The sequence below is a fragment of the Cryptotermes secundus genome, unplaced genomic scaffold (assembly GCF_002891405.2).
Source record: "Cryptotermes secundus unplaced genomic scaffold, Csec_1.0 scaffold26, whole genome shotgun sequence".
Classification (NCBI taxonomy): Eukaryota; Metazoa; Arthropoda; class Insecta; order Blattodea; family Kalotermitidae; genus Cryptotermes; species Cryptotermes secundus.
The window spans coordinates 38,145-110,233 of NW_019743656.1; the positions used below are offsets into that span (position 1 = coordinate 38,145).

Here is a 72,089-nt window from a genome sequence, read left to right on the forward strand (position 1 = left end):
TACATGCAGTGAAAATATAGACACTGGTAAAGTCCATTCACTCTAAGGAAAATGGATACGTCCTACCTCGTTTAAGCAACCTAACGGAAGACAAATCGTGCATAATTATTTGTGAATTTCACACCGGAATACGAACTCTGGACATACAATGTGATTCTAAATTATTGTCGGCGTTTCTGTGACCTATAATTTTCAAAATGAAAACAACAGAATAAAACTGCTGATGGAATATGAAAGTGTAACTCTAAACGTTTCATTTGCCAATGCGTTACTCGCCACATTGACGTCTTTATTATTCCGTAAGCAGTTTTATTTTGTTGTTTCCGGTTTGAAAATTATATACCACGGTAACCCCGACAGTAATTTAGAATCACTCTGTGTTTGGAAGCAGCATGAAGACACATCTGTGTAATTAACTTGTTCTTATTCCCACAGTACATGGTGTGAGGTATAGGTGGGGTGTAGATGGCGTATAACGTGTTTAGTTTCCAACTCATGCATTAGCTTCTTTAAGGGTGTACGTATCATGATATATTCAGCGTTGAATTTTGCATTTAAACGTGTAGAGCTACTGTTACGTAACGAGAATGGCTTATCATGATTCATACCCGTTTCTTTTAATCTTAAACTGCGTGTGGAAGTACATGAGGATGTTTTGCTCTTAGGACTACACTCGTGATGTCATTTTCTTCCTCTGTTTCTCCGTTCTCACGAGGCACTCAGCTCGACAGCGGCGCACTGGGCATAGAGTGAACGAAGTCTTGCAGACCTTCGTAACGTTGAACCCTTCTGACGTAATGATTCTCCGCACAACGTACAGAGTCTTGAAACGTGGAACGGACCATGCGTCCATCAGGGACCACTTCAATTCAGTTTACACTCTCAATACTATGTCCATATATGGATGCTCATAATTTCCTCGAAGAAGAATAAGCAGAATGTAAAAGGGTATGTGAGGCATCGAGGCTCCCATATTTTCTAGAAAATCGGCTCACAGATGGCGGTGAGTTTGTCAGCCGTACGCGCCGTCGCCCTTTGCCCCCAGGAAGATTTCTGGTATTCATTTCTGTTAGAGACTAAGTCGACCCCAGGGCCATAGTGCGGCTGAAAAATCCAAAGACCTCATCGGAACTCGAACCCGCGGCCGTCCGACTTGTAGAATAGTACCTCAACCAACTACACTACCGCGTGCTCCCGCTCTGCGAAGAAGAACTTAACCTAAATGTTATACACAAGAATACCTGCCCACCTGCGGTTTCACGCAGGCGGAAGAAAATGGCGCTCGAGTGAAGGAGCCGGGTAGGACGTATAGGAAGGGTGAAATATTAGATAGAATAATCAAATAATGGTCAAGACTATAAAAACAGTTTAAAAAAATCCATTAGGGGACGCACTAGGTCAGCAAAATACGGAGGTGGTAAACAACCGAATGAGCAGAATTACACAAGAAATGCAAATGTTGAGCAGGGGGGATATTAAGAGACTGGAAGACATAACCACAAGAAACATCTGAATGAGAATAAGTGAAGGATGTGTTGGAACTGGAAGGAAACCTGAAAAAGTTACGAGAGAGAAATGGAAGTTGTGTAAATACACGTAGTTCACGGTGCAACTGGAAGAAGGAAATGCGTACAGAAATACTCGTAAGCTTAGGATTAGATAGGAAAGGAATAGGAGTTCGGAGGCTGAATGGGGTTAGGAGGAACAATGAACAGGAGATTTGTCTCATATTTTTCAAAGAGGTGGATTGAAGCCACGTACTGAGGTCTGAAGGAATAACAATTTGGGGGGATGGGATCTGTTGCGAACGTCGGTGCGGAAACACGTATTCTCAGGATAGTACGACGAAAGAAAAAAGAAATATGAGAGAAAATCGGTATGGGGCTTCATGTAGGCCTGTCTGAAGGGTTTTCCATAGACGAACACAATTGGGGGCTTCCGCAACAACAGATATGCATCTGCCGGGGGCACGATTATAGTGGCATCCGAAACCACGTTCGTAGTTTCGGAATAACTGTTCGGGTGCATTTTATTGTGCCACGGTTTCATAATTTATGACCAGTGTAAACAGGTCTACGTGACGTCTGTGTTTACTGAGAGACTCTGCACTGCTGGGGCGGCGAATGTTCATTCCACGGGGAGGAGCGGCAGGAAATTTGCTTGCAAATTTATATTTAAGCCGTGTTATTAAGGAGGATAAAAAGTATATGTATTCTCGGTAGAAGAATACAATATGAAGAAAATAATAAGAAATGCCTCTGATGATGGCTCCGTGGTGAGCCGAAACATGTAAGGCAGGTGGTGACGAGGTGGAAAACTTAAAAAAGTGTCACATTTGACGGAAGGAACTTGATTGTTGATTGTTAAAATAATTTTGATGCTTTTTACTAATATTTGGTATATTTCCTTCTATTCTGCCTTTCTGATTTTTCTTTAAAAATTCAATGTGCAGGGGGCAATGCCTTGCTTGACGGCGCCCCCTCGTCCCAGTGCCCATGACTCGGATGGCTATTAACATTGATCGCGGTTCCCCTGACCCCCAATTTCCCAAAAGGTCTTGGCCTTGATAAGCGCCGTGTCTCTATACGCAACCCCCGAGACGGACTGGGCATGTATTCTAATGCCGATCTAATATAGTTCATAACAGCGGGTTCCACTTGTGAATTTGAGTTCAGGGAGTGTTCATCACGTATATATTTAACTGAAACGCCTTCAACGTACTGAATATGAAGTTAGGATATTACGTCACGCAGTCAGCTAGAAATTTACCAAGGTTTCGGGGGAATATGTTGAGCGTCAATCTTCAACGTAGTAAAACAAACGAGGAGCATATTTGGCGCTAGCTGCCTGCTTTCTAGCTTGCTGGGCTTAATCTTCGTCACTGATGATGGAGGCAGTACGTAGCTCCGAAATATCAGTAAACTTTAATAACCAGATTATACGACATCACTTTCCAGAAGACAGCATTCTTCATTGTCACTGCTGTGAAAACCTCATAAAGAGCTCCTTTCTATGTGTGTGGAAGGGCGAAACAGGATCTTCATCAAGAAACGTTTGTCTGTTACTCAGAAATATAATAAATCCGAGAATGAGTTCCTATTTGTGTTCAGATGCATTTCTGTGTTTTTGTTGCACGCTATTTTAGTATAAATTCTGCAATTCTAAACAAAATTAGTTAAGGTAAGCTCGCCAAATATTTTGACGTACCTTATTTTGTAGTATAAAACTGTGAACCCGTCACATACTGAGGTATGCATTAAAGCAAATTGTAGAATATAGAATGTTCCATTCAAACCTCCCATATTTTATCAGATCTTAGAAGAGAAATTATGAAAGGTAGGAAAATGAAGCTATAGGAAATATAAGAACAACCCAAAAAATTTTATTTAACACACTAATAAACCTCTACATGTGCACCATTGGTAGCACGAACAACATCCAATCTGTATTCAGTTTCTTGCCACGTTCTTTCCAACATGTCCATCGGTATAGTAGCAATCGTTTCACGGATGCGGGCTCGTCAATCTGGGAGGTCATTCACTGGAGGCACGAACACACGGTCCTTCACGTAACCTCAAAGGAAGAAATCGAGCGGAGTGTGGTCCGGTGAACGTGGTGGCCACCGAATTGGTCCGCCACGTCCAATCCAGCGATCTTGGAAGGTGGCATTGAGAGACCTCCGAATATCCAGACCCCAATTTGGGGGGCGGGGCTCCATCTTGTTGGAAGATTATGTTAGGCTGCAGATCGGCTGCCTGGGGATACAGGAACTGTTCTAACATGTCAAGGTATACGCGGCCAGATACTGTAGCTTCACCGAAGAAAAACGGAAATAAAATTCTCTGAGTTTTTCTTTCATCTAGTGTTAATTATTATCCATAATTTATCACAATTTGTTCACATTGATTAATTAAAATGTGGGAGGTTTGAACGGAACATACTGTATTATGGAGCCATCTATGGAGAACTATTAATACAAGCCGTATTTCACATGGAGTTATCGTAGCTCAGTCAGTATTGTCAGTATAGCGATCGGGTTGCGACCTGGCAAACCGAGGAATCGGAGTTTGATATTCGCCAGAGACCAGAGATTTTTCTGTTCTCCGAGGCCGGTTCTGAGGCTCACCCAATCTCTTATCCAGCGGGGTAAAGTGGCTCGGACATGACGCTCATCATTCTTCACGTATTGCCGAGGTTAAGAATACGAGTTATACCTGCGCTCTATCGCATGTCTTAAACGGCGTGTTACTGAGTTAAGAGAAAGGGCGGTATTACCTTTAATGATGGAAAACTGTTAAAACTAATAGTGGACCACATTATGGAACTATCTGTGGAGGACTATTAAAACTATAACGCTTCATGATTTTTCGTGTCATCCTTGCGCAGGAGCCATGCTAATCTTCTCTGTATCTTTCCAATTTTAGTACATGTGCCGCCGAAGCGACTATTTTATAGGGAACCTATTAAATCTAATAGAACGCGTTAAGGGGACATCTATGGAGAACGTTAAAACCAACAGTGGAACACATTACGGTGTCATCTATGGAAATCTATCAAAACTAACAACGATACATTATGGGGCCATCTATGGAGAACTGTTGAAACGAACTACGGAACATGTTATTTAACCATCTATAGAGACATGTTAAACGTGCCTATGGAACCCATACCTAATGTTGTGACAAACTGAGGTTGCTGTACCAAGAAATATATTACGTTACAAAATTGGGTAGTCTTACACTACTTGTTACAATAATGTTGGGCAGTTAACTAAAACTTTTCAGAAATCGAAAGCAGCAGAACATGTGATCAGCGTCGCAGGAGGACAAAAGACAGAGCACGGGTCTTCGGTCTCGAAGGTGTTACGCAGATAGGTCCACAAGGTCCTCTGCGGCAACATGATTGTCCCTTCCGACAGTCTGAGGATGTGGAACACTTCTCCTTCTGGCAAATCACAGACTGCGGCCTAGCAGGAGTTGGGCAGGGCGACACATCTAGAAAACAAATGGACCCGGATTTTGAACAACAGCTCACAATAACAAGGTTTCGGCAACACTTCTGCGAATAGTTACACAAACATCTAGAAAACAAATGGACCCGGATTTTGAACAACAGCTCACAATAACAAGGTTTCGGCAACAATTCTGCGAATAGTTACACAACTTTTTAAAGATATTTAGGTAATTCGAACACAATTAAAACATGTTACAGACGAATTAAATGATTTATCAAACACAGTACTAAGTAAAGAATTATGAAGAACTTTATTTTGCCCACAGAATGTATTTATGTGTTTCACAAAATTCTCATTATAAAGATCAATTATTTTCCAAAGCCAAAAAGAAATCATTTCCTCGCCAAGAATCGAAGCCCGGTCATGTAGTCCACAACCAGTCATACTGACAACTATCCCCGCTCATGCGCAATAGAGTAGGTGCACAAAAAGTGAGCAGATGAAAACCATTACTGAGAAAAGGAGACTGAAAGAGACAATGCTCTGTTCCTGTGCACGACAATTACTCGTGACAATAGCAAGCAAGCCTTAACGTATGTGAGTGGCCACAGGTTCAGGTTTCGTGCGCGAACTCCACAGCTTCCAGGCCGGCTCTGGGGGCTGTGGCGCCCACCCAGCCCCAGTGGGTACCGGGAGTTCTTTCCTCATCACTCACCTCCCTCTACTGCCGAGATCAAGATTATTGGAGCTATACCTCCACACTGGCGCGCAGTCTAAGGCATGAACTGTCTTAGCTCGCTCGAACGCTGCGATCGTGGGTTCGAATCTCACTCAATGCATGGATGTTTGTGTGTGGGTTTATTCTGTGTTTGTGTTGTCCTATGCGTAGGTAGCGGCGTTGTGACGGGATGATCGCTCGTTCAAGGAGTCCTACAGTCTGTTTTTAATTAATTAAGAACAGGGACAACTTTATGTTATCTTACTCAGTAAGATACTCGGGTTACTGTAACCCGCGTCCGTCCGTATGCAAAGAATGCTGTACGTAATCCCGTCACAACGGGAACTGTGTTGATGAATGACCCAAGGCCATTGGTACTGAAGGTACTGAACGTACTAGTGGCGTGCTTAGGCATGTCACGCACCGGATGCGCAGTGACACCGAATTTTAAATTTGTGGCTCAAAACTCGCAAGTGCGTCGACAGGTTCTGTCAATAAAATGACAGCACAAGCATCGTGATGTTGGATAGGAGATCCAAGTTTAGGAGCCAGATGTTAGAATTTGAATCTGAATTTGGGCTTTGCGAGATTCAGTAGCTTGTACCCCATAATCCAGTGCACAGATTCATGAACGGCGTATTTTACAGTTTATTAAGCTTGCTTAAAAATTTGAAATAATAAAATGCAAATTACTGAAAGCATCCCGCGTAAAATTTCGACAAAATCAGTGATAAGGTTTATGGGGTACATGGAAAATTCCATTTATTGTCTCATGTAAACCAGGCTCTGTTCCGGATCAATATGGCTGAAAATCGGCCATGACAATTAACTTCCGGTGAAGTTCTCCCGTACTGAATTCTAAGAAAACCTGTCCAGATCTTTAGGCTGTGATGCTAGGTCACGGGCAGACAGGCGTGTCCTTCACATGAGGCGTTCTTCTTAAGTTGTAAAGGACGCCTATTAGTGAAATAGCCAGTGAAGTGGTGCGAGCGGCACCCGCGCGCCCCTCGGGGCGTGATCCCAAGTCGGCTGTCGCTTACGGGCGCTTCAATGCGCCATGGTCATCGCTGGGTACGGGTTCCAGCGCCGTTTTGGGTACCTCTCATTTAATTATCCGCGTTACCAAATTTGTTTCATTTCTGTGTGTCATTTAACGAAGCTGTCTGTATCTAGACTCTGCAACGTTTAATGGTAAGACGGTCGATGAATGATGAATCAGTGAAGGACGTCCTCAATGATATTGCTGACATCACTACTTTCTCAATGTCAAATTGTTTTATTAATGAAATAGATAAAGCTATCCCTGTAACAGGCCGTGGAGGCTCATAGGGTCGTGAGACGTCGAGGCTTCCACATTTTCTAGACAGTCGGCTCAAGATTGAAGTAAAGCTATCAGCCTTACGCGCCGGCTGCCCTTTACCCCTTGATGATTTCTAGTACTCATTTCTGTTATAGGCTGAGTCGACCTCAAGGCCATAGTACGGCTGGAAAGATTAGGTTAATTGAAAAATTCAATTACTTCATCGGGAATTGAACCCGCCACTTTCCGGCATGTAGTATAGTGCCCCCATTGCTATATTAATGCAATGTTTATAATCAATTACAGATATAAAGGCAAGGCACTTCATATGAGATAAAATTTTATAACAGTTCATATTAACTATGTTTCTCAAGATTTTTTAAAGACAGATAAGCGTTCTAGAATATGACAGAGTTTCCAGAACTTCAGTTCAAATTAACATTCAGATGTTAGTACAAGAAGTGTAATACACGTCATTTCCTGCTGAAATACAAATGTTGTACTGATATGATAAAGCCTTCCTTCTTTCCCCCCAGAAATAATGATTTGAATTGTATACGTGAATTACAACATATATCAGAGGCAAGAGTTTAAACATCTGATAACTTTTTGGATAATTGGAGAGTCTGAAGGAACCTTGACTTACAGTCAACCAAATTTTTCACAGTTTGACAGACTTTCCTGGATTCCTACTGCACATAAGACAGATAGGGCAGTGAACCTCAACACTGGACTCTTCAGGAACCCAGCGATTGTGCTTCATGCACTGCGTCCAATCCCCCACGCGTTTCGATAGCTTTGTTTTCGTATTAGCATCACTGTAGATCTAAAACTGATTAAAAGTGATGTAAGCTTATCAAGGCCAACACTTTCATGGACGTACAAACACAGAAGATTAAAGATAATAATCTGATAATGTTGTGAAGGGATTTGAGTTCTTACGATAGCGTTCGGCCTTCATCAGCGGAACGTGTAGCTAAAGTAGACAGCTCTTTAACTTATTTCTTGTTCATAATGACGGTTTGAAGCTTTAACCCTCTGACGCAAGAACTGGCATGTACAAGTAGACCCGTTACTAGGCAATGACCGCGAAATAAGTAGCTATACAATGGTAGTTGCTAAGTAATGATGCTGTAAATAACGCTCGGTGCTAAGTAGTGGCCTCAAGAGACCCGTATGCAATAATAGAAGGGCTGCTGGAAGCAGTATTCTCTATGTGATCCGTGCCGAGACTATATAAGGAGGGCCAGCTGCACTCGCGCTCGGATAAATCTCATTTGTTACGATATTGCCATTGCGCGGTGGTCAAGCTTATGGGCTTTCAAGTGACTAAGCTGCCGTTGTAGCATAAGACATGTAAATTAGGCATGAGCTGCTCTGTAAAGCTTGCACTGACAGAAGACTTGTGTGTAGTTCGAAAGGAAGAATTTTCAATAACACGCTATATGCGCGATACGTACACTCGACGAAAAGCCAAGCATATCCATAAGAGACAAACCCATCTTCTCGTCAGAGAGGATGTTACACAAGGACTATTACCGCAAGAGTTCAGTTGGAAAAACAATCTATGGTCATGGGCCTCAAGGGACCTGGCGCCAAGACGAACTTATTGGCAGCAAACCGCCAGGCGTAAAGTAACTTTGACTTTGAGTTCAGAAGAAAGTCTTAAGATTGCAGTGAGAAGAGTAAGAGTTGGTGTGAGACGGCCGCCAGCCTGGGAGTTAGGTGAAAGTCGACAGATGGAGCAATGAGTTAGTTGTGGGACAGTCGCCAGCCGGTAAGAAAGGGAGCACAGAAGCAGAGTACATTGTTGAGAGCCGTCACCAGGTAACACTGGTGGAGACATAGCAGACTGAGGAGATCAGTACTGGCTGTAGTGAACTGCAGAGTGTGTGAATTACTGATAGCGCTATACTTACTTCTAGTTACGATCTGTAAGTGTTCAATAAATCCAATTACCAATCCAAACCCCGCCTATAGTCACTCATACAAGTGACAATGTTAAAAAATTCGTCAAATTTCTCCGGCCCCTGTCTCAAGCTACTATTTCTAACCATTCTAACGTCTTCGATTTCATATTATTGTTATCAGAAAGACGAGCGGACTAAGCCTGGAAAATTTCTGGAGAAGATTTTACCTTCTCCCCTCCGCAGTAAATTGTCTTTCACTACTCCCACAATTTTTTCTTTTCACCTACTCTTGCGTTACACTTCCTATTTCTCTCTCTCTCTCTCTCTCGCCACTCTTCAGTGGGTCAAATGCAATGGATACTTGACAAGAGTATCTGAGTTGCATGATACATAAATGCATTCAACTGACCAATCGTCTGAGAGAAACAAATGACAAAGAGGAAAAAATAATAAATTAATTGGTTCAGTAATCGTTTCATTTATGGAGATCGGGCACAATATTGTAGCATGTAGACTGACTCTGAGAGCCGACATTTGGAGCAATGTCAGCTGTGGGATATCCGCCAGGAGGTACGGAAGTAAACAGAGGATATTGTTAGGATGCGTTACAAGGAAACGACTAGTGAAAACGAACTGGGAAGACTTAGTATGTGCTATAGTGAGAAGACGAATGCATGAATTAGCGAGAGCGTTATAGTTACTTGTAGTTACCATCTATAAGTTATCAATAAATCCAATCACAAATCCAAACCCCGTCTATAATCACTCATACATGTGACAATACTATTGCTCCTGAATATGGAGTTCGAAACATCTGCTGACACATGTAGAGCGAAGCTATACGAGTATACCCAGTGCGGTACTCTAAGTCTGTATGTAAGTATCCCTGTGTTTCACAGTTCTCCATGCAACCTCCATAGCTGAGACTGCGACAGGTTTTCTTAATATTTTCAAACACCATAATAAATTAATTAAATTATTATTACTGTTTTTTAATGTTATCTTTGTGTTTCTTGTATCTGTCCCGGTGTTTGCCTGCAATAAGCAGTGCTATTGGCAAGTACTATAACAATTAGTTGAAGTATTCTTATTATTGTTAATAATTAATGGTTAAGTTTAGATAATATTACTTTCATTACCTTTTTCTTGTCTGTGTGTTTGTTTTATATTTCTCCGTACTCTCTAACCGGATCCCGGGGTTTTGGGTTCAGCACATGAATCCATAAACAATTATCACTGTTGTTGTTGTTGTTATTATTCTAGTGTGTAGAAACATTACTGTGCGACGATCGCGAGATAGGCAAATATACCACAGCCGTTTCTAGACAACGGCTCGGTACACACATTCCCGCAGCAAAGAATCGACGCGCAACAATAGGGGTAGTCTTGGAAACGGGCTGTTTCAACGTGGTCCGTGCCGAGGAGTTACCTTGAAGACAATTGGGGCGACCAAATGAGTTATGTACGGGAGTCTGTGAAAAGAGGTTTTGAGCGCGTGAAGCTGAAGAATCTCCACCGTTAGAAGACGTTGCCAGGGAACGACGATGAAGAACTATCTATCTATTCCTGTTGCTCCACTTGGAGCATAGGACATCCGTGTAAAGCTTCGTTTCACTTCAGTTTCTTAAACTTAAACAGTTGGTAGGACTCCATGGACGAGGGATCAGCCCGTCTCAAGGCCGCTACCTATACATAAGACTACATAAACACAGAATAAACGCACACACAAACATCCACGCCTGGAGTGGGATTCGAACCCACGATCCCAGCGTTCTAGTGGGCGAAGACATTTGATGTCTCAGACCTCGGGGCCACTGTGATTGGCAATGAAGACACAGCCGGCTGGATAAAGGCTTAGCGGGTGATGTGGTGATTCAGGGTCCAGGTCTCTTATTGAGTTCCGTAATCATTTTTATAGACAGTAGGACTCCTTGGACGAGTGATCAGCCCGTCGCAAGGCCGCTACCTGCACACAGAATAACACAAACATAGAATATACGCACACAGACATCCATACCTCGAGTGGTATTTGAACCCACGATCCCAGCTTTGCAGCGAACGAAGAGAAGTTCATGCCTTAGACCGCGCGGCTACTGTGACCGGCAGTAACTTCTACAATAAGAACCCCAAAAGAAGATAGAAAACGACACAAAATACTGGTACCAAACTGTGCTAGCCTGCTTATTCTCAATGTGACTCACCTAACGAACTCCACGGAGTTTTCGAGAAGTTGTAGCTTGTCAGGTCGTCAAGGAATTCCCTATCTCTTGTAGAAATAGAAGATTCATAACCGTGCTCAAAATAACCCACAACTCGGTCCTAAAATACATTTTAATACTATCCTCTCACATATGTTTTTGTCTTCTAAAGTGGTCTCTTCCTTTCGTGATTTATATTTAAAATTTTACACGTAATTTTCATGTCTCTCATGCGTACTACATGTCCCACCCGAACCATCATCCTTTATCTAGTCATCTTAGTATCATTTGGCAGCCAATCACACTGGCCGCGAGGTCTAAGGCATGAACCGCCTCCGTCCGCTCGAACACGGACGTCGTGGATTCGAATCCCACTCGAGGCAGGAATGTCTGTGTGCGTTTATCCTGTGTTTGTGTTAGGTAGCGGCCTTGCGACGGGCTAACCCCTCGTCCAAGGAGTCCTACCGACTGTGTATAAGATTAAGAAACTGAAAAAACGGCCAAGGTCCAAAGGGCTATACAGCCATAGAGAGAGAGAATAATATTTGGCGAGGAGCACAAATTACGAAGCTCACTGTGATATTATCTCAGCTCCCTGTCGCTTCCACCCTCTCAGCTCCCTGATCTCAAACACATTTGATCTATGGTGGATTTGGGGTTACCACAGAAGGTACTGTATTCTGGAATGTTAGGACGTGTAGTCTGGTATAAATTTACCAGCAACTTGGTGGAATGTAACCGTTTCAATATTCAGGGTCTATCCTGATTACTTGAACGGTTTCAGCCCTGAAGATGGAGGTTTCTCTGAAAAGCCAATGAAGTTCTATAAGACTGTACGGCGTCACATGCCGAGTACATGTTCTCCTGTACTTACCGAGGCAACAAATATTGAAGAACCTGCAGCAGAAGTCGCTATTTGTGTCGATGCAAATCGAGCAGAATTCCTCACCCGGGAACCCTGCTGTGTGGACAGGCGACGTCCCCATGGATAATAGACAGACCGCTAGAAGAAGCATCAGGAGTTGCTTCACGATGACGCATGGAAGTCCGAGCGAACGATTTCGCGCTTTTAATAAGACATGTGCATACTACGTCACAATCTTTGGGATATCCCACAGTTACATGTTCGGTTTCGAGGCATGAATTGTATATTGTGTTTGCTTCCTGCGTCCAGACGTAACCAAAGTTGAGCGATCTACAGGACGAACCAGCAATTGGGCGGGCGCATACTGAACGGTGACGTCATTTAATAAACGTTTGGAATCTTCTTTTAAAGGGTAAAGTACGCGCTTTTATTCTTCCACATTTCTTTCTACCTATATGGACCTATGGCATCGAGCTGTGGGGCTGCGCTCGACCATCCAATACCAAAATCCTCCAAACATTCCAATCGAAAACACTACGAAGAATCACAGGCGCACCATGGTACATAACAAACGGAACTATCCACAACGATCTCAACATACCCCTCATCACGGAAGAGATCAGAAAACATGCCACCAGACACCATACTCGGTTAACAGGACACGAGAACCCGCTAATCGTTGAATTAACGAAACCGCACCCAGCAGCAAGACGACTGAGGACAACCTGGCCAGAAGACTTATGTAACTAAAAGGTAGAGTACTGCCACTGGGCAGCTGCCGCCTTCACGACATAAGCACCCATCGCATTTACTTATTACTTACAGTGGTCAAGTAGATTGTAAATTCACGTAAATAAAAAAAAAATTCTTTCTAAAGAAATGCCCCAAACAAAAAAAAATCTGGTAGGTTCGTCCGTTCTTTAGAAACATACAGTAAAATTTATATAAACAAGTATCAATACGTGGGGCACGCGGTAGCGTAGTTGGTCGAGGCACTATGCGACAAGCCGGAAGGTCGCGGGTTCGATTCCCGGCGAGGTTACTGGATTTTAAGTTCACCTAATCCTTCCAGCCGCACTATGGTCCTGGGTTCGACTCAGCCTCTAACAGAAATGAGTACCAGGAATCTTTCTGCACCGGGACGTTCCCCACCTTGGATATGATACTCATTTTGCACCTGGCCCCCTCGAGTTCGGGACGTTTTTATATCGAGAAGGAGCCGAATGCACTGTTAGCACACGTAACAAAACGGTGATGTTCCGTCTAACAGTTACACCTAATGTTCTATGGAGGTTTGAATAGACAACGACTTGGATTAACCGAACTGAATTGAGTTGGCTCTCTGCAGTTTCAAAGTATAGAACGCACTCGGAAACTCTCTCTGATCACATTCAACTACGAACTCACTCTCTCTCTCTCTGACTCCATTCTGAGTCTGAGTCTTATGTTACGACCGACGGTCAGTCGGCCAGTCTGTCTTGGAATAGAAGCACCCATCTGGTGCTTACGACCAGATTTTTATTACTAGTCAGGCAATTGCGGGCTTGTTGATGTGGGATACTCTCTCTGACGAGAGGACGGATCTGTCATTTACAATTGCTGCTGGCCCTCCTCAGCGCAGTCATTCGCGGGTCGCGACTCGCGACCATATCTGACTGCCTCAGATTGGAAACTTCCGTTTCCGTCGCCTCCAGCGACTCGCAGGGCTAGGCTGGAGCTGCTCCCGCCTGCACACGGGATAAGTCAACTCCATTCTGATCTGAGTTTTCTGTTTTACAGATTATCCGTATCCACGAAAACGTGTTCGCCGTAACGGGTTGGTTTTCAAGAATCGATCTCCATGGAAACGTGTTTGCCGATTAGTTGCCTGCCTGCCTATCTATCTATCTATCTATGTATCTATCTATCTATCTATCTATCTGCCTATGGTTCTACAGCCTTTTGCTGGGCCCTGGCCACGTTCTCAGTTTCTTGATCTTTTACACAGTCGGTAGGACTCCTTGAACGGGGGATCAGCCCATCGCAAGGTCGCTACCTGCTCACAGCACAAACACAGATTAAATGCGCACAAACTTCCATGCTTGAAGTGGAATTCGAACCCACGATCCCAATGTTTGGGCGGGCGAAGACAGTTCATGTCCCAGACCACGCGACCACTATGATCGGTCAGTTGCTTTTACACAGGTAAGGTAAGGAGACAAAGCTGTCCTTGTGCTTAATTAAGCACTACGGAGTGGTCAATTTCACTTCCCGGCCGCTTTACTTCCGGGGAAGTAATTCCAATCCCCATTGAATAGGGGGCTGGCTGGGCCCCAGCGCCGGTCTCGACATTGTGGAAAAGAGAAAAATCTTGTCTATCCGGGAATCGACCCCTGACCGCCCAGCCCGTAGCCCGTAACCCGTCGCTATACGGACTGAGGTATCACGTAGGCCTTTGTGAAAATAGAGGCCACGACCTGGGTTACCAGTCAGAAGAACTGAAAGCCTAGAGATATCCGAGGGAAGCCTGTTACGGGGCTTAGTCCTGCGACTTCTGTGAGGCTGAAGGGGGAGTGTCTGAATATGATATTTCCCGTAGAAATCAACAGCAGGGGATAAATACGTCAAGTATGACTATCGTCTATTAACAGACAAAGTGTAACTCAGAGGCTGTGACACAGCTCAAGCCGTTAGTCTCCGGATTCCCACTGCGGCGGCCCGGGGTCGAGTCCAGGTCTGGTCATGTGGGATTTGTGGTGAACAAATTGGCGCTGGAAGCGGTGTTTTCTTTGTGGTTCCGCTCCGAAACTATATGACTCGACCGACTGAATTCAGTTCAGTTTGTGAGTGCAGTGCAGTTAAGTACAAGGAAGTGAAGTGAGTTGGTTGGTGAGCAGTCAAAAGAAGTCCTGCAGTTCAGTCATTGTGAGCTGTTGCTGTTAGAAGCTGATAACTGAGGCGCGGGGATCGTTCGGGAACCCAGAGTAAGGGGAACGTCCACAGTGGAAACCGTTACCAGACAACGACTGGTGAAGACAAAGCAGACTGAGAAGGCTTAGTGCGTGTTGTGGTGAATTGTAGAGAGTGTGAATTGGCGATAGCGCTATAGTTACTTGTAGTTACGTTCTGTAAGATTTCAATAAATTCAATTACCAAGCCAAACACCGTATAGCGTCACTCTGTCACGTGACAATATCAGTCTAGACCGACCTAAAGAAATGGCTAAATAACCTGTTCGCACTTCCAAACAAAGCGTTAAACCAAGCGTCCGTAAGCGCTGTGCAACCTTCTTCTTGCTTTCTCTTCGTTCAATTGTTCATTTGGCTTCCTAGAAACATGCGTTTCCGGCTAAAGTCCTTGGACGGTTGCCTATCATTACTGAGCCTGAAGAAGGAAAGACAGCTGACATGCTGAAAAGTCAGTCACTGATGAATAATGCATGAAGTTCTGTCAAAAACCGCAATCACGAAATTCTAGTAGCAATAGTGTGATAGTTAAAGTAACCTGCAATTCAAACTGCTGGTATTTCAGTGGCATCAAGTAACTGTTACAGGATTAAATAACATCTTGCAGTGACGAAAAGCAAAATTTACATTGATATTGGAACGCAATAATATACGGTTGCAACATTCACAGTAATCATTTATTGCCGGGCAATGTTTTACGTACATGCCTAATCTTAATCGCAGCTAATCTTCGTTAGCTTCGGCACGGACCACATAGAGAACACCTCTGCCAACAGTTCTTCTGCTGTTGCATCACGTGTCCATCATAATATCATTTCTATGCGACTGTTTATGGTCATTACCTAGCAACGGCAGTTGTATACGGAGTCATTACTTAGCAGCAGGTCTACATGCGACAATATAATGAAAATTGCTGAAGTGCACATGAAGACCGAAATCAAGACTGACAAGGAAGTGGGAAATAAATGCATCAAATCAAACCAACAACCAAATCTAGACCCACCAACACAGAGAAAATTGAAATTTCCATCCTATATAACATCCGCCTATTGCTAGCGCAATTTATGTAACAAGAACTGAACCCCGGAACTAAAAACCATATGGATATCCAATCTCTCACATCACACTGACCCTCCCTGTGAGTCTAATTTCTGATGAGGAGGATCCAGATGGGAGAAATGCCCAAACTGGGTTGGCCCATCAGTTTGGTTATGCATGCCATATGGGCCGATTCACTATATTTCCTACTTTCAAATTCCAAAGTCCTAGCTTCATCCTAGCCTGCCCTGTGACCTTCTTCATAGGCATGTTGGGTTAAGACTGACTTTGAGACTGTGCATATGTTCGCGGGCCGCACGGCTGGCGGTCACCCTGTTTCACCAATGCAACTTCTGCCACATTCACAGGGAATGCTATAGACGCAACATGCCGTCTGTTGCGGATCTCTTTCTGGTCTCGTTCTCGTGACTGAAGTCGTAAGAATGTTTAATTTCGAAGATGGTCCTAATGCTGTATCCATCTGAACTTTCCAGAAGTGACCTTCACTTTGGGATAAACACAGACCCAAAGGCGTCCTCTCTTTCTTTCGGATGACGCATGAACCGTTGGGAACCACGGAACTGAAGATTACGTCTCGGGTTGTCAGTTTGGTTCAGCAGATCTTGACGTACCTAACGCGTCACACAAGTTCTACTGCTTAGTCTCTGAAACATTCCTCGTTCACCATGCTGTAGCGCAGTTGGTTGAAGCACTGTGCAACAAACCGGAAGGTCGCAGGTTCGAATCCCGATGAGGTCATTGGATTTTTTAATTAACCTAATCCTCTCAGCCACACTATGGCCATGGGGTCGACTTAACCTCTGATAGAAATGAGTACAAGGGATCTTCCTCTGGGGAAAGGGCTGCCGGCACCTAAGGCCGATTTTCTAGAAAATGTGGGAGCCTCGACGTCTCACAACCCTATGGGCCTCCACCGCCTGTTACAGGAATAGCTTTGCCTTTTACTATGCGATGGATGATTTGGTTCGAAGTTACGGCAGCAGCGAATAGGAGTAGGTTTCCTGCAAATATTAGTGGCAGGTGTCAGCTCTTTTCTGGTGATAGCAACATCCAGAAAAGGAAACGTACTCTCTGGCTGCAGTAGGCCTCGTAGGTTGGAACCAACGGCGTCTACGGCACCGTGTACTCTCGTCGGTGGCTACCAACTGTTGAAAGGAAAATAGGCCTCCTCCATAGCCTAAGCGATGACACAGCCTAGCCTGATAGGTGGGTACTGATCTAGAGGTATGTACTAATTTTATCTTCAAGTTATGACTTCTTGTGCCCTCGTAGTTTGGTAATACATTTTCGTAGAAACGTACTGTCTGTTTTTTAAAGTTATGACTCCGTGTGGTCTGGTAGGTGGGAAATGAATTTTCGTAGGGGCAGGGGTTGGTTTCGGAACAGGTTCTAGTGGCCTAAATCTTGAAAGAACAGAAGAAGAAATAGAAAAAAGAGAGGTGGAAATGAAACTAGCGCCACTAGAGGTAAGATACTAAAATTTTGTATCTTCTTCACTTTCCAATACAGGTAGTAGTAAGAAGTACAGGATGTTTCTAAATTATTGTCGGGGTTTCTGTTTAGAGGACACGGGAACCCAGACAATAAAAGTTCAACCTTGAGATTCCAGCCCTCCCTCTTGATGAGAAAATGTTTTTGTTGCAGTGCCTACTACTGTTCGGTATAGAGATCTACGAGCGATTCGCTAGGTCTTCAACAGTTTTACGGCATTTTAATTATTATTATTATTATTATTATTATTATTATTGTACTGCAATTGGGTGTTCACCCGGTGGCAGTAGAACTTACACTGATACAGACAACTAGAGTCTATAACATAAGGGAACAAAACAAAACAAATACAATACAGAAAACAAGGTACACACAGTGCAAATCCAAACATTGCACTCGAACAAGGACACTTCACATTACTTCACTTGCTTCATTCAACTCCGCCTAAGGCCTCTGTACTTGCAACAGCTTTCCTAACCCTCTTTCTAGAAGTGTTTAGTTTACAGGGGAAAGAATTTAGTATGCCTGCAGGTAAACTGTTCCAATCCTTTATGGTCCTATTTACAAAGAAATATTTGCCAACATCAGTCCTTTGTTTCCTGCTTCTAACTTTCCAACTATGATCGTCCCTATTCAGGTAGCATGGTTTAAGCAGGCTATCCCCTATCCCTCTCCAAGCTGGTCTCCTGGTGTATGCTTATTAGAGGGCGCACAGACGGGCTATCAGTCTACGCTGTGCCAGAGTTTCCAGCCAGATTCATCTGTAGGATTGGCAAATTTAGCTGCTCTTCTTTGTACCGATTTAAAGCGCTAACCTGCCATTCTCTGCATGGGTCCCAACATACCGAACCATATTCAAGTATCGGTCTCACTGGTGACGTATAGGCTAGAAGTTTCGTGTTATTATTGCCCTGTTTCAGTATACGCATTATCAAATGAAGGGTCTTCCATGTTTTTGGTGCTGTAGAGTTTACATGATCTGCCCATCTTAGATCGCTCCGTGTGATTATTCCTAGGTACTTAAAGATACTTACTTCAGGAATTAGTTGGTCCCCAAAATAATACGTCAGACGCTCCTTCACCCTAGCTCTCGTGAAACTTACCGCTTTATTCTTATCTGGATTTATCTTAATTTCGTTTACTACCGCCCATTCCCCTAATTCGAATATTTTAAATGGGTTCCGAAAGGGATTGGAGATTGGATTTAGCACATGACTCGTGACTACATTTAATTATAGCGTCATCGCTAATTTCCACATTTTACAAATCACTACAGTATACGCTAAGTCTTTTCAGTCTGCTCTGACTCCACCAGTCGTTCCTTGGTAACGGCTTCTAAGAGTGGGAATTCTTCAACAGCACCGACCAAGTCTTCTCTCCACAGACTCCCTTAACCTCTAAACTTGTCTCGGTTATAATATCTCAGCTTGGGCTGCATAGAAAACACCGTTCATTGTTGTACTCCGATTGATTTCATGGGAACGTGTTTGTTTGTGAGGGCGATACCCAGTAACGGCTGCGTATACTTGCTTATTAAGAATCTGTTGCCTAGCAGCGAACGTTCCTTCGTTGTTCATTTCGCGGTCGTTACCCAATAACGGATCAACACGATGCAATATTATTCTGTAAAACTCTTTTGAATACATTTTAACGATTTGTAGTAATACACAAATATTTTTCCAAAAGATAAGAAACTGCCCTTTAGGGGTTCTAGGGACCGATATTATGGACTAAGAAATTGGTTGTATTTAAAATATTTTTTTTTCTGAAATATTCATTTTAGGACGGCTGTGATGAGACAGTTTTATATGAGAAAATACGTACAATATCTTTACGCGGACTTTTTCATTCAATACAAGAAACAACGTAGCCGTCACGTGAAATTTACATATAGCTTTACGTTTATGATTTAATAAATTTATGGTGGCCTATCAGACCACTTCATATCATTATTTTATCTGGTACTGTGAGATACAGCAACAACCGATGGACTCCTGTATAAACTCGAGAACTTGCAACGTGTATCATCCAGATAGTGCAGACAAGTTTTGCGAATAAGCAGCTAAACGCCTCCAGCAGCCATGAGCAAAATTTTATACTTGTTTTTGGTCAGTACTGTGCTTTGCTTTTCCACACGCCCGACAATGGGGTAAGTGTAATGGATATTAATTCCTGTTCTGTTTATAAAACAATAATACCCTCGGTATTCGAGCACCCTAAAAGTATGATCATCCCACTGGTAGAGGGAGACCAAGTTTCACACCCATATCAGACAACGGGATGGACACAGGGTGTTTGACAACAGAAGTGAGAGGGATGAAATAAGAGGGAGATGAGAAATTTTCACAAATTGAAATTTCAGTATTAATATTCATCGCCAAATATTACTAAACTGATCAACTCAAGAGGATACGATAGGGGGAATGTAGCATGCATGCGAGATAATTGCATATGAAGTTCAGTTAGGAAACCCTGAAAGACAGACTTCATTAGGAATACTCGCGGGCTGATGGAAGAGGCTAATTCTAGAAGGAATCTTAAAGAAGCAGGATTGAATGGTATGGATTGGATTCATCGGGCTCGGGATATGGGCCAACGACTTTCATAAACACGGTGTTGAACCCTCGGGTTCACTAAAATGTTGAGAAACTCCTGGTGTCTCGAGTCAGTAAGATAGAACTGAACTCTGGCACATTTCATTCTCTTCTATCAAGGATACAAGGGCTAAACATTGGATGTATGTGCAAAGTTAACGCTCATATACGTTCTTATACGTTAGACTTCAGAGCGGGCAGGTGCACAAACAGGCGCGGTTGGCAGCGATATACGGCAGATGAAGGTAACCGTTGCAATATCACGAATCAGTGTCCGGTATTATCTTGTGCATTTCTGCTCAAAGAATTTCGTAGAGTACCTCTAGGCAGCAGCACTGCTCATTGCATATTGTAGCATGCAGACCCGTTGCTAAGTGATGACTCACCCGTTGCTGGGCAACAGATTCCTAACACGTGCCAATGGGCTGGCTGGAAAGCGGCGTTTTCTGCTAGGTCCACTCAGACGGATACGCACATAACAATGGATATAACAGAGGAGCGATGTTTTCTGTTCGGTCCCTGCATAGATGTTATAAGCCGGGCAATAAGTGAGTGCAATTCAGTTGAGTTGAATGAAGTTAGTTGGTTAGTGAGTGAGTTAGAGGACTGTTTCAGTTCAGTCTTTGTAACCTGCTGCTGTTAGAAGCTGGTAGTTGAGGCATGGGGATAGTTCGGGAACACAGAGTAAGGGGAATATCCGTCGTTGGGAGCTGTTACCAGACAACGACTGGTGAAGACATAGTAGACTGAAAAGTTTTAATGCGTGATGCAGTGAACTGCAGATGTGTGAATTAGCGATAGCGTTATAGTTACTTGTAGTTACTTTCAGTAAGGGTTACGATCTGTAAGTGGTCAATAAATCCAATTACCAATCCAACCCCTGTCTATAGTCACTCATACACGTAACAATATTGTTATTCTATTAAGTTTAGTATCTTGGTGTAACTGTAGTTGTTTTCCAGGAGTCTTCACCTTCCTGTGGTTAGATATTTTGACGAAGCTTGTTTTTATACGCAAACGTGTTTTACTTGCACATAATTTTTTCCTAACATATTTTTTAATTCAAGTTTAACACTGATGTTATCCACAATTACTATAACGAGCGTTATGCTAATGTGACATTGTATGTGTTACAGCCTACACTACGCCTGTTCTGTTGGCTACTTCAAGTCCCCGCCATAACCCAGCTAATTGTCTTCTCGGATGTTTGCCGCGTAGTTGGAAAATATTATCAGTGTTTCACAGGAACTTGCTGTTCTAATTTTCAGGATAGAATAGACTATGACGACGATACAAGCATATGCTTCCGAAATGTTGGTCCCTTTATACCAGACTACACGGCATCACCGATCAAGTTGGCTGAGGTGGTAACTTTTCCTGGGCTGCATTCGGGAGGTTCTCATTTCGAATATTATGCGGGACACCGATTATTCTCAGAACTTTCTGGTTTCCCTCAGTCTGTCCAGCCAAATTCCGGTATATTTGAAATAGGCTACGACCACTTCCTTACACATTAATTCATTCTTCATGAACCATCTTACCATTTGCCGTTGCATAGTCTGAGCTACTGACAGGGTCATTAAATAAACCGTTAATAATACTAATATAAACACTCGATGTTACAACCTAGAAGAGTAGTACTCGTACAACTATTGTTCTTACAGATGTCACAACTATCCCCGTGCAAGATGCCTGAAACCTGAAAAACGTTGCGAAAAGTAAGTAAACTCTACTCTGTGACTGAAACATCTTTGAGAGTACGCTTTTTCTTCAGCACACAACATTACGGAAGTAAAGTCCCACATCTCCAGTATGGCGATTTCGGCTCTCATCACACCGCTTGTGTTTTCTCTTCCACCCATAATGCAACGCACCTCTTTCTTTCAGATGACACCAAACTCACATTCAACTTACTAAATTTCCGTTAAAATGTTCTTAAAATGTCATTAAAGTATATTCTATGCTTGGCTACATGTTTCGGCTACACAGAGCCATCTTCAGGCAATACATTTTGATGGAACCAATTGCACTGTGCCCGCTTATGTCAATAGTACTCGATGTAAGTCATTATTCTCAATTTTGGTATTCAATGCAAGGATGCTGAAATATAATATTATGCAACCTAGTAGCTTTCTAATCGCGATGTAACATTCTACGTCACTATCTCACGATAACATATCCTCAGATATATTTTAAACACATCATGTAATTTTGTTTGAGCATGACACCTTGCGATGAGTAAATATTTCGACTAGAATGTGCCAGTTAAATCCTGGAAACAAGATGATATAAGTTTGGGAATCGATGTAAGGATTCAGGATAGTTCACTTAGTACATCGACTAAGCTCCAGGCTAGACGACTGGCTCTGTAAAGTACAGCTAGAAATGCTTAAAAAGAAAGAACTTTAGATGCTATGCATTAAGAAACCTGGACAGGAATACGGAAGTTTAAAATATAATTTTTGTCAAAAGTAGCTAAAATGAATATGTTTATATTCCAGTATTCTTAGACAGAATGGCTCCAAATAGTACTCTCTGTAGTTAGGCATGTGAAATTTGGTACCCATATCTACGAGTATATATTATGTGTGAAATTCTGGTTTAAGTCAACAATTACAAAGATGGAGACACTGTGGAAATTTGAGGTTATATCCGACAGATTTCACGTTGGCAGAATTTACACATGTTGCATTCCTTTTCCTGAAGCTCGCCGGCCTAAGCTTGCCTCGGCATTGGAGTTGGACGTTGCACTCTCATTACCTTAATGCAAGGAATTATGAGTCTGACTGACTTAAGTACTTAGGATTCAGTGTAGTTTAACGCCATTAATTACTACATTACAATCCGTATCCATTTTTTCACTCTCACAATTAAATCTACACAGCTGTTACCGTGCAGATACTACATACAAGAAAATAACAAATTACAATAAAAAATTAATAATAATCATTCAAAGCAGCGATTAAAAGATGAATTTAGGTTATGTAATCATGGGATCGTGACGCATTTCGTTACGTAATTATTACACAGTTACCAGCGTGAAGCAGGCAGCAGGAAGGACCTTCTTGGTAACGGCTTCACGCTGGTTTCTTGTTTGGCTTATTCCAACCCTGAAGATAAAGGTAAAATGTCCCTTCGAAACGTCGTTTAATTTTGAACCGATTACATAGCGTTATATCCCATAACATAGAACTATTCAATACCGGATCTGTAAGACTAAAAATATTTGTAATAAGCAGGTGAGTTAATTTCGGAACTCCTTTCAAATATGAAAAAGGAGAATTCTCAGTCTAATTAAAATGGTTTACAATGTTCCCTACAGGGAGTCAGTGCGACTAGATGTAGGTAAGGTTATTATTGACACCGACGCCGGCCCTGATGATGCTGCTGCCATCTTCATGGCTCTGAATGGGCAGATATACAACTCGGAGCTCAAGGTCATAGCAATTACCTGTGTCAACGGTAACACTATTGTCGACAACGTGGTGGTCAACGTCTTAAAGACTCTCAAAACTGCGAACCGTCTTGACGTAAGTTACAGATACATTTTTATTAATGTCCAGTTCTCTTTTCATGGGTGAAACTATTTGGACGCCGAAGCGGGAGGGGACAGTATCTGCTCTCCTGAAATTTTTGATAACATAAAAATTTAAGAAAGCAGTCTTCTGGGATTTGGCACCGTGTATATGTGGTGTTAACCGACGTTTCGGAGGAANGCCTCAAATCTTACAACATAAAAATTGAACGCAAGAGGGAAATATTTGAAATAATGATAATACAAATTAAATAATATTCTATCCTGAATACTCTATGACGGCCAGTAAAATTAGTCTTAAATGACTTAATCGTAAGATTGTAAGCCTATATTTCTGGCTACGCGCACGTAGTAGTATTAGAACTGAAAGAAAAGCGAAGCTAGGATGGGCGGCGCACATTCGCCGTCGCAATAAAGCGACGCACAGCCAGTAAAGGTTAATGTAAGGTATGCCTGTACTTGAATGCCGCTCACACTGATGGTTATCAAGGCCACTGAATGAGGTTACACTTGAGCAGCTTAATAATTGCAAGCAATTCCTGCTTCCATTAAAGTGTTATATATGCAATGCATGCAGACTCATGCACAATTACTTGACATACGTTATTTCGTTTCAGGACACTCCAAGTTCGCCATAAAATTAGATATGTGTTCAATTGTTTCACGCTAAATGCTTTGTTCCATTTTGTAACCATCTATATAGAATTCATCATCATCGTACGCAGGGGTTGAGTTTTTTAGCCCGTAAGGTAAGGTAAAGTAAAGCTGTCCCTGTAATAGACCGTGGAGACCAATAGGTCTGTGAGACGTCGAGGTTCCCACATTTTCCATACAATCGGCTCACAGATGGCAGTGAGGTTCTCAGATTCCTAGTACTCAGTTCTGTTGAGGCTGATTCGACCCCACGGCCATAATTTGGCTGGAAAAATAATCCAATGACCTCATCGGGAATCGAACCCGCAACCTTCCGGCTTGTAGAATAGTGCCTCAACCAACTACGCGCCCGCGTGCCCATACTTGTTAGCCCGTTCCGTCCTCAAACATGAATCATCCTTGAGGAGTAACTCTATTTTTACTTGAACAAGTTACCAGCCTGTTGCAAAACCCCCTTTTGGAGAATCAGAGTTTTTATTCAGAATTTCCCTCTCTTAGACAGGTTGCCTACCGTGACTAACAAGTCCTGTCTACCCGCTAAATAACCCTGGGAAGGGGCCCTTACCAGGTGTTACCCAACGGCCAAATGTCATCTGGAGTTCGCACTCCCTGCAGTTGGGTCGTCTCTTCTGTGAGTTCTAACTTGCTACGTTTATCTCTGGAGAACTCTCAGAACTAAGTATGGGGCACACAACGAATGGCGAATTTAGATTTCATGCCAGGAAATAAGGCATGTGAAGAAATGGGGGCATGTTTACACTGTATATTTTAATGCTGCTAGAAAGTTACTAAACCTGTTTACAGACCGAAACCAGTAGAACGCACAGATGAAGGCTGCCGACGTTTCCTCTCCAACACTGAACCTTCATTATTAAACTGACTATAAAGTTTATGAACAAATTAGAAGATATTTCGTACACGCACAAGAATGTATTTATGTAATAATTCTCAGAATTGTATTACCAGATTCCAGTGTACCGTGGGGCCTCGAAATCCCTCATATTGACTCCTCCACAAGACTATTATTTCGGTGAAGATGGATTTGGGGACTTTGAGTTCCCAGATCCGCCAGACCCTGAGGAGCTTTTACAGGAACAACACGCTGCCATTGCCCTCATAGAAACCGCAACTCGATATCCAGGTACGTAAAACTTTCATTATAAAATCATTATGTTGGACATAGTCCGTCGTCTTAGGCATATATAAATCGCATGAGGCGTGAATCTGCTTCCGTCGTCAGGTGGGAAAGGCTCCTACTCGTTTCGGTCCGTCAATGTGAGCTTTTCTCTATAGCCAGACGAGGAATGTTAATGCAGTTTTCAGGTATCCGGCATTCGTATGTGCAATATTGCAGAGGGATATGCCAGGCTAACAGGCCGCTAGATCAGTCTGTCTCTTCGGGTGGGTACTGACCAAAGCTTTATGTAGTTATACTCGTGTATGGTATTAACGAAACAATTCTATAACAAACAAATCAGTACTACTGTTTAAGCATTCGTTTATTGTGTGGAAGTGTTGCTAGATGTTTCGACTCTGTCGGGTCATCATGGGACAATCATTAGATCAATATGTCACTTGTTACTGGATTGTTTGGATGCAAGTCAGTGATCTATAACTATTTTCCGTTCGGTTTTCGTTATAATTTTAATTGTTAAATTCATATTAAAAATGTAAATTTCGTTTAAAAATAAAATTCCAATTAACATAAAACATAAAATTTATAATTCTTCCAATTATTTTTCTGGCGCAATGGTGTGTGTCGTATAGTATGGGCCTTCCTTGGGAGTCGGCGTTGATTTTTATGTATCTACAATATTATGTTATGATCTGCTATATGATGATATATTCTGATATTACTTCGTAATAGTTTTAGCGACTGTGGTGGAACTATTTAGTGCTTTATATTCTATCCAATATGGGAGTGCCCCGTCTTCCTGTTGTCGTTCTGCCTATAAATAGCAAGATTATACAACGTCGAATTATGGGATAGTAGACTAATGAATAATTTGAAAGGACTTGGAAAGAAGCCGTCGTGGCTTAACCGACATTTTATCTCGCCACTTCCCTGAAGAGAATGTGGAAAACCACGAAAACCATCAGGATAATTGGCGTCCCTGCCGAGATTCGAAATGACTGCCTACCGAATAAAAGTCTAGAGCAATATGACTAGGCTAATCTCATCGGCATGAAAAAGTTAATATTTGGAGCACGGAGGAGTTATTTATGGGGAGGGGTAATTATTTAATTTACGCCAAGAATTCAGATCGCTGGATGCACTATGCGTCTCCAGATTATGTTCACTCACTCACTCACTCATTTGTGTCCTTCTTGAGAAGCCGCCAACTGTGCAGCTCCTCAAGACCTTCCCAGCATTTTATGGAACCAGAAGGTTCACTACCGTATTCGTAAAAGCCCTCCACTGGTCCCTATCCTGAGCCAGATCAATCTAGTCAATACCATCCCATCCTATCTCTCTAAGATCCATTTTAATATTGTACACCCATCTACGTCTTAGTCTTTCTAGTGGTCTCTTTCCCCTGGCTTTCTCACTAATATCCTACATGCATGCCTCTTCTCCCCCATTCGTGCTACATGCCCTGCGCATCTCATCCTCCTTAACTTGATCATTCTAATTACTCGTATACTTGGCGAAGATTATAAGTTATGAAGCTCATTACGCAGTTTTTTTCCAACCTCCTGTCACTTCATCTCTCTTCGGTCCAAATATTCTCCTCAACACCCTGTTCTCAAACACCTTCATCCTATGTTCCTCCCTTAATGTCAGAGAACAAGTTTCACACCCATACAGAACCACAGGTAAAATTATAGTTTTGTATATTCTAATTTCTATGTTTTTAGACAGCAGAGGAGAAGACAAAAGGTTCTGGACTGAATGGTAGCAAGCATTACCCGTATTCAGTCTTCTCTTAATTTCATCCTGACTCAAACTTTGACCTGTTACTGTCAATACCAAATATCTGAACTGTGCCACATTTTTAAAATATCTGTTAGAAATTTTTATGTTATGACTTTGCCTTGCATTCTGGTGACAAGATAGCAACATGTACTTAATTTTCTCTGCGTTTCCAGATCACGTTAGGTTCGTTCAAAGAGCCTTGATTATAGTGTCAGAGCCAGAACTATCCTGACTCGGCTTTAACAGCTGAAGCAGGTACACCTTCCGAAGCACAACAATTGATATTCGCCATGATTTACATTCCAGGAGAAGTGACCTTGCTGTGTTTAGGGCCTCTGACTAACTTGGCCCTGGCAATTAGACTGGACCCGTCATTTCTAACTAAACTAAAGCAGCTAGTGGTTATGGGAGGCAGCGTTGAAGGTAAGTGCACCTGCGCGGAGGTCGCGCATCGCAGCCTTCAGCTATCCTGCAATGCGTATTCAAAATGTTTTATTCACATCAGTACCTTAAATTAGCCAAATTCAGGCCGGTATATCTGACTTTAAGAATACTGATATCAGTTTTTCACACACGAGAGGCAATTATATTTATTTTCTTTAAGATACCGCAAGTTCAGTGTTATTTAGGGAGATGATCTCGAAATGTCCTCGAATTTAATCGAAACTGTTTGAGCCGTTTTCAAGAAAATCACCATTGTGTTTCGGAGGCCCGCCTGTAAGGCCTGTATTTTTTGACCTACAATGTTCATATTCATCGGATAAACTCATAAATAATAAGAATGAAATCTTCCAACCGTTCACGCGCCTGCAAGACTCACATACGTACATACATACAGACGGCATACGAAAAAATAACTCTCGTATTCGGGGGGAGGCGGCTGAAAACCTACAAATCCATCGAAGTATCAAGACAGAATATTATCATGCTCACAATACTTTCTCGTGTTAAATAAAAATACCGCACCTTTGTTCGGTTCCACGTTACACAAACGACTGAGGGGGCACGCGGTAGCGTTGTTGGTTGAGACACTATGTTACAAGCCGGAAGACCGCGGGTTCGATTCCCGATGAAATTTTCAATTTTCGATCGGTATAGCGACTGGCTACGTGCTGGAGGACGGATGAGTCGGAGTTCGAGTCCCGGTGGGGCAGGAATTTTTACTTCTCCATGTCGTCCAGACTGGCTCTGGGGTCCATCCAACCTCCTATACAATGGGTGAGGCTTTCCTAGGGGTAAAGCGGCTGGGGCGTGAAGCTGACCACTCACCTCGAACTAGTACCGAGGTCAAGAAAATGTGGATCCATACACCCACTCCCCATACGCCTTCGTGGCGTAGTGATTAATTAGTTAAGCACAGGGACAACTTTATCTTTACCTTTAACGTACCTAAACATTCCAGCCACACTATGGCCCTGGGGTTGACTCAACCTCTAACAGAAATGAGTACCAGGGTTAAAGAGATGCCGGCGCGTAAGGTTGACAACCTCACCGCCATCTGTGAGCCGATCATCTAGAGAAAATGTGGGAGCCTCGACGTGTCACAACCCCATGCGCCTCCACGGCATGCTACAGGGATATCTTTACCTTTTTACAAACGACCAAGAGGTTAAAAAGAGAAGTTACCTCATTGCACAGAAACAGTGAATGCCTAGTCTACTCGTGAATGAGATGAACCATTCTAAAAAGGATACGTACATAAAACAGTGACCGGCAGCCTGAAGAGTGTCAGTCTGCGCTTAGAAGCGTATTGCGAAGCAGATAGCAACGCGAAGCATGTAATTAGTCCCGAGTTTGCAGCTACAAGATGAATGCAAGATGTTGCAGTGGTGTTCACTGAGGTCGTAGTGAACGAAACCAAACTGGATTCAAGATCACAACCAAAACAACTGCCCAAAAAGATTCCAGTATGTTGAAAATAGACTCTAGCAAATTTGTAATAATGTTAACAGGATACATGTCACTATCTCATGATAACGCACCATACAAATGCTCTAGATGCAGTTTCACTGCACACCTTTGAACTTGTTCTTTACTGGTTTACTAACGCGTTATATGTATATGTTGGTGTGATTTTTACAGGTGTTGGTAATATTAGGTCGGGAATAGAATTCAACTTTTTTGTGGACCCAGAAGCTGCATTTATTGTATTCAACTCTACTGACACGACCGATGGAGACATACAGCCAATTATATTGGTGCCACTTGAAACAACATCGGAGAGAAATATCCTAACCAAGGTGAGAAATTAAAATTTAATTTTATGTGCCTGTATGTCGAGAAAACCGAAATTAACGGCCGTGGGGATTCGTTGCGCTGATCACGCAACACACTCTATCCGCTAAAGTTGGCACTAACTTCGCCGACAGGCGGCAGTCGCCCGGTCGGTATAGTTAGCTTACGGACTCAAGCCACGAAGTTTCCTTTTGTTTGTGCCTGTATGTAATCCGCAGCATTCGTTACACTGACATGAAAACATGCCCCAAAAATAAACTTCCACATCTCCTTCCAGCGTACTTCCTGTGTTCTTCTTCAGTCACATATATATTCTGTTCACTGATTCACTGGCTGTAGCCATGAGTACCACCGGGATTTCTTCGGAGGGCCGAACAGTTTTTCTTGCAAACTTGCATTAAAGTGGTTTAAGAATATCTCTTTCATCGTCTCAAATCTGTGGGTCTCTGTGCCGAAGCAGACGCCACAAACTGTGTTCAAGATACTTTTGTACTTATATTTGACTTGCTTCCTTTTCTTAGCATTTTGAGTTCAAAAAATGCAGGGGGTGGGTTGGGCAGATGTTTGGCTTGATACCCTTTCCTGCTGGAGTTCACGTTATTGATAAATTTAATTGAAACACGTGGTTTGAGTTGAAGGAGAATACAGCAGCATAGTAGGGGAAGCCTCCCCACCATCCACGGGACCTCTTCCCGTGGGCTCAGTACAATGTGAATGAAATTATTTAATTGTGAGCTCTTACAGTGGTGAGCAACACACTCATAATCTAGTATGTGACGCTATGGCTACAAATGTTTCGAGAAAATTGGAAACTCCATCTTCAAGGCAAAGGACAATATATAGGCTAAAGTTGGAGAAAGCAGGTTCTTTCGAGAAATTTGTACCCTTCTGTAAAATTACACGGAGTCAGAGCATCAAAGAATTGTAAGCTTTGTTTCCTCAGAAAGAAACGCCATCTCATACCTCATTTCGATGATTGACATTATCTCATGGAACAGATTATGATAGTCCAGTATCTCATCTCATTAACCTTTGTATTGCTATGTGAACACACAAAAAGTTATTGATTCGCACTGCTCAGGCGAACTCAGATAATGGTCGTCACGTGGTCAATTGGAGAGCATTTTGGCGAAACCGGCTATTATGACTGAGGTTTTCCATGGATTTTCCTGTCACTCTAGAAAGAAACGCGGTATATCACCCCCATTAAACCATGGCAACTTCCAATCATTTCTCTTCAAATCGTATATATATATATAGTTTGAGCTACTGACAGGGACATTAATAAACTTAAGAAGGGTACAAGCATGGTCATCTATGGGGTTGGGGGGGCCAAGCCAGGGAAAGTCCAACCCCTGGATATTTGAAAAGAAAAAGCCAAAATTGAAAAATAGAAGGAAATGTACCAGATATTTCAAAATTTAACTCTGTATTCCATTTATTCTATTCTGATTACACCAAGGCAATCAGTAAAGTATTCTTAAATGGCTTACATTCAAGTTTGGAAGCAGACAGTAACGTCAGGAATACTGGGTCATCTATTGTTCCTCGCGTATGTAAATGATATTTGGAGAAATATTGAGTTAACTATTAGACTTTTCGCAGACGACTGTATAGTATATAGGAAAATTACAACTAGTGAAGATATGGAAAAGTTGCAGATAGATCTGAACAGACTGGTTGAAAATGCGATGATAATTAGTCCAGCTAAAGTAAGGCGCCTTGTTTCCCGAGAGCTTGAGTTGTTATGGGACAGTAATTCCGGAAGCGGGCACTTGTAAATAGTTGGGAATAGTTGGGTTCATCAAACTAATTACACGGTGAAGAAAAAAAACCTTGGAATGCACTTCATTTTACAATGTTTATTCTTAAAAAGGGAAACGGACCATGAAGAAAAAACTGCCTCTCTATTGCTGGAAGGCGTGTTTACAGAGCCGTTCAATAGCAACAGAAGTTATTCAATTGTTGCTTGCATATTCGTTGCCACGCCAATGTGTTTACAGAGTCGTTGCCTAGCAATAAACGTCTAGTCTGACTTCTTTCTTCCGGCTTCCGGGCATCATGTCACAGTATAATTTCGTATGTATTTTTGTTCTTCCCACATCCCTGAATATCAGTTTTTCTCCCTTCCACTGCAGACACTCAGCTACACCGAGAGGAATAAGGTGCTAACGTTGTAGGTTCCTTGTGTGGGATTATGAGGCAAATGTGTGGATGAGTGTGTATTTACTTCAACTGACAAGTCTGTAATGTGAATACAGCTTGATGTGTAGAGTTAATAATTATTTCAGGGGCGATATTACAGCAGCAGAAAGTAATACGATTTTAGTGCTGGCCTAAAGAACTACCATATGTGAAAAGAAGTTGAACTGAATTTAAAGAGAATTTCGAAGTGATTCAATGTTAAATTAATCTTTGTTGCCATGATTATTAAAGAGTCTACACGTAACACAGTACGCAGCCTGACCATGACAGAAACAGCGCATTCTTAGGATCGTACCAAACTCTGCTGAACCACCTCCAGTCCGTCCTACTCGTGTGAACTAGAAGGCACACATCAACCTAGGGGGGTTCGTATCCACCACCCCAACTCTAGGGGCCACTGTATTTCTACCATGAGGGTGAACGTGTTCAGCCAAAGTTTATTGGGGGCACAACCCTTGAGAACAGCAAAGAGCCTATAATAGCTTAAATGAGGTGGGATTAATATGTAATAGACGAAATAAAGCCTTAAAATGTGAGCATTTAATTGATAACACCAATTTCTAATCTTCCCTCAATTATAAGCATGGAGTGGGTTGGTGTAGAAATTGAATTCATTCTTGGCCCCACCAGTTCAGATGGCCATAGGCAGCCACTGCTGTTGCTTCATGCATACTTGCAGAGTAATGTAAGGGAAAAAGAATTCAGGGTACATATTAAGCCTCTAACTTGGTATATCAAAATTGAGCATTCAAGTTATCCAGGTCCTTAGAAGTGCTCACTAGCCTGAGTATATACAACAGATTTCTTGATTCACCTCAGACACAGGCTGCAAAGATATACTCGTACGTGTAGTTTATGGCTAACTGAAAGGTCAATAATTTGAACAGATAATTTGGGAACCTCCATACCAATTTGTTTAATTTTGATAAATTTAAATTTGGGAGAGGGGGGACAGGAATGAGAAGCATGCAATAGCAACTTCGAACTTGAGAACCAACTCAGCATTTGCTTGTAGACAGACGGAAATTAGAAAGAAATATGTAACTTTCCTGCCTTCTTCCTGTTCCCCACTGCAGGCCAAATGCGGAGACATGAAACTTTCTTGACGCTTTCACCAATATTCATGGTAGCCATGACTGAAAGATTCCTGGAAGTGATATAGGAGGATGGGAAGAACTATAAGAAAATTGTAAAAAAAAAAAAAAAAAAAAAAAAAAAAAAAAAAAAAAAAAAAAAAAAAAATTTTTTCAAAAAAAGGGGAATATTTTTTTATCTCTTTTTTTTTTGGTGGGGNAGATAATTCTTTCATTGAAAGAGGCAATGTGTTTTTAACCTTATATTCTTGTGGTGGGGTGTCAGCGAGTCTCTTCATACCATCTGTGTTTTAAGACATGGCTGTTTTAAACGGGATGCACAGTGGATTTGGACAGATCCACTGACAAAAGGACTGTAGACTTAGTTACAGTGCATCATCATCCTTCCCACAACAAAACCGAATGCATTACTACGCTACGTATTGCCATACTTCTACCCACAGTTAAACCAAGAGGCCAGGTCTAAAGGTATGGCCAATGGTACCGGCTGCTGATAGTAAATACAGAGGTTGCAGCATTGGTGGAATGTTAATCAGCTGGGGAAACTGGAATATTTGAAGGAAAGCTGTCCTGGCCTATCACAAATCCCACATTGACTGCTCTTGGACTGAACTCAGGCCTCTGCAGCGAATATCCAGTGACTACCCACCTGAGTTATAGCACGGTTCATACAATGCAGTATATAATGTGAAGGAAACAGTTACAGCACCAAATAGAAAGAAAAATGCAGGTGGAACAAACTATCTAATGCACCATGTGAACAAAGAGGACATGGGAACATTTAAAAAATTATTTCAGAGAGAACAAACATGAGGTACGAAATTCATGGAGACCAAGTATAAAATTAACAAATAAGTCAGCGTGTACAAGAACTTTCAGCCTGCACATCTTAAATACAATTTTGGTTACACCGAGCACTCTATCTGATTCTCTGATTCACTGCTGTTACCCTTATGAGCAGGATTACCACCCTTCATTGATATATAAAAACACTGTTTCTTGTATCCTGTTCTGTCATTTATCCAATATATCACTTTGCACCTAATGTACATACATGCATAAGCACAAATTAACATGTCAAAGCAGAAGACTAATTATTATACCATTTGATTTTACATCAAAATATCTTAATTTCACCCACACTGTGTATTTAGTTATTTTGCATGATTCTCACAAGAAACAGTGACTATTTCCCTAAACAGCATTAACTTCCCTTCTCCTGGCAATGTTTATATTCTGCAGTGGTCAGCAGATGAAAAGACTCCAGTCTCATCCTTCTTCCCACGATATTTCATTTTTGACCTCTTGGCAACTCGATTCCCTCTTCTTGATATTTTCAAGTACCTGTCTGAAGCATCATATTGTGGAGCATCGAGCAGGTATCTTTTCTTTAAACTTTTATTCTAATAGCCTTCTCAGTATCCTCGTTCCTTCAAGCCTCTGTACATGGCCAAAGCACTATAATCATTTCTCTCCTGACTACTAAAAAAATGCCAAACCCCAAATCTATCTCTAAGAAGTCCATTTCTAATTATATAATTTGTTGTTCCTCCATTACTTTTCAAAAACTTCACATACATTACATGGAATTTGGTTTTGTCTTTGTAAAGTTCCATGTTACAGTATTATATATTAGTACTGGTTTAGAATATACTCGTACTTCGGACATTGCTCTTTTGCATTATTTGTGGATTTCTGTGTTCCATAATATTCCTTTTATAATTTTATAAATATTAGAACTAATATGTATTTTTCTGCTGACCTCTACATCAATTTTCCCTTTTGTATATATTTAAATCCCCACATAAACAAATTTATCCTCCTCTTTAATGATAAATTTAAGCGTATGTTCCCCTGAAATCCTCATAGTCACCACCCTGTCCATACTCCTTTATAACAACGTTCCACTGAATTCGTTTCTCTCCAATTTCCCTTTTGTCAAGTAGGGGGCTACCTGTTGGGGTGATGCACAGTACCATCATGGAATCTGACAAGGCACAACAGAAACCATGATACAATAATGGCTGATGGGGCTTCTGTGAAACTGTGATATGACCAGCAAGCCCACAGTTTATATCAGTAATGTTTCAAAATCTATCAAAACAGGACTAACTGGCTGGCCTTTGTAACAGAGAAGTGGTGTGTCTCGCATATGGTAGGAACTGAATTTTGAAATGGTATGTGTATTTAAAGAAATTTCAGGCTTCTAAGAATTAAATTGTCATTCTAAACACAGATGTCACTGAATTCATTCCTCTTATCCAATATACTTATCTGTAATCTAACCATAAAAAAAAAACACTAACACTTTCCATATCTCTACATTGTAGTTAAAGGAGAACATTACTTTTTTCAGGAGTGGCGTAAGAATGTCCTTGGAATTCTGTCAAGCCCAGAAGTACAGCTACTTAATAAAGCTGAACAACAGCAACTGGAAGAAGACACTCTGTACTGGGAGTGTGCTGATTGCCTAGCTGCTGCAGCCATTGTAGATCCGTCCATCATCAAAGAGTCCGCAACTTTTCGTGCACACATCGCTGAAGATGGAGCTATCAGTCGAGGGGCTGTATTTGTGGACTACAAAGGACGTGAAGAAAGCACTTCTAACGTTGTGATTGTTAGAAGTATTGATGTTGATCACTATATGAAGATATTATTGAGCACCATTGGAGGTGCCCCAGCAAGCTTGTAGGGTTGTATAATAAATTACACTAACCCAACAATGATACACCTAAGATAACTGTGTGATTTATGATCTGGCTCTAAGTTTTAGGTCTACTTCCAAAATAATCATACAGGATGTATATAGGATCCAAAGTCAGGGGCTGAATTATGACAGTTCAGTGTGTGCCCCCCTTGTAAAAGAATGTTTTCCCAAAGTTAATATCAAAACATTTCACTCTTCCATAGAAATTATAAAAGGAATATTATGGAACAGATTATTTCTCCCCCCCCAAAAAGGGAAACAAACTATAGAGGATGTTTTACACCACTACTGACATATAACACTGAATCATTTACCTGCACAAAGAGAAACAATGACAAATTTTAAGCAATGGCTATTACATTTTTAAGAACTACTGAGGTAAAGACAAAGGATAGTATTAGAAATGAAACTGGAATTTGTTATCAGAGGTCAAAGAGACAAACGTTTACAATGGTTTGGCCAAGCCCCCCCCAAAAAATCAGAAAAATTATACCGATAAGGGCATTAGAATTATAATTTAAATGAGAGACTTACGTTACAACTCAGAACAAAATGGTTTAGCCATGCCTAGCAAGTTGGTTCAAGCAGCAGTGTTTCTCATTTCTATTAGAGATACCTGGCTCATCTGAGCTGAGGCAGCAACTATCCTGAGCATTTTCCTTCATGATTTACCTCAGTCTATCCAAGCAAATGTTGGATAATATCTTGATTAGGCTATGAACGTTTCCTTTCATATCCTTTCCAATTCACTGCTCACTAATCACTTTATCATTTTATGTTATCAGTTTGAGATACTGACAGCACTGTTAAATAAATGGTAAAAAAATGAAGCTGATATTTTCCCAGGTACTGGAAGATACCATGAACAGAAGATACATTTGCCAAGAAACTGATCATGGAAGATTGTGGGATGAAAGGAAAGTTTAAAGAGTTTTCATTCACTGACTCATATAAAAGAGAAACCGAGCCGTTGCTGCATTAACAGCAGGGCATCTCAACATAGCAACACAGATATCCAACACAGCACACTTTCCATGTTCACTGTCAGGTACAATAGGCCAAGCAGTGGCCGCTGTGCCGAGTGGACCTAGTTGGACTAAACACCCCACTAAGTAAATTAAAAAAAAATTAATTCCATGTTCACTTCATGAAGTGATACTTCACAACAAAAATAATTTTACTGAATCTATCCCTAGAATGTGCACTGTCGCAGACAATAATGCTGTCATGTTGACAGCTGCCCTCCATATCTAGAGGTTGTCTCCTCCATCCGCAACCTGAGGACACGCCATGACACAGTGACAAGGGACACACCTAACATGGCATTCTGGCACAGAACATAGTAAAATAAAATGGACTCCTGCCTTCTAACACAGTAAAAGTAGAGTCATTCCCACGCTTAATTAATCACCATGTTATGAACACATGAAGAACTAGAGGCACAGATTCATGCATTTTGTTCATCCTCCAGTATTCTAAAAAACAAGAGAACACATTTCAGAAGTTTGATCTATTTCTCTCCTCAGGTGAGGAAGGAGACACCTACTCTCTTAGGTCCCTTAGACAGCGATAACCTCAGTCACTAAAAACCTATTTCAGCGCAACTATAGCCACATAAATACCTAAGACCAGGTTTTCTCAAAGGGAGTTAACATGAAATATGTACAACAATGTGCTGAATACATCTACATTTAAATCACATGTGCAGTTTTCATTCAAGATTGGTCATGCTCCCACTACAATTCCAATTGCTGCAGGAGCTGTTTCTGTTTCAGACTCTGGATGCCCTGCTGTTCACATCTCTGCTTTTGCTGTAGACACTGTTACTGGTAATTCTGACTCCATCTCATTTCCTAAACTGACTATTTCAGTAAAATGTGCACGTACTTTCCACAGTCATTTGTTATTATTTCTGCAGACAATGTCACATCTGCTGCATCCAATTCATACATTTGTTCTGCATTATGTCGCTTTACTAGTGCAAGACAATATTCACTTTAGTCAAACTTTATTCCTCAGACTGTTTCACTCTGTGCATATACATAAACACAAATAAAAACGTCAATTTACCCAACATTACAGCTACAAAATTAATCTTTAAGAATAAAATTCTTCATTTAAAGATGCCATTAAACAGAGTCAGCATTCAACTCCATATTTATCAAAATTACGTAGGATGACACCTATTTCCAAGTGCACCACGCCCATTGTTTCTGTTTGTAAGCGATAGCGATCATTGCCAGAGTAAATTAAATCTGGATTCTTAAGCTGGGGCCCACCACCAAGGAAGTACTGGACAAACTGATCTCGCACAGTACCTGCAACATTCATGTGCTTAATGACCTGATGAAAAGTAAGTATACTCAGTCCCTGCTTTCTTGAAACATTTTCTGTAAGGCTGGGGCCACACGAGCACACAAAATGCGTCCATTGTAATGAACATCGTTACGTCCATTGTAGAAATAAACAAGTGACGTGAATGTTTTGCTTTCTTCTGGCTCCATTGCAGACAAAAAACTACACACCACGTTCTGCAACTGTGTGGTGTCCTCAGCAATGTCCGTCATAAAGTACGTTCATTGCAACGGACGTACTTCGTGCGCTCGTGTAGCCTAAGATGAAATTGTGATATACAAGAATTTCCAATAAGAAATAAGGCAATGTAATGGAAAGTCATGGATAAATTACGTTAAATCGAAAAACCAGTCATGTTACCAAGAGACTATCCATATTTTAAAAACTGCGCTAAACTGAATATGTGTTCATAGAAATCATGATAGTATGGGACTGAAAGCGTTCCAAAATACAGTTATGGCCATCTGTGTAAACAACATATCAACTAAGTCCATACTTATATTTAAACGTTTATATATTTCACCAACACATAGAATTAAATCCACAACTCTTATATACATACTTAAACTATAGTAAAGAATTAAAATATAATAGTTTGAGGACATAAGACTTTCAATTATGTAAACTAAATTGTTAATTTTTAATTATATAAATAACATTTCAATCAAAACTAAACCATTTCTTTTTTTATTTTCTGCGTTGGGGGTTGCATAATTAAGTTAGTATAGTGAGCAGGCAATGGGTTGGATGACCAGGCGATCATTGTTTGATTCCCAGCAGAGGCAAGAATTTTTTCTCATCTTCAAGGCATGTAGACCAGCTCTGGGACCAATCTTCGGCCTCCTATCCAATGGGGACTCTAGGGTTATTTCTGCAGGGGTAAAACAGAGCATGATGCTAATCATACACCTGTCTGGTGCTGAGGTAATGAATATACAGAGTTGCATCTTCACTACCGCATCCCTCTTCAGGGTGTGATATTAAACTATAAGCATACTGTGGGTTTATCTAGACTAAACAGCATCAAGTGATAGGATGACAGATGAGTTTGAAATTATCCGGGAAGAAGCAGTCACAATCTGATCATGGTGCAATCCTGGAATTTGCCTGGAGGGAACGAAGATCAAGAAAATCTGTCACGACACTTGATGTCCCAGTCAAGATATGAACTGCATCTTTTGAAATGAGTCCAGTGCATTACTGTTACAACCAGTTTGGTGCTAGGCAACATGACAAACAACAATGTTTCCATTGTTGAAAAAAGTTTTAATGAGACAAAAGGTGCTTCATTTTTCTGACCACGAGACCATGTTTCTCCACACAAAGCAATCAAACCATCATATACTATTACACATGCCACAAGCAGAGCTGTATTTGAGCCAGGAGAGTCCAGGGTGGTGCCCTTATGTGGTACACTAAGTTTTTATAGCCTGATTACTTTCCAACTTCTGAGGTTACAGTGTTAGCCTCTGTAAGTGGGTACATTTTGTGAGCTGTCTGTCATTCAACTCTGCATTTAAAGTGCAAAACTATCATCAGGTATGCGATTTTTACCCACTCTTTTTTGTACCTGGGAACTTGCATGGTGACCATACTGTACCTTCATTTTTAAGGAGTACACCCCTGGGGGAACGCGGTAGCATAGTTGGTTGAGGCACTATGCTACAAGCCGGAAGGTTGCGGGATTGAATCCTGATGAGGTCACTGGATTTTTTTCAATTTACATAATCCTTCTAGCCACACCATGGCCCTGGGGTCAACTCAGTCTCTAACAGAAATGAGTACCAGGAATATTCTTGGAATGTTCTTGGGGGTAAAGTGCTGTCGGTGTGTAAGACTAACAACCTTACTGCCATCTATGAGCCGATTGTCTAGAAAATGTGGGAACCTCAACATCTCACAACCCTATGGGCCTCCACGGCCGGTTACAGGGATACCTGTATTTACTTACTTTACATCCCTGGCTATAAGATGAGAACTTAACATGTAAACACAAACTGGCATGGGGGTTGCATGACAGTTCAATGGTACTGGACACATTGCGAAGTGGCTGGCTGGAGCACACATGACATGACATGAGTTAGGCTGTCAAAATTATCTCATTTATAGCTCCATATACGTCTCAGCAGTTTTACTGTTATTATTTCTTCGAAAATAATCCCAGATTTAAATTTTCCCTTTTTTTGTTCCTAAAAGTTAAACTAAATGATTTCTATATGTTGCTGCTCATCTTTAATACTTTTGCAGAAGTATTAAAGATGAGCAGTGACACACACACACACAGGGAGCCTGCACATAATAATACATGAACGGAAATGGCTGCTGCAGCACATGTACACACAGAGCAGGTATCCCTGTGATTTAAAACTTTAAATTTTCGAATTTTAAATTTTAAACCAGAATTCTAAAATCAAATTGACGAGCGTATGTTGGCGAGAGTTTAAACAAAACTGACAGGTTGGTGTTTTAGATTTTGGATTGTGTGCAGTCTGACAGCTACGTAGTGAAAAATACACCTGATGATGGCCAGTTACGGCCGAAACATGTAGTGTAGAGGAAGAAAAGACAAAGACCTACAACCAAAATAAATTGTTGCATTCACGAGAGCATTTGTATTATTATATATAGAAGTGTATAGTGCAACAGGATGCTTAAATATAATATAGTAGACTAAATGAATTTCAAGGTGAACACAAACCAACAGGCCGCCAAGTGAGACATTCAAAACTATGGCACCCTGGAGCAGTTGGTACATGACAGAAACCATAACCATATATCTCATTTCGACCAAACTGATCCTGGTGGTACACCTGAAGATGAATCTTGGGCCAACCTGTGAAGTAACACAGGATATTTTGTAAAAACACTATGAATTTCTAACTAAATGAATTTCAAGGTGAACACAAACCAACAGGCCGCCAAGTGAGACATTCAAAACTATGGCACCCTGGAGCAGTTGGTACATGACAGAAACCATAACCATATATCTCATTTCGACCAAACTGATCCTGGTGGTACACCTGAAGATGAATCTTGGGCCAACCTGTGAAGTAACACAGGATATTTTGTAAAAACACTATGATATTTGATCACCTTTATATACTGGCAACCAGAAGCACCTGTTTCCTCACCAAGGATACAGTTGCTTTCCTTGTCATTATCACAGTATACAGTAGCCAGATTTTTAAAGAAGAAATAATACTCAGATTAAGAATTGAATGTTTATTTATATCACTAAAAAGAGATTGGGAATGAGAATTTGAATCACATGCAAAAACTCTACTGCCACATTTGCACATCATTTTAACAGTCATGACTACTGTACATATTGGCAAGAGTACAAAAGAAATTTCATCATGGCACTTATGTATTAATGGGCGATGACAGTAACTTCAAAATTTACCGCCATGTGTTGTTGCCTGTCACATTAGTGATGCAAACTTTAAAGGCTCGTTTACAAAACCAAGACACAAAACCTAAACTTAGAGTTTCCCTCACAAGGTTAGGCTTTCTGTTTTTTCTCTTAAAAGATTAAGCCTTTGGTTCCATTTTTAAAAGTTTAGGTTTGTGGTTCAGCCCTTAAAAATACACATCAAAAAACCTTCTAAGGTTGTGCTTTGGTTTTCCTTTTTACAAATAAATTATGGTCGGCAGCACTAATGTGGCAAACATGGCAGTAAATTTAAAAGTTACTTATGTCACCCACTAACATGCAGGTACCTGCATAATATACAGGGTGTTTCACGACTTTAGGGCATAACTGCAGGAGGTGATTTCCTAGGTCTTTGTGATCAAAAAAGTTCATATAAACATGTGTCCGATTTTGGATGGTTACAGAGTTATGACCGTTTTTTCATTCCCGTACACACCCTCGTGTGAACCGCATCTATCTTCTAGCAGGTTGCTATTTTTAGCCAGCTACAGACAGAGCGTTCTCATTATCTCGACACTTGAGAGGTTCCTAAGGCATGGTGGGTTGGTATGTCCGGCGCAGTTCACAACCAAGCGGCAGCTTGTGTTGCGGCTGGCGGTGGCATTTTCGAAAATCAGCTTTAAGCACCAATAAATTAAAATTGAAGGTAATTTCACGAAATTAACTTTACATTCATTCTTTAAATGTGTCAGGTATTATGCTGGTTTATTATTTTGTTCCGTTTATTGTGAGTAATCGTTACCTTCTATTCTGAGTTGAAAACGGTTATAACTCCGTAACCGTCCAAAATTGGACACATGTTTATATGAACTTTTTTGATCACAGAGACCTAGGAAATCACCTCCTGCAGTTATGCCCTAAAGTCGTGAAACACCCTGTATTTAGGTGGTCTTTATTAGGTCTGTTAGAGGAATGGGAGTAGTTTACATGCAGGAAAACTGAAAACATAGCATGGAATGTTGGATAACCAAAGGTAAGATAATCAGGGGTCTCTCCCCCCCCCCCGCACGGGGTTTTGTGTATGTGTGCATGTGTGTACATATATATATATTAGAAGTGATAACTTAGGTATAGGCATCATCATACCTTGAATGCCTTTTGTTGCAAAATGAATGTCTATTGGATGACACCAGTACGTAACGCTGCCATATGCAGGATCATCAACTTGTGTTTGACCTTCCTTCAAACCAGATATCACTTTCCAGCCACCACCTGTGCTTCAAGAAAGTAATTATATAGAGTATTAACCTTATAGCTATAAAAAACATTGTAAAGCTATACCTTAACAGGTGGTAGAGGCCCACTGCGTTGTGAGGATATTGAGGCTCCCATATTTTCTAGACAATTGGCTCACAGGTGGCTGTAAGGATGTCAGCCTTACATGCTGGCCACCCTTTATGCCCTGGAAAAATTCCTGGTACTCATTTCTGCTAGAGGCCAAGTTGACCCCAGAGCCACAGTGCAGCTGGCAGGATTAGGAACAAGTCACTAGCACAGTTGAGCAGACACCTTGAGAAGCTAAACACTTGTTTTGCTAGTCAAAACAATTTCCAATATTATGTAACTCAAAGATGGTATTACTATGTTCACATGTTCCTGCCACTGGACCCTGTTCTTGGCCAAATGAATCTATTCCATATCCTGGTAACAGTATGTGCATTACAAGTCTGAATGTATATGAGAAAGTATGTGCAATATCTTTGTACTTTTCTTTATTCATATACTAAACAGATAATTGTTAAATGCTGAAACTGAAACTCACAGTTGTCAGTGTATTTTTATAAAGTTTTTTTTTGACTTCATTAAATCATGGCACTGTCAACTCATATGGATAAGAGACAAAGTAATACTTCATTTTAAGAGCCTAGTATACTACATGTCACTGTCAGTCAATGAACGAAAATCTTGTTCTCTGCCTTCTACTTTTGTAAATGTTACATTGAAAATCTTTTCTACAGCCTGCAAAATATTTAAAATTCCTAGTTAAAAATCTGTGACATACATAAAGTACACTTATTTACAAACACATCCATCAACATTAAAATTATCTGACATTTGCTTTTGGGTTCCCTTTTAAGGCTGGCATAACATGTTGCATCTTTCACTGTACAGTGATACCATTTATTTAATTTACATAATGTCTAAAACATCTAATACCTTCATTCTGAAATCAGACAAATGCTGGGTCCAAAATTAAGGCCAATATAACGACAGAGGTTGTTCTAACAGACTTGCTGGTCAGGTTATCTTACAACATGCCTTATGGGAAGTGACAGATGAGCACTGAATATTGGTGGAAATTTGTTCGTCATGGCAAAGTCACACTGTATATAATGAAAAGCACTGAAATATTTCTACAGTATGGTCCTTGAATAGCTGTTACTGAATTTGTGGAATGTTTATAGTTACTATATATAAACCTAATTATTCCAACCAACTCAGTTCCTCTAAACTGTTACTGAATTGGAGATTTAAGGTTACTTGCTCAAACACATACAGTTCTAAGCCAATCAACGCGACTGCCACTGCATTGTAAATATATGCGAATTGTTTTCATATTTCATCAATGAACATGTATTCTATACCTGCATGTATTCCCCATTTGCAAAATAAGCTCTGATTAGGGAATTTACTTGCTCCAATTATTTGACCAAGTAAGTGTACTTCTGCCATTCCATGTCACATAATACAGGACACAGTAAAACAGTGACACGTATCTTCAACAAAATGTTCAAATTATCAGCAAATTAACACAACATTTCTAACGTAAATATCAAATAATATTTTTGTTTACGTGTGATATGATGAACAGTTGCATAAATTTATCTAGTGTATCGATAGATTGAAATTAAGAAAGTCGAAACTATCGAAACTGCTGACAATAGTTATGATCGATTTATGATATCATGGAAATGAAGTTCGTGTTCTTTATCGTTCTTTATAACGTTTGTAACGGAGTACAGATAATTGCGTTATCTGTAAAGGTGTCACAATGTTTAACGTTATTAGCACAATAATTCAGATCACTCGCAAATTAGGGTCGAGGTTACTACAACTGTAGCTGTGCAGCCGACATCTTGCTGTAGCTATGGAAGTTGAAACAAACTACAGATTTCAAAAGCGCGCGGCATAAGAACATAAAAAGTAATAATTTACAAGGAACTGAAACCAGTATATACTCGTAGCTATAGTTTAAATTTTCTAATGAGTATGAAGCAGTATATGTTACAAAAACCCAAAATATGCGTTAGAATATGTAATGCAGCAAATCAATAATTTGTTTTAGGTCTGCAACAAGTTTAACGTCAATTTGTTTTTCAAAAACGTCTCGCATGATTCACGTCATGCAACTGAAATTTATTGCAGTATCTGCAGATTACGGTTACCTCTCATAACACCATTAACTGAATTCGACTTCTACATGTGTATGCAAAAACAGAACTGGTAAATTAAGGAATTAGTAGTCAAGGGAACCTTTTGACTTATGGAAGGTATTATTTCGGGTCATATTTGCAACACGAATAGCAAGCACACAAAACTGGCCATAGAAAGATCGCAGTTCCTTACAAGTCCAACTAACAATTAATTTTGGAAGTTTCTGCTACATTATAGTGTGTTGTACAGGTGTTTATGACTTCTTGGAACTTTAAAAATAGACATGGGTGCCATTACCCACTGTGTACCAATACTCCATTCACCCCTAGTTTTCTTGAAAATTTTTCAAGAATGCTCCCTCTTATATGGAATCCTTACTTTGCGCTTCTTGAACCTCCTGGTAACTGTCACATTAACAAGATCGCCATTTCAAGCTCACGGGTCATTATTTGTGCAAAACACCCAACACATACAGAAAGAATGATGGATGGAAGATTTCACGGTTCCCATCACCTAATTCAGTGGTACTCAATCGGTGTTCTCAGAGTTTTGGCCAAGTGCATCGCGAGAAGAGAAAAACAAGTGTATAAAATAAATATGAATTTGCATAAACTTCTTAAATTGGTGCTAACAACAGAACCTCATAATCCTTCGGGTTTACAATCATTTCACGTTATTATATAATAAACAAGAATTTTAAAAAGGAAGACACATTCTAGTTATCTATTCTAATTCCATTCCGAAGTAAAGAAAATAATTATGTTATCCCAGGCATGCCACCAACACCAGAAGGTTGAGAACCACTGACCTAGCGAGCACACACCTCGGTATGAATGTTGTATCCACTAAACTTTTCCCAGAAAATTACACTAAACATTTTGTAGATCACTTCTTTTTAGGATGTGACACCATGTAGTCTGCAAGTTAGTTGCCGACATACCAGAGCAACGTATGGCCTCCGTATTCAGGGTAGAAGCCGTGCCTTCAAAACTTCGACAATGGTCTTAACAGATTACACGGTGTAACATTCTGTGAGGAGATTTTCATTATCACTGTTGTTAGAACCTCTAATCTTGCTTGTATAGAGGAATTAATGACTTTAATTGTCGGGAAATATCACTGCTATCAACTTACAAAATTTTATCCAATATTCTTCCCTCAAGGTTAAGTCCATACATAGATGAAATTAGGGGATCATCGGTGTGGGTTTCTACATAACGGATCAACTACCGATCAGATCTTTTGCATTCATCAGATATTTGAGAAAAAATGGGAGTATAATGAGACAGTATATCAGCTATTTGTAGACTTCAAGAAAGCCTATGATTCAGTTAGGAGAGAAGTATAATACAATATTCTGATAGAGTTTGGGATACCCATAAAACTAGTTAAGCTGATTAAAATGTGTTTAAATGAAACGTATGGTAAAAGTCCATATAGGTGAACAGTCTGATAATTTTCCTATCCAGAATGGTCTAAAAGAAGGAGATGCTTTATCGCCACTGCTTTTCAACTTTGCTTTAGAATATGCCATTAGGAAGGTACAGGAAAACCAGGTGGGCCAGAAATTAAAGGGACACAGCAGCTGTTGGTCTATGTGGAAGATGTGAATCTACTGGGTGATAATATAGATACCATAAAGAAAAACACAGACTTTAATTGACGCTAGTAAGGAGCCTGGTCTGGAAGTAAACACAGGAGAAAACTAAGTATATGTTGCTATCTCGTCACCAAAATGCAGGGCAAAATCATGACATAAAGACAGGAAACAGATGTTTTGAAAATGTGGCACAGTTCAGATATTTGGAAACTGAAGTAACAAATCAAAACATGATTCAAGAGGAAATTAAGAGGAGAATGAACAAGGGTAATGCTTGCTACAATTCAGTCCAGAACCTTTTGTCTTCTCCTCTGCTTTCCAAAAACACAAAAATTAGAATATACAAAACTATAATTTTGCCTGTGGTATTGTACGGGTGTGAAACTTGGTCTCTGACACTAAGGAAGGAACATAGACTGAGGCTGTTTGAGAATATTATGACCAAAGAGAGATGAAGTGACAGGAGATTGGAGGAAACTGCATAATGAGGAGCTTCATAACTTGTACTGTTCTCCAAGTATAATTACAAGTCAAGGAAGATGAGGTGGGCAACGCATGTAGCACAAATGGGGGAGATGTGTATAGGATATTGGTGGGAAAGAGACCACTGGGAAGACCAGGGTGTAGGTAGGCGGACAATATTAAAATGTATCTTATAGAAATAGGATGGGAAGGTATGGATTGAATTGATCTGGCTTAGGACAGGTAATGAACTTTTCGGTTCCATAAAATGCTGGGAAGCTCTTGAGTCCCTGCATAATTGGCAGCTTCTCAAGAATGGTTCAGCTCCATGAGTGAATGAGTGAGACTTGCAATTTAATCCACAGGGATACATCGCCTGTTTTGACATTCCTCAACAGGGGTGTACCAAAGACACCAACCCCTCTCCATGTGCCTTTAGGCCCTAAATACCGACAGAGAAGACCATCAAAACAGCTGTTAGAAAACTAGTTCACACCCTATGACCTGTGTAACAAATTCCATGAATTGCAGGTGGAAGCTATAGCTCAATTCCTGCTCGAAATTTTAAACAACATCCATTTAAAATTTAAGACCTTGTGACATACAAAAATTAATACAATTATTGAAAGTATGGAAGTTCTGCATAATTATGTTGTTCCCAATGAATGCCTCAGGAAACGTTAAGGTTCATCCAACATATTTCTGAATCACCAGTTTTCATTATCACTTTTTGCACCACCTATGAAGGAAGCTAACCTCCCATAACTCCAAAAGTATTAAAAATTTCCTCAAAATTTTCTTCTAGTAACCTTCCTATATGCAGTAAGGAAAGTATTCCACATGGTTAATCTATAGATTGTGCATGGCACACTGAAAAAGGGACCTTATACTTGCAAGTCAGTTTGGGTTCTATATGAGGTTTGTGGACCATACAACCTTAAATTTCACTAACAATATGTCCATGATTGTGGTATTCTTGAATCTTGAAAAGGATTTTGATAGAATGCATAAGAAATTTAAATCACTGTGATGTAATGTTTGACAGAAAATTACACTGGGGTTACACATAAATGTGAAAGAAGTTATGGCAATTGGAACACTTACAAGAGTCTACTCCATATCCAAATGTGGCTGATTATAATACTGTAACTTAATTTAGTGACTATGGACAGGGTTTGGATTGGTAATCGGATTTACTGAACTCTTACAACTCATAACTACAAATAAAGAATTAGGTCTCACTGGTCTACACACTTCATAAATCACTATAGGACACACTAGGTCTGCTCAGTCTGTTAAATCTTCACTAGCCATTGCTTGGTAGCAGCTCTTGACAGTGGACTTTCCCCTTCGTGTGGGTTCCTGAACTCCCCCTGGCTTCCCACAGCAGCAGTTATTTAACTCACTCACTCACCAACCAACTGAACTCACTCAAATCAAAGTCAATGTTACATTGCGACTAATGGTCAGTAAGTCTTGGTGTCAAGCCCCATCTGGGGCTCATGACCAGATATTTATTACTGCTTGACAGTTACAATCTTTTTATTGTCAGGCACCCTTTCTGACAAGAGGACGGGTCTGTCTTCTGTATACACTGCTGCTCCTTGCCAGCGCAGTCCTTCTTGGGTCAAAGTCCCTTGGGACTTGTGACTATATTTTACTGTCTCAAATTTGAGACTTCCATTTTTGTCACCTCCTACAACTCGAAGGGTCATGGTGGAGGTATTCGACCCCGCCTCCACACAAGTAACTCAGCTCACTCTTAGTTTGCTTGTAACATTTTGGCATGGACCTTGTAGAAAACACTGCTCTTCTGTTGCAAGGCAATCATTGCGTTCATGTCTGTTGGAGTGCCCACGTGATCACTACTCAGCCATTGCCTAGCAACAGCCTTTGTTTGCAGCACCATTACTTAGCAACGACTATTGTATAGTTGCTTATTTAGCAGTCGATGCTTAGCAGTGGGTCTATTTGCCACAATATTAAATTAACACTAAACAAAACAATCATAAATATATTCATGGTATAAGCTTGTTGGCCTGTTCCAACTTCAAATATCAAGCAATTTTCCCTTTGAAAATCCTGAATTATCTCTGTCAACCGAGAATATAAAAGTTGCTTAGGAACTCTTTCTGGTGACATCCTATGTAGATGTTCCACCTACAAGTTTGACAGTAACAAAGCAATAATTAGGCACATAATGACTTTGTTTGCCAAATCCGGATATCTGTGGCAGCAGACATGCATCTTTTGAAGTTGCAAAGTCTGCAATACAGAGTTGCCCACACAGTTACTTCAATGAAGTGTATGATATTAATGCACCTCAAACATGGAATTTCCCTTAACTGGTGCTAACTATATTAAACATAAATAATGCATCATATACTGTCCATTTGTGTCTATAATTTACTTGAGCTGGAAGCAGAAATGTCTGCCAGCACTCAGTTTTCGTTTGGAAAGTTATTAGCAGGAGACAATGTTTTGGAACAGAATTTAGCCAAACACATCAGCTCAGGCAGTGCTATTGTTACCAGCGATTACAAGAAATTCATTTCCAGTTACTCAACAGGAAACATTATACACTCTATCATTATACGTGCGAAGGCTACAAATTGGATTCCATTCATGTGACATGATTATGTTGGCCTTTTTTCCATTCTCTGGTGTAGACATATTTCAACAGTCACACCTTCTCTCATCTTCACTTGACTGTACGAACAGTTCTGTTTGGCTGCAACTGACATCATCAACCCCCAAAACAATCACTGCATCTCCAGCTTGCCTCTGATTCAAGTTAAGTCACAACTGCAGGAAAAGAAAAAGAAAATAAAACTGTCGTCAGTACAGCAGTAATGAATTATGTAAAGATACAAGAATCAACATATCAATTACAACATAATCATGTCATATAAATGAAGTTAACAGTCACAAACCTTTGCTTTTTAGAGCTACTGGACTTCAGCTGCATAATTCTCACAGGATCTGCAGAGAGACGAAAGTCACAAAGAAACCCAAGCACAAATATGGATTCATAAAAACTTACAATCTTTCATATAAATTTCAGAAAATAAATGTGATGTTTATTGCTAAATAATGGAGAATGACTGAAGACATTAAAAAATTAAAAGTTATACAAAAAGCAATACAATAAAATGTTATAAAAAGAATGATTGAACTCAACTATAGGACACATTTCTGCAATAAAGTATGTTTGAGACAAACATATTACACTAGTAAAATATCAAAATATCTACATATATCATGTTAATTAAACATGAGTAAAAGAGGACAAATAAATTAATAAATATGAAGGTACAAGTGCTACCACAATTATTGTCACAAATACTGTTCATCAAGCAACCAGTGCTTCTTCCACAACTAGTGAACATTTTCACAAGTTTAGTTGTAGTACTGCACTGTATCACACTTCCATATCAAACACTTTACTGTAACGTTTGCTGAGGTCCTTCACAAATTCGTTTTTCAGTATCTTCAGGCACCTTAATAAACAAAAGAACAAAATACTATGCTCAGAAATTTCACACCAAATTAATTTAAAAATGACAACTTTATTGCTCTGTATCTAGTAATGAAGGCATTCTTTAATATTTAATCCTTTAATATTGACCTGGGAACTCTACACTTCCGTTACCCCGAGAACTGTGGTATATAAAATATGAGAATATTGCAGGGGCAATCAAGAAAGACGATTCAGTTTAAATTGCATATAACTTTGATTTACTTACTGTACAGAAATCATTTCAGTGTGGAATAGCCACAGCACACTTCATATTAACAGCTGAAGGCAAAAATATAGTTAAAAAGGGCAAAGCTGTCCCAGTACTTAATCAATTAAACATTATGGCATAAAGCTGTATGGGTGGGCTGGATGTACAGATCCCTGTGGTCAGCTTTAGACCCCAGCTGCTTTACCCCCCATGGAATATGCCCGCAGTACTGATTGGATAGGAGGCTGAGTGGGCCCCAGAACCTGTCTGGACGATGATGTGCATAGGAGAAAAAATGTTGCCCCTACTGAGGTTCAAACTCCAACCCCTTTGCTGTCCAGCCCATAGCAAGTCCCCATACTGACTGCACTATCCTAGTGCAAAATACAATACACAATTTACTTCCTGATACTTCTAGTCTAAAAGTAACTACGGATTATTATGTGAGTAAATATGGTAGCAAAATGTTTGTTACCAAGAGGTCACCTGGCAGCCTGACACAAATTCTGCTGCTGGTTGACTCAAGTCATCTCACACTGCTCACATTCAGACTTTTAATCACAGCTGACAGGCCAAGAGCCTATATATACACATCGCAATTTCTCTGACATCATGCCAATAAATCTTTGAACAGATACCATGAAGAAAGGTTGTGTACAGCCATGCCATACATAGCTCAGGCAGTTAGTTGCCAGCTTTCCCACCATGACAGCCAAAGTTCAATCCCAGGTAAGGTCATGTGGAATTTGTAGTACACAAAGTGGTGCTGGGGTAGGTTTTCTACAAGCACTTCAGTTTCCCCTGCCAATTCTCTCATTATACCAACTGCTCCATACTCATCTAGAATCCGGGGTTGGTAGGTACAATAGGCCAATTAGTGGCTGACATACTAAGTGGTCTGAGTCTCACCCTATCCCATAAAAATAAAACTATAAAAAGTTTCAATTATTGAGTTTTTGGACATTATCTATCATCCTGTTTCCCATTTAATACACAATGTTTCAGGGCCTGGTTTCTGTCTCCATCTTCAGTTAAAATAAAAAAAAACATATTCAGTTGGGCCCAATCAGTAGAGCTTCTCCCTATGTCCAGAGATGAATAATGTCCAAAAAATCAATAACTGTATCACACCTTTGTCACAAACTTTTAGATCATACTAAAAAAAAGTTGTGTATTATGTGCCTGTCATCTACAATCCCTAGCATATGTTACCGTATGAAAGAAACACTGTGTTGAAATGACACGCAAGTTACACAGTGACACTAGTGTTCATGCATGAGGCCCATGTGAAAAGTACGGAGAAGATTCTTGCATAAACTTCAGAATGTTAAAGTTCCAAATACAAGATGTTCATACAATGAAGGTAAATTTTGATACAGACAGTAGTTATCAGGAAAAAAATTGAAGAACCAAATAAAAATAAATGTTAAGGGCTCACTGACGAGAAATCGGATGAAACTGACGCTATGCCTGAACATTCCCCTTGAAAATCCCTTGCAGAGGAAGGGCCAACAACCTTGTCGCCATCTATGAGCCAACTGTCTAGAAAATGTGGGAACCTCAACATCTCACAACCCTATGGGCCTCCACAGCCTGTTACAGGGATACCTTTACTTTTTACTTCCTTTACTTACATGTGAACTATTTACGGCAGTGCAAGGACTGTGTGTGTGTGTGTGTGTGTAACAGACACCACCATGTCAACCATCTGCTGTGATAAGGGCAGGTTTTCTTTACAATTTGTTGGCCTATGGGCTTGCTGACTGTGCTGCACTTTCAGTCACGCACAGGAACTGTTAACATGAGGGCCATCTTCCTCGCTGGACTGGTAGACTCTCAGCCACCCTCCCTTTATAAGTTACTTATTCATTCATATTATTTTAGGGTTATATTAATAACAGATATCAAACAGAACAGATGACAGAAACATTTAAGTGTTATGATTTTTATACCCATTAAATGGACATGATCACACACTGACTTACTTTCTATACTGTGATGAGCTCCTAAATTTTGCTATGTCAAAGCTAGGAGCATGCGGCATGTGAACGATGAAACCATTTGGTAGGACGACAAACTCAAATCCTTGAGCCTCCAGTTCCATTATATGGGACACCTTATTCCATCCAAAACCGACAAATCGAGTGTCATATTCAGGAATATCTTTCCGCACAACAATGTATGGCTCAAAATCTGGTTCCCACTGAATCTAAACAAACATGGTATAACACATTATATATCACTGTCACCATTCCCATTCTGAATGACTTTCAATTAAGAATGTTCATATTTCAAATATAACCTCTTAGTTCCAGGACTCACCTTGTATGGGGTTGTAGCTGTCCTCCATTTACCATAATTAGTGGGAGCATGACCCTTAGTCCACACATGGTACCGAAATGTAAAAAGTGTTCCCATGTCCAACATACTGAGAAGTTCTGCTTTACTCTTTGGAAATGTGATGCGATACCGCTGTGTCTCAAATGCTGGAATCACTAATGCCTGTGATATTAAAAACACAATCATAATAAGCATGCTATAAACTGCAGCCCCTGGAAAGAAGATCTGTCCCCTTTTCTTTCAAGCACTTTCCCTAGGAGCACAAAGAATGGAAGAGAGCAAGGGCCAAGGGAGTGAAGAAAAATACTGTTACAAAAACTAATTTTCTCTAGCAATATACTTGTCACTGTTACTGAGACGGGTCATCTTCTGAATTTCACATGGTGATCTGGGATACTGGGGTTCATTAAAGGCATTTTTGGAATAATAACCACAATCTATGATTTTGGATAAAGTTAATTCCAATAAACTGAGATAGGAAAAGTTTCAGTTCTTGTATGGGTAACACACTGTATTTTAAAACTCAGAAGATCTTTTTGCACATCTTTCACAAATACAATTTTTTGCCTTGTGTATCTACTTGTATCTATATATAGTAGTTATGTAATGAATGAATGAATAATGTTGTATTTTAGCGTCCTGTTGCACTGATTTTCATCCATGATATGTATACAGTTGCCATCTTGTAGTGCACTCAATTTCACCTGTTACTTCACGACACTCGCAGCTAAGAAGGGAACACACATCACAAGACATGGTTTACACAGAATATAAGAAAAACGACCCCCATAGTGGAAGAACCACACGCAAGTTTTAATTATGACATATAAGATGAATAATCTTAACAAGTTTCAGTGTGTGTAAATTTATTATAGTTGACAAATACGCACTTTTTAAATAATTTTATAAAGGCAAGCAATGAAATAGATTAGCGTAATTAGGGCACCTGATGATGGCACTATGTTGCTGAAACATGTCGTGAAGTAACAGGTGAAATTGAGTGCACATGACAGCAACTGTATACATATCGTGGATGAATGAATGAATGAATGTATAAGGGGTGGGCCTTCTTGGCCCTTGCACAGAGACCACAGTGATCTATTGTGCCTCCCCTTCTGATTATCCCCTCAACAATCCTGCGCTTCGAATGAAGCGTAGGATATTGTACGTGGGGACATCGAAATAGTCACTTGGTTCCATAAACTACTGACCCAAGTGGCACAGTCTTAAATAAGCTAAGGCCTCACATTTGCACACGATATGTGTGGCTGTTTCATTTTCTTCTTGGCACCTCTCACAAGTTGGACTGTTACTTAGTCCAAATTTGAAGAGGTGTCCTTTGAGGTGACAGTGTCCTGTAAGTAGTCCTACCACCCATCGTAGCTGGTTCCTGTTTAACTTCAACAGTTCCTTCACTATTTTATCAGATGTTCCTTGTATGAGTCCCTTTGCTTGCCTGAGTTCAGTCAGGGATCCCCACTATTTCTTGTGATTCATATTTGTCCAGTCCCTGACTGCCTGTCTGGCAACTCCTATAGAGACGTCACAGGCTTGTTCAGGTCCTATGAATGGATGTTCAGCTCCAATCTTTGTCCATTGGTCTGCTATTTCGTTTCCAGCAATACCCTCATGCTCCAGCAACCATATCAGTTGTACCGCTATGTTTGGCCACTTCCATGAGAGTTTGGTGGCAATCCCAGATCAATTTTGAGTTGATCTGGTGTTTGTCAAGCACTTGAAGTGCAGCCTGGCTGTCAGATAGAATGTAGGTGTTCCTATTTCTGTAGTTCCTATCTAGATTGTCCATAATACATGCCTTAATGGCATATACTTCTGCCTGGAATACTGTCATGTACTGCTCACGGCTGAAACTAAGTTTCCACCTCATGCCATAGCAGAACACACCAGCTCCAGTGCCCTTATTTATCTTGGAACCATCTGTATACCAGATCAGTCCCCCTTTTCTATCAGCCTGAAACCCGTCTTCCCATTTTCTCCTGTCAGGAAATCTGACTGTGAATGGTTTTTCATATACATGTCTCAGTTAGTTATGTTAAACTGTCACCACAATGAATGTATACTCGCTTTTAATGTTTACAATTAAACCTTTATTTTTCTACATGTTTCGGTCACATAGGACCATCTTCAGGCAGTTAATATGGGATATGTCCAGCCACTGAATTGCTAATACAGATCCAGATAACAGAAATTTACAATTAAGTATATAAACTAAAAATATATAACATGTATCTAGGATATATTAAAAGTGTATACAAGTATGTTGATTATATTACAAAATATTAAAATATTTAAAACATTATAACTTATTACGTCATTAAGAGGTTAAGAGTATATAGGCCTAGCTAATTCTAAGGGTCAGGTGCTACAGTGTAGTATTAGGCATATTATCTAATTTGTGGATCCTTGTTAGAAGCATCCATGTAGTAAAACCGGGTCGTTAAGTCAAGGGGTGTCAATGATATACAGGTTGCTATGAATGTGTGATGTTTTGGGTATGCGTATTTCCTGATATGGATTGTGTTATTATGTGATCATTAATATGACGTATGCATTTTCTAGTCTTGGCATGTACATGTTTGATGTGTACTACACTGTGCACTCGTTCGATGTGGTGACGGTTTAACATAACTACTATACATATGTTTCGAAAACACAACAGGATGCACACTATGAAGATAATACTTGTATCTGTATTAATTGCAGAAAATGGGTCGACAGAAAAACCCATAATGCTTCAAACTGAGAAACACTTTCACCATATATGTTTGTCTCTGAGTAGTCTGTATTTGCTGCAGTGAGGTGTCCGCCGAACTCCTAAACCACTTGTCTTGCAGTGCTACTGACCAATCACAAGTTACCCTCCCAAATGCTGCTTGCAATCTCTTGTCGCCAATGCATCAGAACAATCTCACTTCTGCAACTGCCTTTCTAATTCAAACCTTGTATCACGTTTTACGCCACACCACAAATAATTCAAAATCATAGGGTGTTGCTACTGCATTTATGAATTCTGGACCTTGCCCATTTCACACCCTTAGGAGTAACCTTGTTGGGTATTTCCAATTTAAAACACAAACAGATATAAGTTTACCTTATCATTGTAATATCCTTATTTTGTTATCCTCTTAAGCATCTGCTAGGTGAAAAGTGGACTACAAAGACTGTCCTCCATGATGGAAGTGTACATCAATATAACAACTACTTAATGAATTCTGAATGCAGTGACGCATTGCACTTGGACCTGACACATACCAATGTCATACGGCATTAGCCTTGAACACAAAATTACTTCCTATCAATACACATCAAACAGCAACAACTATTCACTCACTCATGGAGCTGAGCCCTTCTTGAGAAGTTACCAATTGTGCAGCTACTCAAGAACTTCCCAGCATTTTATGTAACCCCAAGGTTCATTAGCATGTTCACAAAAGCCCTCCAATGGTCCCTATCCTAAGCCAGATCAATCCCATCCCATCATATTTCTCTAAGATCCATTTTGATATTGTCCACCTACATCTTGGTCTTCACAGTGGTCTATTTCCTTCTGGCTTTCCCACCAATATCCTATTTGCATACCTCTTCTGCTCCATTCGTGCTACATGCCCTGCCAGCAACAACTATTAAAAATGAAAATGTGTATATACTAACTGATGGCTTAGCACGCAGATCAATTCTTTGCACACGTGGTGATGGGAAACAGCCTTGCTCAGCGCTTGGAAACACACTGGGACACAGGACATGCATGAAAATAAGAATGGGTACTGTGACCTAATAAAAGGGAACAATTTCTTTACCCTTTCAGAACTGCTACTGAAACCTCAACTGGAATTATATTTGTGCGTATACATATTGTCATGTGTAGGAGGGTACACGTGACAAAATGACGGGTTCTAGTTCGGATGATTGGATTTATTGTCAGCTTGGTTACACACACTCTCTCGATTACACTCAAAATACATAGTGCTATCACTGATTTACATACACCAGATCTTCTAATTCACTGTTGCATGCGCCATCACACATATGAAGTCTTCTAAATCACGCTTGGCATTCTTGGTTCCATTGCACCTGCTTCCGCCACTCTCAACTGCTCAATACTCATAACTCGTAACTCATAACTTCAACTCAATACTGACAAGTACTCTCGTTATGTAGTTTCCGAACTGACCATACAGAAAATGCGTTTACCAATTGCCTAGCAACAGTCACTGCATGGACTCCCCTGCTGCATGACGTCACAGCCTAGTGGGGAGGGGCGTTTACCAAGCGTTGTTACACAATGAACACGGTCTCTACAATTTTCATTGTTTTGTTGCTCAACGATGGATGACATATAACATGTTACATGTTACAATATATTGTATCTGGATAGAGAGCACCTGGGAATATAATTTTACCTATGAACTTCCAGGATGTGATGGAGCATGGTGTGACAGAGGGCTACCAACATTCTGGGGGACTTTCTACCTCCATCTTCATAGTAAAAGAAGGGGTGACTCTTCCACCCCTCTTCTACCCTGAAAATGGAGACAGAAGGCTCTTCCAAAATGTGTCAAATCTCAGTAGACAGCAATCTTCATAGTGACCATTTTGAGAATCTCAGATCTTACACAGTATTTAATCATTTCAAATGACTCAGAACTGGGCCTAAAAGCAGGAGTTTGCAATAATGGTCATGTTTGTGGTTCTAAAGCAATAGAAAATCCACTAAATTTGCCAACTACCAAGCTCATAATATATATAAATTATCTTACTGATTAACAGTCTATAGTTCAGGCAACACAAAAAACTGGAAAACAATATTTCAGATGCCTGGAACAGTACCAAAAAAGATGCCATATTTTCGAAAGGATACCTTTTTTGCAGAGTCCAAACTGAGAACTTGTATAGACTTCTTGAGATATGAATACAGGCCATACATTGGAAGGAAGTCAATGTCAGTGAGGAAGACATACGGTGTGTTCACTTGCTGTAGACCCACATTTCGAAGAAAATTCACAGGGTAAAAGCTCTGAAAAATAAAAATCACCATATCTTCACATCTGATCTAAACGGTGCTGCTGTATTAGTTTCACATAAACAGAAACAAAGAGAGAAGCTAGGCAGGTTTATTAATATTATTTTCAAACAGCACCAATACCTACACCTTCTTTGTATACTATATGATAGCCAATATTCTTTCTACTGCTCAGAACTTCAGAACTCAAGGCATAGCTCAGGAACTGCTGGGCTTCTGCATCAGACATGTACAGAGTAAGGCTTATCGGTCCTGAAACATAGACATATACGTGCTTTGTTTGTCACGCCAGAGACAGTAACAAAGAAAAATTAAGAAAACATGTTCATAGCAAGTACACAAACTGCAATTCTGTCTGGTCTCTATACTGATATGGGCATCTTCCTACATGCAGATCTGTTCTTATGGTCATACCAGTTTACACAATCAGACACAAATCTGCAACACTTGCACTGATAGTTTTAAAAATACAACTCTCTCACTGTAATAATGTTCATACACACAAATTTTATGATGCCAGTAACAAAACTAGCTGCCTTACCTTCCCAGTGTTTGCAAAGGGCCTCAACCATTTGCAACCTATCCATAGACAGCTGAGCAACCAGTGTGACATCATACCCATCAGCTGACGGCTCATACTCATAATCTAGAAAGTACAGATGCGTCCGCAAACTGTTCACATGAGCACGACGGAATTCATAACACGGATCCTCTTCATTTAGCTGTAAGACAACAAACTGAATCATTCAGCTCTAGTAAAATACTTAAAGGGGCTGTTGGGGAGATCAAGTAGAGATGAAAATATAATAAAAGCTATACAGAACTATTAGGCTTATTTTGTGATGGCTACAACAAGGACCGTAACAGATCCAACAACATCAGAGGATGCGGAAGAACAGCGAGACCTCCAAAAAGTGAAAAGTGCAATCAATATAATAAAACTGAAATTTAATTCATGAGCTTTTAACCAATAATATAATTAAACTAGTTAAAGTGAACTTGACGCAGTGATGAGCGTAAGTAGGAAGTGACTGAATAACACGTGAAAGTGAAAGCATAACTAGTGATCTGAATTGAAACTTGACTCACAAATTTTTAATTCTAAATTTTGAAACTTTAACTTTTGACATTTAGAATAATACTTTAACTTGTGTTTTGTGAGAGGAACTTGATATATTATTGAGCGTGGGCCTGAATAAGATACAGGATCGAATAACTGAGAAGACGAATGTGATTGCGTGTAATTATACAACTGTGTTCGTACACCTGAGGATGACCTCTTGAGGTCGAAACATGTAGTGTGATAGTAGTAAAGGTATGTTGTGTGGTCGGTAAAATTGACTCTAATATTGAGCATCAGGATTCTCCACTACCCAAACATGCAAACTGTGCAGACTGTGTACACCACTTCTTGTAAATATACTGACCCCTTTGGCCCACAACACATACAGAAGTTGCAGGGTGTCCACAATCTTACCTGACACCCTTTGCAAGGACTGAGGACCGATACCTCCTAGATGAATGCTTGGGGGGTGGGGGCAAAAGTAATAACGCCTCATTGTGAAAAAGTCAGCATGTTACAAAATATTACACAGGGCCCTGGAACTGTACACAGTTCTTTAAATGACCCAGGCAACAGAAACTGACACCAAATTCAGAACTTAGTGTCCATCAGAGGTCTCTAAAAGTCATGATCACTGAGAAGAAAAGCAGTCAAACTGACCTTGTGAAAAAGTGCAGGCTGCAATTAACTTGCTGAGGATATAGTCCAATGGCACAGTCTTATAAATGAAGAAACTAACCTATTTACTTATTTACTCATGGAGCTGAGCCCTTCTGGAGAATCTGCCAATTCTGCAGCTACTCAAGAATTTCCCAGCATTTTATGGAAGCCGAAGGTTCATCACCGTGTTCACAAGAGCCCTCCACTAGTCCCTATCCTGAGCCAGATCTATCCAATCCATACCATCCCATCCTACATCTCTAAGATCCATTCTAATATTGTCCACCCACCTACGAATTGGTCTTCCCTGTGGTCTCTTTCCTTCCGGCTTTCCCACCAACATCCTATACGCATTCGTCTCCCCCATTCATGCTACATGACCCGCCCACCTCATCCTCCTTGACTTGATCATTCTAATTATATTTAGAGAAGAGTACAAGTTATGAAGCTCCTCATTATGCAGTTTTCTCCAACCTCCTTTCACTTCATCTATCTTCGGTCAAAATATTCTCCTCAACACCCTGTTCTCAAACACTCTCAGTCTATGTTCCTCCCTTAATGTCAGAGACAAAGTTTCACACCCATACAGAACCAAAGGCAAAATTATAGTTTTGTATATTCTAATTTTTATGTTTTTGGAGAATAGACGAGAAGACAAAAAGGTTCTGGACTGAATGGTAGCAAGCATTACCCGAGTTTAATCGCCTCTTAATTTCCTCCTGATTCAGGTTTCGGACTGTTATCGTTGTTCCCAAATATCTGAACTGTGCCACATTTTCAAAACATATGTTTCCTATCTTTATGTCATGATTTTGCCCTGCATTTTGGTGACGAGACAGTAACTTATACTTAGTTTCCTCTGTGTTTACTTCTAGACCAACCTCTTTACTTGCGTCAATTAAAGCTTGTGTGCTTTTCTTTATGGTATCTACATTTTCGCCCAGTAGATTCACATCATCGGTGTAGACCAACAGCTGATGTGTCGTGTTTCATTTCAGTCCCACCTGGAGAAACTAACCTATACACGATATAATATTTGTTGGCAGGTTCAACAACTACTACTACTTTCCCAAGAAGAAGAACTCTGCTCTATGGACCTAGCTGAATATGCGAGGCTTATGGCAGTAGAGAAATGACCAAATCAGACTAATCACACTGACCTTACTCAGCTCTCTATCCTTCAGCGACATCTTTGTATTGTTACAACCAAACAATTCTCTTCTCAGTAAATTTCCATCATATTCCAAGAATGTTAGATATAAGTTACGGAAAAATTCCACATGTTTGTTTTTCACTTTCAGTTTCTTAGGAGAATTCCAATGTATAACCTGAAAAAAACAATACTTTTATCTGAAATGCCTATGAACACTATACAGTTAAGGCCTATGTGGTGCTTGTTCAATAAAAATAATGTGACAATTACTCCATGTTTCCTACAGTACATTTCTGACATCCTGAATATGAAGCTTGCTGGTGCCTGGATAGTCACGTAATTAAAAAACAGCTACATAACTACAAGCACACACACATATCCAGTCATACTAGAAATTTTGGAAACTTTTCATGCAAATGGCTGAAACACCATGTTCATATATAGGCATACTGAGAACTGCTATGGACAGCGGAAGAATTTTATTTTTATGCGATTTATAACAAAATAGGGTTTACAGAAATACTACATGATACCCATAATATATCTGCAGAATCCTGTTCTCCAAACAACAGAACCACAAGGCGGTAGACGCTTGGCTTCCTTCAAAGAGAATAAATAAATAGGACATGAACCGATTTGCTTTAAAAAATTTTAACAAAATCTTTTAAACATACTAATTGTAATTTATAAATATTTTTACGTATCAGTACAAGCCACTGTAGTTGTTAAAAACATTAGATTTTGTACTCATTGTATTATGATAACATTGTATGTATAGATTAATATTCACAAACCAATTTGGTTGAGGCACTATGCTACAAGATGGAAGGTAGTGGGTTCAAGTCCTGATGAGGTCATTAGACTTTTTTCAATTGACCTAATCCTTCTAGCTGCATTATGGCCCTGTGGTCGACTCAGCCTCTAACAGAAATGAGTACCAGGAATATTCTTGGAATATTGTTTAAGGGGGTAAAGGGTGGTCAGCGCGCAAGGCTGACAACCTTGGGGCCATCTATGAGCCGACTGTCTAGAAAATGTGGGAACCTCAACATCTCACAACCCTATGGGCCTCCACGGCCTGTTACAGGGATGCCTTTACCTTTCTTTTTACTTTATTATAATAGTGGTTTCTAATTGTACTGATATCCTTCTGAGGATGGTCTAAAAGACTGAAACATGTTAAGGATAAAATATTAAAAAGGAGAGAAACTCCATCAGTAACACTGGACAGAATTAATTAACCTTTCATAATACTGTTAGTGTGATGGACCAGGATGAAACAAATCAAAAATATATTAAATTTGTTACACTTGATGGCTCGTCACTCCAATAATTAAATTTTAAAGTCCTCACTGTGGTGACTGTTCAAACTTGTCTCTTACATTGTGAAATTACAAAGGATATATCATCCACAAAGGTGAATATCAACATTTCGGAGAAACCTGTTGCCTCCATGAATATGAATGGCAAACAAGAAATGTGTGAAAAGAAACGGTAACATGAGATACTTGTATATCTGGATGCACTTTGACTTTATGCACAGCTGTAATTTTCTTTAACTGACTGCAAGGTTTAACTTCAAGAGATTTGCTACTTTTAATTATGATGTGTCATCCTGAACCAAAAACAATGTGCCCGTGCAAACATTACAAGGTTAACCCATTTCTTGTGCACATCAAATTGGTTTTATATAATGACATTTAAATGCCCTTCCCCATTTTACTGCTACGTAGCCCATATCAAATTGCTGCACCCCAAAAACACTATCACACCACTTGATGTTGCTTTTGGGACTACATATCAGTGATTCAGCGTAGTACACCTCAAAACACACATTTGTAAAAAAAATGATATGGATGGAATGGTAACTGTACATACCACCACTCCCATTTATGAGAGGACTGACTGCCTGCAGAAAGAACAAGTTAATGTGGAGTAGAAAGCCTGCACTGGCCCGATTACTTCTACAATCTGGAAATCCACACTTTGACCATGATCTGTGCACAAAAAAATATGTGCCAACATCAAACCTATGATCGAACACAGACACACCTTGAGGTCAGTGACCTCAGTGTAACAGAGCTCACTGCGAGTGTTGTCACTCAACTGCACATTCCACTGACAGGGCAGGTTGTACACCAGGTATGGGTGTTGCTTGATAATGGCATTGAAAATGTCCTGATCAGCCAAGCTAGTTGCAAGCATAGTAATGAGGTCCTTTTCAGCTATAAGACGCCACAAGTGACCCCATCCCAATTCACGAAGCCTCTGGAGTTGTAGGAGAATTACCCCTGTATTGTACCTGAAAGAAACATTCATTTGACATTCTGATTCAAATGTCAATCTATACATTAAAAAAGTTATGTCACATTATCTGTCATTCTGCTCAATTGTAAATACCACAGGCTCACTAACGAACCAGTCAGCTATATTATAAATGATAAAAATACTAACCCTCGACCTAGAGCAGGCCATGGTCGATGTTTCTTCCACAGTTTCCCCAGGTACCAGTCACTCTGGTTCTCAACAAGACCAATTGCCTAAGAAAGTTGGAAGATAAAATCACATTCCAGAATTTTCTCACATGAAAAATTCTCATAAACATCCTGTCAATCTTGTCAATCTGCAACACCAAATGCAATACCATGAAAACATCTGTGATGTGACATGAATGCCACAGTTGGAAGGAATCCATTCTGATACACAATTCAAGTCTAACAACTATAGAAACAGAAAAGGACTACACCTGTTTGGGACTCAACTTGGAGAAGATCTTCCATAGTGCCGCAATATCTGTGGCAAAGGTAACGTCTGTGTCCAGTACAATGGCTTTCTGTAGTGTGTCAGGCAACACTTTGGGCAGTGTGAGTTTCAGCAGGCCATACACACCAGAATAGTGTTTGTTGGGAATCCACGACACATCTGGCACCACATTGTCCGCCAGATAAAAACTCACTTCCGCTGCGCAAAGAATACATAAAATACAACCACATTCAAATGATTTCTGTTCTTTAATAAAAGGCAGTCTGTTATTCTTGAGCAAGAATGCTAAGCAGATATTTTTAAAAAATGTAAATACTGCAATGTCAAAGCGTACGCAAACCAGCCTGTGCTGTATCAAATAACCGTTTCATTGTTCATGTTATTACATTCAATAATAAGATTATTTTCTGTCTGAACTTTTGTTTAATGAGGAATAAGTTTAGATAAACAGGATACAATTTTGCTATAACAATTTCACATACTGTGCCTTCAGGAACACAAATCCATCAGTGACTTAAAAAACAGGAGCAATCAGAGAGTACTGGGATTTCAATACATGCTAGAACTAGGATTTACTCTTCTCTCCCATATTCAGAATGGCTCAGGGGCCCACTAACCCTTGCATCCAACAGGTACTGGGGACTCCTTCCCCAGAGCAAAAGCATCCAAGGCACAGGGGACCACACACCTGCACCTATCACTGAGGTTTAGAATGCATGTAGCCAAATCCCCTCCCCAATATATCTTCATGGCATGAATTATTTTACTTTACATATGAATGATCACAATGTTTTTTTATTCATTGCAGGGTTTTACTCCAGACCCAGCAAGCATACAATTTTGAAGCTACACTCATCATTTTGCAATGTTTAGTCATACATTTCAGTTTAACATTAACTAAATTTGACTGTAGTACTCTGTTTGGGAAGCTCATTATGTGCCTTGATTGATGTCTGAAATATTTTGTGGTGTTCAAACACAGGTGTTCTGCAGGATATTTTCATTCAGATGGCATATATGTGGCTACATTGACACGGGATAGGCTGTCACCTAAGGATGGAATTACACAGATCATACACTGGATGTGTATGTAGTTAGTCCACAATCAGACAGAGCGTCAAGCAAATTACAGCTGACAGAACAACATACACAAACGGATATGTTGTACTACACACCACACACCTTACAAAGTATGCCTGTACTACATTTTGGCTACCTCACAGCAGAGAGTGGCCCTTCTGTTCAGTGGCTGGGTACATCCAAAGCATTCATGCCCATGAAAATATGCTCTAAATTTCAGCGAAGATTCCAACACTACCTAATACTTCCCATATTTAAGTTTATTCACCTTGTGGTACACTCCAAGTGTAAAATAAAGTCTGGAGGATGACCTGTGCAACTGAGTCAGCAATGAGGTGAAAATGAAGTGGATTCTTGCTATAAAATAGTATTGATTTGATAAGCGTAACAACTGAGCGACTGGAGTTGTATCCAGCACATACGATCGCCACGTGCACCACTTCACACTTCGGCACATCTGCTTCCTGAAAAAACATTAAAGTACAATCTTCTTCTACAATAAACTACATGCTAGCTAGAATGCTAGGCCTCTATAAACACCATCACTGATTTCCTCCACAATAAATACAGTGTTTCTGTGACAAGGAGTTTCTAAATATAAAGTTTCCCCTACAAGCTGGTTTCCGAAATCAAGAAATATGAACCAGATGTTAAAAGAACTTAAAATTTGTGTAGCAAGTTCTTACACATAAAAGTTTCCCCATCTTAGAGTTTATTCTGTCATAAACTTCTTTTAAGAAAATTTCTCATTTAATAAATTTGTACCTATTTCTGGTATCTATTCCAAAGTGATCTACATTTACACACACACACACAATAAATCAAGCCACCTTTCTGTAACAAATGCTGTTAATTAAGCAAAGAACCTAAGTGCAAGAACTGTCAATGACATTACTCAATTATGATCCATTAAACCATGAATATTACTACCCATTCATTCATTCAATTTGTGTTATCGTTTGCTGCCTTGTTCACTGTGTTGGATCACGTTGGTGGTTTCTATGGCATGGCTGCACAGAAGCAGAAAGCAAGTTAAAGAAAAAACACTAGCTGCTATTTGATGATGATAATATACATATTATCTAAATAAAGACAATCATTTTGAGAACATCATTCTTGTTTACTGTGTGTTGACTGTACTACTACTAGCTGCAATCCCCTGGCATCTTGGTTGTTTAGCTGCAAAATATGTGAACATGCTTCATACCTGTGCATAAAACAAAAGAGACCTTTACACTGCATTAAATTACACTACATTGTATTTACAGAAATAATAAGATAAAATATGTAATGCTTGCAAGATGTGAGTATATGTGTCTTCCTTTACAGAAGAGAATTGATGGTGACAGATTTTTACAACACTGAACTAAACAAGAAGAATGAAAAAACCATCACACACTTTCTAAATTTCCACGTTATTCAGTTATCCAAGTTCCGTCTGAAACTGACAAATGTTAACTTCACATAAAAGCACACACACAGATGATGGAAGGCATACTGTGAAAAGAAGTCTCTCTCTTTTTTGAGTCCCCAGGCATCTAGGTTATATGTAGCCTTTCTTTTTTTGCTACAAGAAGTTTTTCCTTATGGGGGAGGTGAATAATTCTTACAGAGCTCACCAATGTATTTTATGTGGACTCTTCTCAACTGAAACATGTGATCCTCAGGTAACAAAGAAAACAGAGAAACGGCCACAGATGGGCAAGTCTGGGTATGTCTGGCTCACATACTTAGTAGATATCTGTCAACATACTTGATTAGGGCATGGGCCTGGATGGTCATGGGTAGGCTGTACAAAGTTTTGTGTTGGTGTATGATTGCTACTTCGCATAGCTGCAACGAGGTGGCTCTGAGATATGCTGAGCTGACGACGTAAAAGCTGGTTTTGTTCTTCCATCTCACGTACCCTCCCCGCCAGCCGTGCCTCCCGGCCAGTGAAACCCAGCATGTTGTTCCCATCGACTGTGAACAGCAATACATCACAGTGACAAAGCAGCCCCAAAATCCATAGAGGGACCGTATATATAAAATACAGAGTACTATAGGTGTTTTTTACATTCCAGGAACAATAATGTCAAACTTACACGAGATGATGTGAAGAAGGGTTTTATTTGCAAGAGTAAATTTTTAGTTCCAATAAAAAGAAGTCTTGTTGGTGGCAGGATTCGTAGATAAGAGCTAGAACCACTCCTTTCACAGGGGAGATTCACAAAGCCTCCACCTACCCACCATTCAGAATATTCAATCAAAACTGTGACCTAACACTTATGCTAACACAGAGATGTTTCACTGAGCACAAAAAAGGCACTACATTTCAACTTTAAACACTAAAACGTATGTGGACAACAAATATTGGTTCTTCATCGTTTATATTATTAAAGCACAAGTTTCAATAAATTCGGCTTCGAAATATTAAAAAATGAGATGTCATCCATCATCATAACACATATAATAACTGCATACCCACCTTGACGATCTAGAAGTGCATAATACAGTAAAGCTGAAGCTAAGAGTGCTCCAAGAAGAAAACTGCTCACCCAATGTCTCGCCACAACACATAGCACAGCATGGCGTTTTCTGCGAGCAATTCTGATTGCTTTTCTCTTCCGTAAAGGACGTCTGCTGTCCTGTGAACTGAATATTTAATCACTTCTGACCGCTTGTAAGGTGCTGACGGACTAAGAGCTAATACACGTTATGTAGGTCATGTTATCTTATAGGTTATGTTACGCTGTGTTCGCTCAGTTTCCTTTTTTTTAATACCCCTATAACGGTGTTAATATCACGAAACTTGAGATTCTATAATATATTTTTTCCCACAACGCATTTATTATTATTTTAGGCTGCAGCGTATCATAATCAGCTCGTATTTATCTAGGCTTCGAAATTGTCCGAGATGGGCGGATCACAAAGAAGAAAAGTTGCAACAATCGCACTTGTGCTAGCACCACTAGCACTGTCGCAGGTCGTAGCAATACTCGCAATGTTAGATATCTCGATACCGCTCGATACCGTTCTCAGTACACTTCAACAGACAGACAAAAAAAAAAACATACCAAGTGAATGCTACCACACTCGCACACCATCCACTGCGGCGATGGCAACGATGCCCCCATCCAGTACAACATTCCCAAATATGAAGCTTCAACGAAAGTGAATAAGTGCAAAACGAATGTACACAATATTAACCTCCGTTTTCGATTATATTAACCTCTGATTTCATACTGATTTGAGCAGCTTGAAAGCATGTGCTATGCTCGGCGACAATTTGAGGATTTTGGTATGCATGCAGATTGTCCGAATTATGGTCATCTTGTTTTAAATCATGTCAGATTCGAAGCTATCACAGAAGGGATTCTGAGGAGCACACATTCTTCTGCAAATGTGATGCTGTGTAGTATGGTATAAAGTTTACCGATGTTTCGCAAGAATGTACTGCCCCCACCTTCAGGGTCAAATGGCAAGCCAAGCAACAAGCAAGCGAGATCTCTTGCGGGAAGCTAGATCCAAGGTTGAATACGCTTCTGTAGTTTGGTATTCCGTCACGTCAACTGATTCAAACAAACTAGAACTCATTCAGCAGAAGTTTATGGCTCTCTGTTTTAAACGTTTTTTTCCTCATGTTGATCACTGTTAGGCCGGGCGCACACCAAGGAAACTGGCAAATGGGGCAGCGCAAATTGAGGAAACGGAAACGCAACTTGCGGGGAGACTGAGAAACTCAATTTCCAGGCAGTATGCCAGTCTCCACACGATTGAGTTCGACTGAGTTGCCGCGTGGATTCTTAGAAATCAGCTGTTCTGTAACGAGCAGGAATGTTTCGTTTGTTTGTTTTCTTTTGTGGCACGAAAAATTGACGAACCTGCCAAAGGTTTTGTGTGGAGTTAATTGAGCAAGAGCTCCTCAGCGTAGAGGTATATTATTGTTAGAAATAAGGCTTTCGATTTTTGCATTTTATTGCTGCTGTTCCATAAAAGAAACGTTGTTTACATCGTCTGTGAAATTTTCTGCAGAGCAAATAATTAGGGATATGATTAGATAATTGTGACTGAGAAGGAGTGTGAAACTTATGAAAATGATGTACTTGTTGCGAAGTTGTTGACTGAAGTAAGGAATATGAGAGTTTTAGTAGCAACAAGTACAAATAGATTGTTTTAAACCATAGATTGAGATTTGTAATTGGTAGGAGTATATTGTTTTATAACAATTCAATAATTGGTTTTATGTTCTTGTAGATTTATTTTAATTACAGATATTGTATACATAACTGACAACGTTTATTTTATGATGGCTTGTTGTGTGTATATATAAATATATACATGAGGGTAAGTTAGTAAGTAAGTTACAAATGGATATATAACTTAAATAAGAATACTGGTTTGAAAATGCTTTTGTTTCTCAACATAATCTCCCTGTATGTTGAGGCACTTATCCCATCGCTTCACAAGCCCCTGAAAACCAGCAGCATGAAATTGATTTGAAGGACAGGTTCTATGTAGAACAAGAACATGTATTTGATAAATTCCTGAAGTACAATGTGAAAATTTTGTTAGGAGATTTCGATGCCAAAGTAGGTAGGGAAGACATTTCAAACCAACAATTGGGAATGGGAGTTTCTGCCAAGGAGAGTCTAGGTTATTATGAGCTGAAGAAGCATAAGCCATATTTTGATGAAGGATGCTCAGAATTATTAGACCAAAGAAAACAAGTCAAACTGCAGTGGTTACAGGATCCAAGCAAAATAAATGGGGATACTCTGAAAAATATAAGACGTGAAACCAGCAGGCATTTCAGAAATACAAAGAGGGAATATCTGAAAGACAAAATTGAGCTTGCAATGAACAGTACGAACTAGAACATTAAGAGACCTGTATAGAGGAATAAATGACTGAGAGGGGTTAACAACTTAGAAGTAACTTAGTGAAGGATGAGAATGGTGATTTGTTTGCAAATTCCCACAACTTTTTGAATAGGTGGAAGAACTACTTCTCTCAGTTATTGAATGTACATAGAGTCAGTGATTTTAGGCAGATAGAAATCCATACAGCTGAGCTGTTAGTACCTGGTCCTAGCCCTTTTGTGGTTGAAATTGCTATGGCAAAATTGAAAAGGTATAAATTGCCAGGTAGTGATCAAATTCCGGCAGAACTTATTCAAGCAGGAGGCTAAATATTACATTCTAAGATCCACAAGCTAATTAATTCTGTCTGGCATAAGGAAAAATGTGTCTATTAGTGTCCCAGTTCTCAAGAAGGGTGATAGAACAGACTGTAGAAATTATCGGGGGATATCACTGCTATCAACTTCATACAAAATTTTATCCAATATTCTTGTCTAAATGTTAAGTCCATACATAGATGAAGTTATTGGGGATCATCAGTATGGGTTTTGACATAACAGATCAACTACTGATCAGCTCTTTTGCATTTGTCAGATAACTGGAGAAAATGGGAATAGAATAAGAGTACATCAGCTATTCATGGACTTCAAGAAAGCCTATGATTCAGTTAGGAGGGAAGTATTATACAGTATTCTCATAGAGTTTGGAATATCCATGAAACTAATCAGGCTGATTAAAATGTGTTTAAACTCAACGTATTTTAAAGTCTGTATAGGTAAACATTTTTCTGATAATTTCCCTATTCTGAATGATCTAAAACAAGGAGATGCTTTATCGCCACTCCTTTATAAGTTTGCTTTAGAATATGCCATTAGGAAGGTCCAGGGAAACCAGGTGGGACTGAAATTGAATGGTACACATCAGCTGCTGGTCTATGCCGGTGATGTGAATCTACTGGGTGATAATATAGATACCATAAAGAGAAACATAAAAAATTTATTTGACGCAAGTAAGGAGGTTGGTCTAGAAGTAAACACAGAGAAAACTAAGTATATGTTGCTGTCTCATCACCAAAATGCAGGGCAAAATCCTGACATAAAGAAAGATAACAGATGAAGAAAGTTGTCTTCTGGGTTTAGGCACCGTGTATTCTTCGTTTTGGCCGACGTTCCTCCGAAACGTCGGCCAAAACGAAGAATACACGGTGCCTAAACCCAGAAGACAACTTTCTTCATTGTCATCGCCGTGAAAACCTCAAAACTTACAAAGATAACAGATGTTTTGAAAATGTGGCACAGTTCAAATATTTGGGAACGACGATAAACGAAAACATGATTCAGGAGGAAATTAAGGGATTGAACTCGCATAATGCTTGCTACCATTCAGTCCACAACCTTTTGTCTTCTCGTCTGCTGTCTAAAAACATAAACATTAGAATATACAAAACTATAATTTTGTCTATGGTTCTGCTGACACAGCTATACAAAAATTTGTATCTTCTCTCTTCGAATTTGAGATCCTACAATATCCACTAAAAGGGAAAAACTTTCAATGCTCATTCTGTAAAATGATTTGCACAGTTCTGTATCCCGATTAAATTATTTCAAAACAATGTAGACACCTGAGTTTAAATTATAGAGAAAGAACGGGTGCACCCAATGTTTTCTTTTCTCCTGTATTCTCATCTTACGCCATGTGAACCACCACCATATAATTACAGGAACAATATTATTATCTTACTTTGCAGAAGAGAAGTGCACGAAATTGGCGGGCAAACACACCCACTTGAGATGTGAGCAACTAATCGAACGTAAGTTTCCTCAGTGTGCACCTTCTAATTTGGAAACCAGTTGCCTGCTTAAAATCGGCGATATGTCTCGGAAATCGTGGTTGCGTTGCGGTTGTCAGTTTCCTTGATGTGCGCCCGGCCTTGTGATTTTGCTTTAGAACAATTCAAATTGCACACCTTGATGCACTCTTCCTCTTTGAAGTTTATCGTGGTTCTATACTTTGCCCTTCTGCTTTGGAAATTGAGGGCCTTCGGGTCTCTGTTCGATATATCCGAGACTTTACTCTGTTCAGTGTCTGTTCTGTTAGTAAAAATTGCCCCTCTGTTAGATGCGCTTCTGCTGCTAATGTTGTTTGTATGGACGTTGAATGTCTTTGGACCAAAAACTCTGTTGTTGAAACATATTTTATATTGAATTAATTAGACTATTATTATTATCATCATTAATTTCGCTATTAATAGTATTATTATTGCTATTATTTTTATTATTGTATACTGCTCTATTTGAAACTCGAATTGTTCTTCGCTCTCATATTGTGGCTTTGTCTGTGTGCGTTTGTTTCTGTATATTTATTCATGCTCACTTTGTAATTAATGTAGACTATCGTATTTTGTATTCCGTTTTTTAAATTATTTTTGTGTATTTCTCTCTATTCGTGCTAACTTTGTAATTGGTCTCTGTCTGTTAAGTTTGCACGTAAATAAACACGAATTGAATTGAAAATCAGGAAGGAAGGATAGACAATGAGGGGGCTCGTAGCACTTATACATAATTTTTGGTGGCTTTTATTTACTTATTTAACGACGCCGTCTGGATCTCATACTATATGGCGTAGAATGGTACGGTCATGCAAGTAATGAATTGAAAAGTGTGTGGACGCAAGAGGTCGTCTACTTCGACTATAAGGGCTTCGGAGAATCGAATCAGGACAGCGGTAACCTTTCCCCACTACACAAATTTGGGCTGGGTGCCACGACAGTTACCACTGGCCTTGTCGCCTTATGTATACGTATAACTCCTTGGT

The 72,089-nt window shown here is 40.1% G+C and overlaps 3 protein-coding genes and 1 non-coding gene across 7 annotated transcripts; 1 reads left to right on the top strand and 3 right to left on the bottom strand.

The window, feature by feature from the left end:
- Positions 1-4,341: 4,341 nt before the first annotated feature.
- LOC111874224 lies at positions 4,342-4,445 on the bottom strand. The gene has a single exon (XR_002844507.1). It is a non-coding gene; the product is annotated as a U6 spliceosomal RNA (small nuclear RNA).
- A 15,012-nt stretch (positions 4,446-19,457) lies between these two features.
- LOC111874189 (uncharacterized protein C1683.06c) lies at positions 19,458-35,627 on the top strand. Of its 2 annotated transcripts, XM_023869477.2 has the most exons (7): positions 19,458-19,589; positions 21,699-21,752; positions 23,357-23,564; positions 25,190-25,364; positions 27,447-27,563; positions 29,223-29,380; positions 35,031-35,627. In XM_023869477.2, exons 1-7 carry the CDS (start codon positions 19,522-19,524, stop codon positions 35,364-35,366), a joined length of 1,116 nt encoding a protein of 371 aa, XP_023725245.1. In that variant the 5' UTR covers positions 19,458-19,521; the 3' UTR covers positions 35,367-35,627. The 2 variants fall into 2 exon arrangements, with proteins under 2 accessions (XP_023725245.1, XP_023725246.1); XM_023869478.2 differs by lacking the exon at positions 21,699-21,752.
- A 1,745-nt stretch (positions 35,628-37,372) lies between these two features.
- On the bottom strand, positions 37,373-44,171 carry LOC111874190 (B9 domain-containing protein 2-like). The gene is made up of 4 exons (XM_023869479.2): positions 43,755-44,171; positions 42,256-42,381; positions 40,645-40,779; positions 37,373-37,699 (listed from the first exon to the last, which is right to left on the bottom strand). The coding sequence occupies exons 1-4, from the start codon at positions 43,840-43,842 to the stop codon at positions 37,521-37,523; spliced, it is 528 nt and encodes a 175-aa protein (XP_023725247.1). The 5' UTR covers positions 43,843-44,171; the 3' UTR covers positions 37,373-37,520.
- A 4,119-nt stretch (positions 44,172-48,290) lies between these two features.
- On the bottom strand, positions 48,291-67,418 carry LOC111874195 (LARGE xylosyl- and glucuronyltransferase 1). Of its 3 annotated transcripts, none has more exons than XR_002844500.2 (14): positions 66,972-67,418; positions 66,188-66,396; positions 64,703-64,898; positions 63,338-63,552; positions 63,046-63,131; positions 62,644-62,893; positions 60,599-60,766; positions 58,257-58,437; positions 57,843-57,967; positions 57,554-57,709; positions 52,657-52,836; positions 52,320-52,543; positions 49,540-50,106; positions 48,291-49,411 (listed from the first exon to the last, which is right to left on the bottom strand). XR_002844500.2 is itself a non-coding variant. In XM_023869485.2 (13 exons), the coding sequence occupies exons 1-13, from the start codon at positions 66,991-66,993 to the stop codon at positions 50,028-50,030; spliced, it is 2,091 nt and encodes a 696-aa protein (XP_023725253.1). In that variant the 5' UTR covers positions 66,994-67,418; the 3' UTR covers positions 48,291-50,027. The 3 variants fall into 3 exon arrangements, 1 of the variants encoding a protein (XP_023725253.1); XR_002844501.2 differs by having other exon boundaries at positions 66,902-67,418; XM_023869485.2 differs by having other exon boundaries at positions 48,291-50,106.
- Positions 67,419-72,089: the final 4,671 nt, after the last annotated feature.

Coding starts and splice junctions, on each gene's coding strand:
- LOC111874189 (XM_023869477.2), top strand. CDS start 19,522: ATGAGCAAAATTTTATACTTGTTTTTGGTCAGTACTGTGCTTTGCTTT. Junction 25,365..27,446: donor AACCGCAACTCGATATCCAG/GTACGTAAAACT, acceptor TTTACATTCCAG/GAGAAGTGACCTTGCTGTGT. Junction 27,564..29,222: donor TATGGGAGGCAGCGTTGAAG/GTAAGTGCACCT, acceptor TGATTTTTACAG/GTGTTGGTAATATTAGGTCG.
- LOC111874190 (XM_023869479.2), bottom strand. CDS start 43,842: ATGGCAGAAGTACACTTACTTGGTCAAATAATTGGAGCAAGTAAATTC. Junction 40,780..42,255: donor TGCAACAAAAGGCATTCAAG/GTATGATGATGC, acceptor GTTACTTCACAG/GTTGGCCCAAGATTCATCTT. Junction 37,700..40,644: donor TCTCACTTGGCGGCCTGTTG/GTTTGTGTTCAC, acceptor TGAATGTTGCAG/GTACTGTGCGAGATCAGTTT.
- LOC111874195 (XM_023869485.2), bottom strand. CDS start 66,993: ATGTGTTGTGGCGAGACATTGG. Junction 64,899..66,187: donor CAGGCCCATGCCCTAATCAA/GTATGTTGACAG, acceptor ATGTTTTTTCAG/GAAGCAGATGTGCCGAAGTG. Junction 58,438..60,598: donor AGGATAGAGAGCTGAGTAAG/GTCAGTGTGATT, acceptor GTTGTCTTACAG/CTAAATGAAGAGGATCCGTG.